At 41.8% G+C, this 72,089-nt stretch overlaps 2 protein-coding genes and 4 pseudogenes across 2 annotated transcripts in view; 4 read left to right on the plus strand and 2 right to left on the minus strand.

Annotated features, from left to right (window-relative positions):
- Positions 1 to 5,337: 5,337 nt before the first annotated feature.
- On the minus strand, positions 5,338 to 7,843 carry LOC143271970 (ubiquitin carboxyl-terminal hydrolase 29-like). The gene is made up of 3 exons (XM_076564924.1): positions 6,013 to 7,843; positions 5,806 to 5,955; positions 5,338 to 5,754 (listed from the first exon to the last, which is right to left on the minus strand). The coding sequence occupies exons 1-3, from the start codon at positions 7,841 to 7,843 to the stop codon at positions 5,471 to 5,473; spliced, it is 2,265 nt and encodes a 754-aa protein (XP_076421039.1). The 3' UTR covers positions 5,338 to 5,470.
- Positions 7,844 to 30,531: 22,688 nt separating this feature from the next.
- LOC143273802 (ubiquitin carboxyl-terminal hydrolase 29-like) lies at positions 30,532 to 38,467 on the plus strand (annotated as a pseudogene).
- A 6,092-nt stretch (positions 38,468 to 44,559) lies between these two features.
- The window catches only part of LOC143273807 (ubiquitin carboxyl-terminal hydrolase 29-like), a 219,847-nt pseudogene continuing 192,317 nt past the window's right edge, over positions 44,560 to 72,089 (plus strand).
- On the plus strand, positions 50,171 to 54,233 carry LOC102905891 (pre-mRNA cleavage complex 2 protein Pcf11 pseudogene; annotated as a pseudogene).
- Positions 64,743 to 65,067, plus strand: LOC143272997 (elongin-B pseudogene; annotated as a pseudogene).
- LOC143268392 (ubiquitin carboxyl-terminal hydrolase 29-like) overlaps positions 70,527 to 72,089 on the minus strand; it is a 5,713-nt gene continuing 4,150 nt past the window's right edge. Inside the window, exon 2 of the mRNA XM_076550542.1 lies at positions 70,527 to 70,595. Within this exon, the coding sequence (XP_076406657.1) occupies positions 70,527 to 70,595 (69 nt within the window). The remainder of the gene's footprint in view (positions 70,596 to 72,089) is intronic.

The raw sequence follows: 72,089 nt of genomic DNA on the forward strand, positions 1-72,089 counted from the left end.
TCGACAGATACAAAACAATCAGAATAACCTCCTGTGTTCTATCAGACCACCATGGTTTAAAGCTAGATTTCAACAACAACAAAAACTACAGAAAACCTACAACCTCATGGAAACTGAATAATGCTCAACTGAATCACCAATGGGTTAAGGAAGAAATAAAGAAAGAAATTAAAGACTTCCTAGAGATCAATGAAAATGAAGACACCACATACCCAAACTTATGGGACACTATGAAAGCAGTGCTAAGAGGGAAATTCATAGCACTAAATGCCCACATAAAGAAGTTGGAGAAATCGCACACTAGTGAATTAACAGCACATCTGAAAGCTCTAGAACAAGAAGAAGCAAAGTCTCCCAGGAAGAATAGACGCCAGGAAATTATCAAAGTGAGAGGTGAAATTAATAAATTAGAAACTAAGAGAATAATACAAAAAATTAATGAAACAAAGAGTTGGTTCTTTGAGAGAATCAACAAGATAGACAAGCCCTTATCCAAACTAACCAAAAGACAGAGAGAGAGAATCCAAATCAACAAAATCAGAAATGAAAAGGGGGACATAACAACAGACATTGAGGAAATCCAGAGAATTATAAGGTCATATTTCAAAAACCTCTACTCCACAAAACTGGAAAACCTAAAAGAAATGGACATTTTTCTGGATAGATACCACATACCTAAGTTTAATCAAGACCAGATAAACTATTGAAATAGTCCAATAACCCCTAAGGAAATAGAAACAGTCATTAAAGGTCTCCCAACCAAAAAAAGCCCAGGACCAGATGGTTTCAGCGCAGAATTCTACCAGATCTTCAAAGAAGAGTTAATACCAATACTCTCTAAATTGTTCCACATAATAGAAACAGAAGGAACATTACCAAACTCCTTCTATGAGGCTACAATTACCCTGATTCCTAAACCAAACAAGGATGCAACAAAGAAAGAGAACTACAGACCGATCTCCCTCATGAACATTGATGCAAAAATACTCAATAAAATACTGGCAAACAGACTCCAAGAACACATCAGAACAATTATCCACCATGATCAAGTAGGCTTCATCCCAGGGATGCAAGGGTGGTTCAACATACGAAAGTCCATCAATGTAATACACCATATAAACAAACTCAAAGAAAAAAAACCACATGATCATCTCACTAGATGCAGAAAAGGCATTTGACAAAATCCAACACCCCTTCATGATAAAAGTCTTGGAGCGATCAGGAATACAGGGAACATACCTAAACATAATAAAGGCAATATATAGCAAACCAACAGCCAACATCAAATTAAATGGAGAGAAACTCAAAGCAATTCCACTAAAATCAGGAACGAGACAAGGCTGTCCACTCTCCCCATACTTATTCAATATAGTACTTGAAGTTCTAGCCAGAGCAATAAGACAACATAAGGAGATTAAGGGGATTCAAATTGGAAAGGAAGAAGTCAAGCTTTCCCTATTTGCAGACGACATGATAGTATACTTGAGTGACCCCAAAGATTCCACCCAGGAATTGATAAAGCTTATAAACACCTTCAGCAACATAGCAGGATACAAGATCAACTCAAAAAAATCAGTAGCCCTCCTATATACAATGGACAAAGAAGCTGAGAAGGCAATTAGAGATACATCACCCTTTACAATAGCCAAAAATGACATAAAATACCTTGGGGTAACACTAACCAAGCAAGTGAAGGACCTATATGACAAGAACTTTAAGTCCCTGAAAAAAGAAATTGAAGAAGATCTCAGAAAATGGAAAGATCTCCCATGCTCATGGATAGGCAGGGTTAACATAGTAAAAATGGCAATCTTACCAAAAGCAATTTACAGATTCAATGCAATCCCCATCAAAATACCAACACAATTCTTCACAGACCTGGAAAGAACAATACTCAACTTCATATGGAAAAACAAAAAACCCAGGATAGCTAAAAGAAACCTGTACAATAAAACAACTTCTGGAGGCATCACAATCCCCGACTTCAAGCTCTACTATAGAGCTACAGTAATAAAAACAGCCTGGTATTGGCATAAAAACCGACATGTGGACCAATGGAATCGAATTGAAGACCCTGACATTAACCCACACACCTATGGACATATAATTTTTGACAAAGAAGCCAAAAGTGTACAATGGAAAAAAGAAAGCATCTTCAACAAATGGTGCTGGCATAACTGGATATCAGTGTGTAGAAGGCTGCAAATAGATCCATATCTGTCACCGTGCACAAAACTTAAGTCCAAGTGGATCAAAGACCTCAACATAAATCCAGCTACTCTGAACCTGCTAGAAGAGAAAGTAGGAAATAGTCTTGAACGCCTTGGCATAGGAGATCACTTCCTAAATATAACACCAGTAGCGCAGACACTGAGACAAACAATCAATCAATGGGACCTCTTGAAACTGAGAAGCTTCTGTAGAGCAAAGGATACGGTCAACAAGGCAAAGCGACAGCCTACAGAATGGGAAAAGATCTTCACCAACCCCACATCTGACAGAGGACTGATATCCAGAATATATAAGGAACTCAAGAAATTAGACATCAAAAGGACCAACAGTCCAATTGAGAAATGGGCTTTAGAACTAAACAGAGAATTCTCAACAGAGGAATCCCAAATGGCTGAAAGACATTTAAGGAATTGCTCAACTTCCCTAATCATCAGGGAAATGCAAATCAAGACAACTCTGAGATACCACCTTACGCCTGTCAGAGTGGCTAAGATCAAAAACACTGAAGACACTTTATGCTGGAGAGGATGTGGAACTAGGGGAACTCTCCTCCACTGCTGGTGGGAATGCAAGCTTGTACAACCACTTTGGAAATCAATATGGCGCTTTCTTAGAAAATTGGGAATCAATCTCCCACAAGATCCAGCTATACCACTCCTGGGCATATACCCAAGAAATGCTCAATCATACCACAAGAGCACTTGCTCAGCTATGTTCATATCAGCATTGTTTGTAATAGCCAAAACCTGGAAACAACCTAGATGCCCTTCAACTGAAGAATGGATAAATAAATTGTGGCACATATACACAATGGAATACTACTCAGCAGAGAAAAACAATGACATCACACGGTTTGCAGGCAAATGGATGGATCTAGAAAAAATCATCCTGAGTGAGGTAACCCAGACTCAGAAAGACAAATATGGTATGTACTCACTCATAGGAAGATGCTAGATGTGGAACAAGGATGACTAGACTGCTACTCACATCACCAGTGAGGCTACCTGGAAAACGGGACCCCAAAAAAAGACATGGAGAAATGGACGAGATCTACATGAATAGCCTGGTCATGAGTGGGAACAATGAAGGGCGACAGTCGAGGGAAAGAGTGGGAGATCCTAGCTGGATCAAGAAAAGAGAGGGAGAACAAGGAATAGGAGACCATGGTAAATGAAGACCACATGAGAAGGTGAGAAGGTGAGGAAGCAGAGAGCTAGGGAGGCCCACGGAGATCCACAAAGATACCCCCTCAAAAGACTACTGGCAATGGTCGCGAGACGGCAGGAACTGACCTACTCTGGTGATGGGATGGCCAGACACCCAGATAGTGGTGCCATAAACCCCATCCAAGGACTGAGGAATCTGAAGGCAGACATCCACGGCTGGGCCCCTGGTGGAGCACTGGGAGTCTAATTAGTAAGTAAGAAGAGGGTTTATATGAGCGAGAATTGTTGAAGCCAAGGTTGGATAAAGCACCGGGACAAATAACCAAATGAATGGAAGCACAGGATCTATGAACCAAAGGCTTAGGGGCCCCCAAGTGGATCAGGCCCCCTGAACGGGTGAGACAGTCATTTGGCTTGATCTGTTTGGGAGGCAGCTGTGCATTGGTGCCAGGTCCTGGGCGCGTTGCATGAGTTGGCTGTTTGAATCCTGGGACTTATGCAGGGACACTTGGCTCGGTCTGGGAGGGGGGAATGGACCTGCCTGGACTGAGTCTACCAGGTCAACCCCGGTCCTCGGGGGAGACCTTGATCTGGAGGATGTGGGAATGGGGGGTGGGCTGGGGGGAGGGGTGGGTGAGAGGGGGAGAACAGGGGATTCTGTGGCTATTATGTTGAACTGAATGGTGTTGTAAAATAATAATAATAATAATAATAATAATAATAATAATAATAATAATAATAATAAAAGGAAAAGAAAAAAATAAATATAGCAAGTATATTTGACACTTCAAAGTTTATTAAAAGTGCTTTTAAAATGTTATTATGCTCGGCATTGTGGTCCAGACATTTAAAAACCAGGGCTCAGTTGGCAAAGCCAGGATACATCCGTGTTATAGAACACAAGATCTAAATAGAGTTCTAAGCCAGAGAAAATTACATAGTGAGATTCAAAAACGTATTAGATTTTTCACTCATTGATTTTCGCGTACATGTGCACATGTGCTGGCTCCTCTAGAGTCAGAGGACAGCTTGCAGGACTGGTGTCATCAGCCTTGGTGGCACGTGTTTGCATCCACCGAGCCCTTATGGAGCTTGTGAATTTGCACGTTTTAACACACTCTCTATTTCATTTCCATTGCAACCCAGAAGCTATGCCCTGCAATTCTGAGAAGGAAACACAAAACCAGTTGGTGGGCAGCTCCGTACTTTCATCAGCAATGAGTCATGAGCACATATACAAAATAATAGGTTTTCTTTTAAATAAATTGACAATAGAATGGTATACATGAAGTTATGGAGAGCAACCAATATCATGAAAATCTCCAGATCACATGAGTAAATCATATATACACTGATGAAATAAGACATTTTATACACCACTTCTCAAACATTTAAGTCCATCAGTACTTGTTTTGAACCCATTATGATGTAGGATACTAACACGGGGACATTTAGTCAGTTCCTTGCTGTGTTGTGTTGGTACAGAATGACATCTAAAAAACCATTGTGTTAGGTCTAGAGAAAAAGGCTCAGTGGGTAAGAGCACTGGCTGCTTTTCCAGAGGGTCTGGGTTCAATTCCCAGCACCCACGTGCAGTTCACAACTGCCTTTAACTCCTGTTTCAGGAAACCCAACACCTTCACACAGACATACATGCAGGAAAAACACATTAAATAAAAATAAATATTTTTTAAAATATTCTCCCATAGATGGTAGCAGATGGAAGGCAAAAGAAGTTATATCTCTGAGTTTGGGGCCAGCCTGCTCTACAGAGTGACTTCTAGAACACCCACAACCACACAGAGAAATAGTCTCAAAACACCAAAAATAAGCAAAACAAAAAAATGTAAAAAGCATCACTATAGTCTTGTAGGAGAAAATGGTATATAGCCTGCATCACGGATGTATGGGTTTTGGTCCTAATATATTGTTTGTTTTGTTTTGCTTGCTGAGTTTTCAATTGACCTAAATGAGTGTTAAAAATGGATTCTTCTAGGACGTGTGTACAGCCAATAAGCAATGGTGAGAAAAGATCCATAATTCTTCTTTTGCTCTTTAGATGTTCTAAGTAACTAGTACTCTGATGCCTTTTTCAACAGCCACTCAAATATCTCCTTATGCATGTAAAAACAAATGTATCCGTTGTGAAGATGAATCTTCTGAATCAAAGCCTCTGGAATCTCGAACACTCGGACATCATTGTACAGGAGCCATGCTTGCTTTTGAAAATCATACACATTGCTTACATAATGACCTGAATAATGGGACCTCCCAAAATGGCTGACAAGACTGACAAGTCTGTAATTCTGAGGATCATCTCTCAATACCACATTTTTTGACTCATCAACAGCATCTACTGTGTTGTTGCTTCCTGGAACATTGTTATTTCTAGGATTCTCTGATGTACCAAGGGAATCTTCATTATCTTTCTGTTCTCTCAATTTTGAAGACTTATTCACATCCTTCTCTGTGTCCTCCTGAGTACCCTCAACACTTGGAGGTGATGCCTGAGGAAGGAATTCCTTGTGGAATCTATTCCTATAATTAGAGAGCACCTGTTTTGCCATATTTTGAGATCCTTCAAGAATCTTTCCTTCATTAAGATCACAATCATTGACAACCTTAGTGTTAGTGTGATGATCTGACATTCCATCTGCATTAATTTTCTCATAGTTCTTCACATTACTAGATGGTATTGACTGGCTGAGAGGCATCATCCCTTCAGGGACATTTGGGACATCACGGTCATCAAGTGGGACCTTATCAGTCAAGGGAAATGGTGGTTTCCTGTTTTCATTGTAGTGGGAAGATACATTTAGATACTTAGAAATCTCAACTGGTTGATGACTCTTCACCAACAACCCATTAGCGGTCAAGTGGTAGCGTTTCAGATGAACAATGAGGACTCTGGGGAGCCTCTTCAAAGTGTACCTGAGAACTGAATTCTTGTTCTTGCACTTCGCACAATTATGCTCAATTTTTACTGGTGTAAAGAAAAGATCAAGGGACTTTTGGATAGATAGAGGCTCTTCCCTTGTCCCTTGGTGCAGGTCAACAGAGAGGTAATTACTCACTTCAGTGTTCAGAGTAGCCTCACCACAAGCTTCACAAACAATGGAGCTCTGCAGCTCTAATTCAAAATTAGCACTGACAGGACAAACAAACCTTTTGGGGGTGGCAGTCTCAGCATATGTTGATGGAGATGACCTCTCAACTTCATTATCCTTCTCAGTGATCCACATGGCATTTAGTTTTTCCATATTCACTTTCATCTGGTCTAAACAGTGACTGAGAAATTCAAGGGCATCATTCTGTTCATTACCCAAGAATGTGTTTGCAACCATAGAAATGGATTTCTTCACATCCCTGAGTAACATTCCTTTGATCACCATATTCTGGATATCTTTCCGGACAAGCAGATGGCTTAAGGGCTTGATAAGATTATCATTTGAAACTTTCTCCCATGGGATACCTTGTGTGAGCAAATCCATTGCAAACGTTGGAATCCCAAAAATAGATTGTAAAATGGAATTCATGTAACACGTGTTTCCCAAATTGGGGAAGCCTTCAGGTTTCAGTTCCTTTATATAAATGCCTTGAGAAGGATGGACTTCATTATGTGTGTATGTTTTGGTCTCCTGTCTAAACTTTGATCCACTTTCATCAGACCATATTTGTGTTGGAAGAACAATGACATATAGGTTAGGACCCAAGCGGGTGTTGGGGTTGAATGAAGGTTCCAGTTTCCCAATGTTATGCTTCTCCTGATCTCTTAAAGCCACTGTTTTCTCTCCTTCGATTCTTTTATTTCTGGAGTTATAGGTTTTGGATTTCTTTTCTGATTCAGGATTATTTTTTTCAAGAATGTCCGCATTCACTTCTACAGTGGATGTTGATTTTCTCTTCCTGTTTTTGCTCTGTGTTTCTCCACTCTCTTTTTCAACATGACTTCTGCTGGAGTTTGGCTCTGAAACGGTCATCTTCATGGGCAGTGGAGTCCCACTTTCTTCTGTAGTATTCAAGGATCCACAAACTCGTTCCTGGTGTTTCCTGCAAAATGGATCACTGCTTTCAGGAATATGCTGATTACTCTTGGGTTCCTCGAGTTGTTGGGATTCAGATATATGAAAAGAATCCAGGCAATTCTTCAACCTTTCAACATCTGTGGAAGATAACTTGTTAATGAGTAAGGAAGTGTCATCTTTCAGAGTTAAATGCAGATGATGCTCTCCTGTCTCACAACAACTAACCATTACACCTGCAACATTATCACCCAGCTGAAAAACCCTGCTCCTTCCTTCCAACTTCAAGGAAACCACCAGATTAACCTTCTGTTTTCTTTCTACTATTTGGATGACTGCTTCTTTCCACTTAGAAGCCCGGGTGTGCTTGATCCGGTTCGTGCTTCGGATTTGGACAAAGCCGTTTATCTCTAGAGGAACCATTCTTTCTTCACAGAGAAAGCTCCTGTAATCTAAAAACAAACAAAAAACACATTACAGAGATTGTGACTCAAAATACATTGATCACAATGTATATGTAAAACTCTAACTGACCAAAATTGGCTTTTATTTCTCTCTTCATGCCTCAATACTACAAAATGGGAAAGCTTATATTTTCTTTAAATATTTACAATTATGATTTATCAATTACAATTAGCAGAAACTGGAGTTACTTATAACCTTTAAATAAAAATTATTTAATTATGTGTGTGTGCATTTGTGCACATATGAGTACAGTGCCCTCAGAGTCCAGAAGAGGGCATCAGAGTCCCTAGAACTAGCATACAGGCAGTTTTGATCCACCCAGTGGAGGGGCTAGAAACTGAGCTCAGGTCCTCTGTAAGAGCGCTGAGCCATCTCTATTACATTCTCAAGTACATGCTTTAACCTCTGAGTTATTGAAGCTGTGTTCATTCTCTGGAAGACATGCTCAGAGTGTGTTTGCTTTCTCTTTTTCTGACCCGATGTTTAATTGTGATGGTTAGTTCTATTTGTCAACATGCCACAACCTACCAGCACCTGGAAATTGAGCTTCATGAGGTTCCCCCCGATTGGGTTGGCCTGGTGGATTATCTCGGTTGCCTTAATTAGTGTGGAAAGACCCAGCTTTAAAGTGTGTGGCAGTATTCCCTGCTTTAGTGTATGGCACTTTTCACTGCTTGGGGAACTAAAGTATATAAGGGTAGAGACATTGTCTGCATGCATTCATTTTCGCTCTGCTCCTAGCTGTGACTGTCATATGACCAGCTGTTTCAAGTTCATGCAGCTGTGACTCCCCAAAGTGATGGACTGTAATCTGTGACTGTGAACTGAAATAATCCTTCCCCCTCATCCTGAGTTTCCCTGAATTTGGTTTTCCAGAGTGTTTTATCATAGCAAAAGAAATAAAAACTGCAAGTACCTTAAGCAAACTGTGGAGACAGTGCACGTCTACTCTTCTCTGTCCCTCTGATGATGCTGAGAAAATGAAGTTCTGGTCAGATTCTAGTCGCTGGTGCAAATGCAACAGTTAGGAAGATGAGCCTGAGTGGTCACCTCTGGGGCTGACCTTTTTGATTGCAGGCTCCAGATCCAGATATACCGACCTGAGGTGGTCATGATAAAATCAAGGAGCACAAATGTAAATGTATGAAGGGCTGAAGATATAGTTGAGAATTTAAAGGACCAAGTATACACAAGACCCTAAATTCAATCCCTAGACTCACACACAAACAAATCTGCTCTATGTGACTGTATATATGTAGGCAGAGGTTTCCTGTCCTACAGCCACTCTCAAATACGCACACTAAGACTTATATTAATTACAAATGCTTGGCCAGTGTTCAGGCTTATTGCTAACTGGCTCTTACATTTTAAGTTAACCCATATTCCTTATTTCAGCTCTTCCATGTGATGGTACCTTTGTTAACATGGCAGGTTCATGGACTCCATCTCTGTGTGGTGGTTACTCCAGACACTGTTCATCTTCCTTCCAGCATTCTCCTAGTGTGCCTATCCTGCTTAACCTGATTCTGGTCAGCTATTGGCCAGTCAGCGACTTCATTAAACCAATCACAGTGACAAATCTTCACAGTGTACAAAATGATTATTCCACAGCATATATGATTATAATTTCAGCACTAGAGAGGCTGAACCAAGACTTTTGTAAGATTTATTATTAGTCTGCCTGTAGTGACACACTCATCTTTGATCTCAGTACTGGAGAGGGAGGAAGGAGGGTCTGTGACTTGGAGGCTATCCTGGGCTGCATAGCCAGGAGAAGAAGAAGGTACATGATAGGAAAGCTACTTAATAAACTCAACCTCAAAATTATTTTCAATTTCATGTGTGAGTTTATGTGGTTGTCTGTGCATCACTTGCATGCAGTGCCCTCAGTGACCACAAGGGGTGTCAGATCCCTTGGAACTCTAGCCAGAGAGGGTTGTGAGTCAGCATTTAGGTGCTAGGATCAAAACAGCCCTCTCTCTGGACCCTGAATTTAGAATTCCTAAAGGAAACTAAAGACCCTATTATAGAACAATGAGGAAAGCTTTAGGGAACAGACAGATTTATCCTCAGTGAGACCTCAAGCAGAGAGTAAAGGGAAGCCTTGAGATCCACAGATCTAACAACTGACAATATAAAAACAGGGTTGTTTTTTCTGCTTATACATTCATTTATTTTTCCATTTTCAAGCCATCAATATTAGGACTATACAGAGTCCTAACTCCCTGCATTTTGTTATTCCCCAGTAAAAACAGGTTTTAGGCACCACCACATCCTGCTTCCAAAAGAAATTCTTAAGATTGGCAGAGCATGCAAGTGGACATCTGAGTATAAACTCTCAAGTCTAGCTTGAGTTTGGGGATACATATTAATCAAACACTTGCATAGAGTGAAGGTGTGGCATTTATGGCCAATGCTCAAAGCCCTGCTCCTCTACTGGCTACACACGAGTCCAACTCCAAAACTTCTGTGGACAGTAGTGCAGGAGATAACTTCGCTCCGACCTAAGATTTCACAAATATCCTAGCAAGAATGGAGATATATTCTCTTTTTTGTTTGCTTGTTTTAATTTTTTTGTTTGGCTTGGTTTTTTAGGACAGGGTTTTTCTGTGTAGCCCTGGCTGTCCTGAAACTCACTCTATAGACCAGGCTGGTCTTGAACTAACAGAGATTCACTGTTTCTGGCTCCTGAGTGCTGAGATAAAGGAAATTCCTGATGAGATGTTCTGAAGAGGCGCTTGAGGCCGTTCATCTTCCTATCACAGAGTTGAGACAACGAAGCCCAAGAAATGGGACTTTCCCAAGAAATCTTTTTCCCTGACTGACATAGTTCTGTGTAGACCATGCTGGCATCAAAATCAAAGAGATCTGAACCCGGCTGTGTGCTGGGAAGAAAGGCATGCACCACCATACTGGTTCTCATTCTGTCCACACTAAATCTGATCCACATAGATCATTCAAAAGGTTTCATTTCATAATGACCTTTCTTTAAATTCTTGCAGAGGACTAGGCTGGAGGACAGTGGAGCTCTGTGAGTTTGAGGCTTAGACTGGTGTGCATAGTGATTTCCAGGTGAGCCAGTTCTATGTACTAGTGGTATTCTATCTCAAAAACAAAGCATCTACAATAGACATGATCACATTCTTTTGGACCTTGGGTCCAAATAGAAAAGAATCATTGGGACCTAAAGGCAGCATACTTCTTTGGAAGCTGCCTACCATCTTCCCTCCAGTCACATAAATCTCAAAACCAGTCTCTCACAGGATAGGCCATTTCATGTCCTAGGAATTCTCAAGCTGCTTAGACACTTTTGCTTGTTTATATTTTTCTACACAGGTTTCTTTTTCTCTCTTTTTCTTTTTAACTTTAGTGTTCTGTGTTCATGTACACCTGCAGGCCAGAAAAGAGCCCAGATATTATTACAGATGGTTGTGAGCCACCATGTGGTTGCTGGGAATTGAATTCAGGACATCTGGAAAAGGAGCCAGTGCTCTTAACCTCTGAGCCATCTCTCCAGCCCTGAGGCAGGGTTTCTCTGTGTAGCCCTGGCTGTCCTTAACTTGGTCTTAGAACAGGCTGGCCTTGATTTGAGATCTGCTTGCCTCTGAGTCCAGAATGCCGGGATTAAAGGTGTGGGCCACCACTACCCTCCTTATGTATTCTTATTCCTCAAAGTTCATGCTACTCTTTGTAATAAGATACATATATATGTAATGCTTGAAAAGACAGGAAACCTACTGGTGGGGTGACAATCCATACATATTTCAACAAGGGAGTGATCAATTAATGCAACAGTATTTGTTGGGTTTTATGGCTGCTTCCTTCATTTACCTTTTAGAAAGGATCTCACTGTGTATCTCAGGGTTGGCCTCAGACTGACAGAGATCCATTTGCCTGGGCCTCCTGAGTACTGGGTTAAACTGCAGGGTACCACCATAACTTGTTAGTTTTCTCCTGTAGCCCCTCGTATTTCTTGTATGTTGATTCATATTCTATTTCTCAGTCCTATCTTTCTTGTTCCTTTTCTTCTCTCTTATCTCACTGAGGCACAGTCTTGGTCTATATCCCTGAGTGCCAAAAACTAACTACATTGACCAGACTGACCTTGACCTGGAGGCAGTTCTTCAATCTACCTCCTTAGTGCTGGAATTACAGGTATGTATTAGCATGCCAAAGCCTTTGGCATTTTATCACCTTCATGTTTCTTTTTTTTCTTTTGGTTCCGTAGTGCAAGCAGACCCTCAGTTATACCAGCAAATCCCCATACTTAAGGACAAATACTAATATCCAAGCCCAAGAGGCATTTAGAACCCTAAATAGGAATGAGCAGAAAAGAACTCCCACAGTGGATTATTGGCAGGATTATAAGACTAGAGAAAAATGAATAGTAAATACATCTCCTTTTTTGTTCAGTCCAGGACCTCTTCCATGATATAATGTCACCCACAATTAAGGTGGGTCTTCTCATCTTAAATAGCCTAGCATAGACAATCATGGACTAGCAGATAGGTTTATTTATCTAGCAAATCCTCATGGTTCTGCTCAGAGACTGGTCTCCTGTAGCATGAATCTTAAAGGGTCTTATTAATAAAAACAAACCTGGAGCTGGGTATTGGGGTGAATGCTAGAAGATCAGAGAAGCAGAATAAGCCACAGCCACCTCAACTTATCAGTTCCTCAGCTGATTCTGTTTGCTCAGACTGGGTGCCTCTCAGCTGAACTGTGCTGCTTAAAAGCCTGAAAGCTTAACCAGCCAAGTTCCTGGTTTTCATTCCTTTTATGCCTTTCTGCTTTCTGCCATTACTTCCTGGAATTAAAGGTGTGAGTCACCATGCCTGGCTGTTTCCAGTGTGGCTTTAAACTCACAGAGATCCAGATGGATCTCTGCCTCCCAAGTGACAGGATTAAAGGTGTGAATGCCACTATTGTCTGGCCTCTATGTTCTGTTCTCTGACGCCAGGTAAATTTATTAGAGTGCACGATATATTGGGGAACACGATATCACCAGTCTCCTGCTTGATGCTAGAGTTAGCAATATTAATCATCCTAACTCTACCTCTTGTCAACCTGACACCCAAACCATCACCTTGCAGAGATAAGTTTGCTTTTCTCCTCCTCATATGTTCAGACACTTAGTTACAGAAAATGTAGTCAGGCCGATTGCAAAAGATCTGTAGTCGTTAACTGTTCCCACACTGACTAAAAGCCCAAAGCCCAAGCTGACAAGATGGCTCAGCAAGTGAAGGCACTTGCCACCAAGCCTGTGGACCTGAGTTCCAACCCAGGGACCCATGTGATGGAGGGAGAGAAACAACTCTTGTAAGTGGTCCTCTGATGACAACACCCATGTGTGTTAGACACACACACACCAAGTCAATGTAATAATAATGAGTCCAAAGTCCATTCAAACACTGAGACTAAGGCAGTCTTTAAATTGGCAGCTCCTGGTAAAGTCACATATTTCTGCCACATGGTGGTGGTGTATGCCTTTAATCCTAGCACTCAGCAGGAGAGGTAGAAGCAGGCAGATCTTTGAGTTCAAGATCAGCCTGTCTACATACTGCTTTCCAAGATAGCTAGGGCTGCTCAGACAAACCCTTTCTCCAAAAAGGAAAACCAAACAAGTTATCTATTTCTGACATACACCCCAACCACAGAATAAACATTCCAAATTCCAAAATGAAGAAGGAAGTGAAAGGAAGGAATTATCAGAACAAAGAACCACTGACATCAGCATGGCAGATGCAAGTCATGTGGACAAAACAACTATACATATAGAATAAAAACTTAACAATATTAAATATTATTTCTAAAATCAATTAAAAACAAAAATATATCTGGACCTGGTGGTTCAGGCCTGTAATTTCCGCTACTTGGGAGGATGAGGCAGGGAAAATCCCCAATTCAAAGACTGGTGGGCAAGAGGCAGAGGCCTGAGTTCACCAGCCTGGTTTATATTGTAAGTTCCAGGACAGCCAGGGTTTGTTCCAAAAGGAGGGGACAAGCAAGGAAGCGTCTTTTGCTGTGGAATTGATGACTGCAGACTCAGTTGAAAACAAGAAACAGAAGGCTTCCATGACAACTTCTCCCGTGCCGCACCCACCCTAAAAAGAAAACAGTCTAGATGGTAAGCCACTTAAAGGAACTCTTAAAATTGTGATAGGGATCCTGAAGTGTAACTCTTCACAGTTAATGACTTCTGGTGGGGGTGGGGAAGGACTGTTTTCTTGAAGGTACCGGACACTGGGAGTTTGACCATGTTCCAGTGAATATATGGGCAATAGAAATTGGGCTTGGTTTTATTTTTTCACTCTTGTTTTCTTTGGGGGAGGTCACCAGGGATGGGGGATTAACTGTGAACAGAATGCATTATGTGAACTCTAAATAATCAATAAAAATGTTATGTTGGGGAAAAAAAACAAATTCAAACCTTTCCTTGTCTGCAGAGCAGCTTCTGGGCTAACCTAGGGAAATAAAGAGTACTGAGGCATGGGGATATAACTCAGAAAGCTGGAGCCAAGAATCCCATAGTTTCAATTCCAAACACTAGAGAGAACAAACCACTGCTTTCTAGAACCTTTAGGACAGAGTAAATTAGTGACATTAATGCTTCCATTAAAAAGAAAAACCTTGGGGCTGGAGAGATGGCTCAGTGGTTGGGATTGATGGCTGCTCTTCCAGAGGACCAAGTCTGAGCAACCACATGGCAGCTCACAATGGTCTATAATTCCTCTTCCAGGAGACCTGACACCTTCACACAGACAGAACACCAACGTACATAAAAACTAATTAATAATTCTTTAAAAAAAAGAGAGAAAAGAATAACTCAAGCCAGGCATGGTGGAACATGCCTTTAATCCCAGCACTTGAGAGGCAGAGGCACAAAGATCTGAGTTTGAGGCCAGCCTGGTCTACAGAGAGGTCCAGGACAGCCTGGATTATACAGAGAAACCCTGTCTCAAAATTGCTAAAAGCAAAAGAGAGTACAAAAGGAGAGAGAGAGAGAGAGAGAGAGAGAGAGAGAGAGAGAGAGAGAGAGAGAGAGAGAGAGAGAGAGAGATATTTCTCGTCATGTGTCCTAGAGCATGCCTTTAATGCTAGGATTCAACATGCAGAGACAGGAGAATCTCTATGAGTTTAAGACTTGAGTTTGAGGCAACCCTGATCTACAAAGCAAATTCCAGGACAGCCAGGAATTACACAGAGAAGCCCTGTCAAAAATAAACAAAAAACTTCTCAGGCTTAACATGGTAGCTCATATCCTTAATTTTAGTATGAGAGGACCTGATGCAGGCTGATCTCTTGAGTTCCACGCCAGCCAGAGCTGCACAGTAGACCAAGTTTCAAAACCAAACCCCACACAGGAGCTACACATATAACCCAGTCAGTCTTGTGATTGCTCACCATACATAAAGACCTGGGTTTGATCCACAGCACTACTAAATGGAGCTTAGTATTGTGCACATGTCATTTAACTCTAGGAAGTGGAGGCAGGAGGATCAGCATTTCAAGATTATTTTCCACCAAAGACACAAGAGTTCCAGAAAGGACTACACGAGACCCAGATCATGCCCATGAAGAATCAGGAAATGAGTCTCATGACTCAGGATATATCTGTAAGAACTGAAGAGTCAAATTGCTCCAAATTCAAAAACTTCTGAACAGCCGAAAGAGCACTGATTGGAGTGAAGAGAAAGTCTAGAAAATGGGAGAAAAATCATTGCCAGCTCTTTTCTCTTACAAGGGATAAACAACATCCAGAATATACAAAGACCTCAAAAATAAACAGCAAACAACAGAACAGGGTATCCAATCAATGAACAAGCAAATGCACTCAACAGTCAGAACAGACAGAAGAAGAAATACAAATTATCAATATCTACACTATCACATCTCAAAAAAAAAATAATAATGCTTTACTTACCCAGGCCCACTCAGGAATGTCACAGCTGTTACTCACAATCCTGCTGCAGGCAGAATAGTCATAGATATAGAGTCCAGAAAATGGTGGCACACACGCCTTTAATCCTATCACTTGAGAGGCAGAGATCCACCCGGATCTCTGTGAGTTTAAAGCCACACAGTAAATAGCCAGGCATGATGACTCACGACTTTAATCCCATGAAGTGAGTCTTTGATCCCAGGAAGTGATGGCAGAAAGCAGAAAGATATGTAAAGCATAAAAACCAGGAACTGACTGGTTAAGCTTTCAGGCTTTTGAGAAGCAGTTCAGCTGAGTGTCATTCAGATAAGGACACAGAGGCTTCTAGTCTGGGGAAACAGGATCAGCTGAGAAGTTGGCCAGGTGAGGTAGCTGTGGCTTATTCTTCTTCTTTGGAGCAGAGTTTGCCTTTCTGTACAGTCGCCAATAAACCTCTTGCTATTGTATCAACTGGACTGGAGTCTGGGTTCTTGGGGCATGCACCTGAGATGCTAAATTTTGGGGTCCAACGCTAGAACATATTTATAATGTGAAGAACCATTCTTTTTTACCATTTAAAGAAGGAAAAGTTCTTAGACTTATTTGTACATGTGTTTTATGTATATGAGTGCTTTTTCTTCACACATGCTAGAGGAAGGAATCAGATCCCATTTCAGATGATTGTGAGCCACCATGTGGATGCTGGGAATTGGACACAGGACCTCTCAAACAGCAGTCAATTACCCTTAACTGCTAAGACATCTCTTCAGCCCCCACACCCACAATTTGTTTTAAGTGTCAGGGAACTGATAACATAGCTTCCTTGGTAGATTGTGTAGCTAACACACAGTAAGCCCCGGGATCACCTTCACCAACACATAAGCCAGGTGTGGTGTAGCAAACCTGTAATCACTGCATTTAGGCAATGGAGGCAGGAGGACCAGGAGTTCAAAGTTTAATAATGAGTTTGAAGCCAGCCAGGGTTACACAGAATCTGTTTTTTAAAAAAAAATGGGGTCAGGGTATTCTAGCCAGTTTTTCACTTTGCTCTTTATGGGCCTGCCACTCAGTTCCCAAATAAATACACAGAGGCTTATTCTTACTTATAAATGCCCGAACTTAGCTTGTCATATTTCTAGACAACTTTTTTTGAATTACTCCATGTACCTTTGGCCTCTGGGCTTACCTTCCTCTATTTCTGTAGGTCTTTTCTTTCCTTCTTAATCATTGTTGCATGTGAAGATGGTCGACTGGCCCCTGGCATCCTTCTCTCCACCTTTTCTCACACCCCTTTCTTCCTCCTTTTATTTATTCTCCCTGCCTGCCAGGCCTGCCTAAACTTTCTCCTGCCTCACTATTGGCTGGTCAGCTCATTATTAAACCAATATGGTCTTTGAAGCAGGCAAAATGACACAGCCTCACAGAGTTAAACAAATGCAACATAAAAGAACACAATACATCTTTGCATCACTAAAACAACATTCCACAGCATAAAAGAACCATTCCACAGCAGGGTATCAGGGAGGTGGTTCAGTAGGTAACTCTATTTGCCACCAAGGATCTGAGTCTGACCCCAGGGACCCATATGAGGAAAGGACAGAAATCATTCTCACAAGTAGTCCTTATTCTGACCTCCACATGCCACCACCCCAAATAAATAAAAATGTAAAATGAAAAATAAAAAAGGTTGGCTGAGGGTGGTGTGTTAAAATTCTAATCTCAGTATTAGGGAAGCAGGGGAAGGTGGATCTTAGTTTGTGGCCACACTCCTCTACACAGTGAGGTTCATGACAGCCAGGGCTATACAGAGAAACCCTGTGTCAAAAAAAATAAAGATTATGAAATGTTTGTTCATGTGTATGTATATGTAAGCAAAATGAATCCACACAAAATAACTCATGATTTTATTTAGCTAGGATTTTAATGACCTGAAAATCAAATACTCTACTTAAAATGGATATTATCTTCAGTTCCCAAGAACTTCTTGAGCAATCTGTGTATAATGTATGCATGTTCGTGTGTGTGTGTGAATGTATATGTGATAAATGTATGTGTAGTGAGGTTGAGTTGATGTTGAGTATCTTCCCGTCTCTCTCTCCCCTCCTTAATCTTTCAGAGACAAGGTCTCTCAGTGAATCTGGATCTCACTGAATCAGCCTGACTCTGTGACCAGAAAATTACTAGATCCTGTTGTCTCCCCTTCCTTAGCTCAGGAAATACAAGCATACAGGAGTGTGCCCATATTTCTATATGGGTGCAGTTACATATATGAGATTATAATGCAAAGCCTCATATTTGGGTGGTTAGCACTTCACCCTTCCCTAGTATACTAAACACCTATTTTAACCATCTCCTAATCTTGGCTTTCTGAATGCCTTAGCCAGATGTTGTAGTCCATGCCTGTAATCCCAGCTCTCAGGAGGCAGGTTCCAGGCTAACCTGCATTAGTGTGAGACCCTCATCTCTACCTCCAGCCCTAAACAACACTAAGTCAAATGGCATCTGCTGGCTACCTTACATTCCAGACTTTCTGACTATGGCTTGGTTGGGTAAGAGAATTGTATGAAGAAAAAACATTCAGAGTAACTAAGGTGAACAAATCTTGCAAGAATGGAAAATGAACTAAAATAAACTAACAACAACAAAAAATCTACAGGTAAATCTAATTGGTTGTGGATCACTATTATTGATTGCTTTTCATCCAATACAGCAGTTGAGATAAATTATTATCTCTGGAAAAATCAAATGAGGTGGTGAAGGCCAGAGCCTTAAAGTCAGAAAAACATGAATACTAATTCCTCTACATTCCTGCCATTAAAAGCAAACAGACAAACAAAAAACTAGGTTTTCTACTTATTTGTGTCAGTGGGCCTCTGTGCATTCTTTATTTGTGGATGAATTTAAGGTGAGAAAAAAACATTAGATCCCTTCGAGGTGGGAGTTGGGCAAAACTAGGGCTGAACTTGGTAGAAGATCTCATAGGATTGTCTGTTCTTCCAAGGACTTAGGTTCAAATTCCATTATCTACATGGCAGTCACAAACATCTATAACTCCCTTCCAGGAGTTCCAAAGCCTTATTCTGGCCTCCATGTTAACCAGGCACACATGTGGCACATGCATACATGCAGGCAACACACACATACAAACACAGACACACACACACATACACACACACAATGCATAAATGAAACAGGAGGTGGAGAGATGTCTCAGCACTTAGGAACAATTAATGTTCTTCCAGAGGAATGAATTCAGTTCCCAGCACTGCATTGAGGCAGCTCACAACTACCAGCAAATCCATGGCACCTGAAGACATCATTGGCTCCACCAATGTGGGAGGATAGCTCCACCCTGTTGAAGGATTCTTGAAAGAGGTGAGTGCAATGAGGAAATAATAGATAGAAATATAGGCAAAGATGCAGAGAAACGCAGAGATACAGAATAGCTGTGGTTGGGCCCAGGGTCAATACCATGTCTCCTCAAGATTTATTATAGTGGGCTTTTTATAGAATACCAAGGGGATAGGCAAATTCCTACCACATTCAAGATCAAAGCACAATGTACAGCCAAGTGTAGACCCTTCAAAATACCTGGTAACCTAGCCTATGGGCAAAGCATCTCATTCTACAGGCCTGCAGGGTAAAGCAAGCTCAGATTCTCTGACCTTGAGAAAAGTCTCACCAGGGGAGCCTCAGTGACACCCACAAATTCCCCCTTATAATAATATAAAGATCTTAAGTGAGGGTACAGACCTTGACTTTAGTCAGCTTTCTCTAAGAGCTTAAAAGTAGCTGGAATAATCGCAGAAATACACGTCTTCCTTTATGGCTGCTATAACTCCTAATAAAGGAGTAGAGGATGATCAAGATAGAATGGCTGTTTTCAATAGGCCTAGTATGTCTATAGCAGTTGTTGCTACATCAAGCACTTTTTAAAATCAATAAACCCCTGATGCAACCACATCAAAATTAGAAATCCTTAGCATCACCATTCACACTAACATGTTGATATCATAATTCTAGTATGAATATTACGATACAAAATTAAAATTCTCACGAACTTACAGCCAAAAATAAACTCTTAATAGAACTATTTATACTTCATAAAATTTACCAAACATCCATATTAACATTTTGCGTTTCTTGCTAACAAAACATAGGATACATTAATACAAGCTTACATTATCCATACAAAAAACAAGAAAGTGTTCTGCATTTGAGCTGCTCTAACGCAGGAGCAAATACTTTATCCCACTTCTACCCATTAGTACATTTTATTAAATTAAATAGACTGTGGACTATAACATACCTCCCTTACTTAATATTTTTTGAAGCTTCATATTGAGCGTGGGCAGAAAAAAACAAACTTCTCTATTCCTACAAAAAACAGTTTCATTTTTACACAAACACTTACATTTCTACAAAAAACAGTTTGTAAGTCATCACAGTTGATTCTCTCTCTCTCTCTCTCTCTCTCTCTCTCTCTCTCTGTGTGTGTGTGTGTGTGTGTGTGTGTGTGTGTGTGTGTGTGTGTGTGTGTGAGAAATCAAAACTGTCCCATTGCAATGAACCACTCTTGTCCATCCCGATTCTTAAGGCTGAAAAGTTCAAACAGTCAGTTCTGATACTAGCCTTAAAGTTCCACTGAAAATTCAAGATCTGAGCCTGGCTCATCACCTGCCCTGAAATCTCTGTAGAGCTGTCCAAGTCATAATGGACCTGAAGCAAAAAGTTCTAACTATAAAGAGACCCACAACCAAAAATTTGTTGCAGATCCCTTGAATGCAACAACCCAGTTCACACAAGAGTCTCTAAAACTTTTGCTCTGAGCTTCAGAGGCACTTCATGGCCTGCTAGCCTGGCCCTAAGACTTAGTCCCAAATGAAGCAAAGATTGTGTCACCATAGCTGAGTAGCTGCAGACCTCTTCCAAAGAGCTCTCTGTGCAGCTAGCATGAACCAAGAAGCTGTCTCTTAAGGGAGCCATTTATTTGTTCACAGCAAGCAAAAAGAGGCTACATGGCTTTTGCTGCTGACTCCAACCCATTCAGTTTCACAATTCTACCCTGGGGAATGAGGGCCTTCAATCTCCCATTCTGCATGGGCTCAAGATGCCTCGCTGTCCCTATGAGCATTGCATTCAACATGCTGGTCCTGCCTTGCATCCTCTGTGGACTGCATTATGGTAGCTTGACATTCATGGTGGAGTAAGGCTCTGCCTCACTAAGCAGTTCAAGGTCTGCTGCTAGGGCATCAGACCCTGTGCACAAAAGCTTTGCTGCCCTCTCCATACCTAGGCCCTCCAGCAGCAGTCTCCCTTGGATCTACAGCACTGCTTCCACCATGGCTTCCATCCTTGGGGATGCTGCCTCATCTCCACAAGGACCTTGGTGTTCCCTGAATGCATACACACTCAGAATGGAAGGTACCTGCTTCCTGGTCCACCTAGGGTGCACACCCTGGCATCTTGGTGCCCTGCAGGATCACCCTCCGCTGCCTGCTGACAGACCTATTCTGGTGCTGGGGTTCAAAGCCTCTGGCTGCAGTCTCCAAGCCAGCACCACTGCCTGCCTTTCAGCTCTCCCATGGCATCTCTATGTGGCTCCTCAAGGTTGCAAATGTCAGTCTAGCTCCCACAAACACTCTGACTGACTGTGCCCTCCCCACTGTGGCTTCTTCACAGCAGAGATGGACAGACCCTTGCTGCTCAAGCTGCCTCTCTGGGGTATCTGCTACCTGTGATGTAATGATGGCCTGCATGTCTCACCAGTGCTGATGCTGGCTCAGCGGATACTCCAGCTGTTGATGCTCCTAGTGGGAGCTTCTGAAGCTGCTGCTTATTCTGGGACTGCAAAGTCCACAGTGGATACTCAGTTCTGGATGCTGCTTTCTGCATCCTAGGTTCCATGATCAACAAAATATATTCTCTCCTGTTACTGGTTTTTTTTTTTAATTAAATAATTTAAAATATGCTTTCGATCATGCAATGAACTCCCCAGAGACCAAGGGAAATCTGATGGTTATTTGATCCCATTTTGTCCAGGTCAAGGCTTCTTGGCCTTGGCCATGATCATTTGCAGAGGAGAATCTGCTGTTGTGGGCTATTCTGTACATAGTAGATGTGCTCCAGATTCTACCCTCCCGATACCAGAAGCAACATCGGTGTCAGCAGACATAGTCCAGGCCAAGGGGCAGAAGCATGGCTGTGTCTATCAGGAAGTATCCCCACACAGTCCCCACTGTTCAGGGACAACACAGTGCTGAGGCAGTCAGGGCAGAAATGTCATGCCAATCCTGGAGGTGTCTGGCCACCAGAGGCCTTGGTGGACCCAAGAGCCTGGTCTGGACAGGGACAGTGGCCTGTGCTCAGGATGAACACTGCCTCAGCGTCTGCAGTGTGATGTGTGTGAGCTCACAACACAGATGAGTCTTGAACCAAACACTTATGTGAGAATGTAGTGTCACAGCTTCTTCAGAGGGGTGGGATGGAGGAATGTTGGAGTCGCACAAGGATGAGGACATGAACTCAACTGTTTTAGTAGAGCAAAATATTTTTATTGAAATTTACAGTTCACAAGTGAAAATCGCACATTTTTACACATACAATTTCATTTGGTTAAATTTGCACTCATCTAGAGAACTTTCCCACAACAAGCACCTGAAACCATGCAGGAAGTAGGAAATGCAAATACTAAAACCTATTTATAAACCAAATGACAGCTGAGGCCCTGCCTCAGCTAGTCAATTTATAGAGATGTCTCTAAATACATAAAAAAAGCTTCACTTTCTAGGTCCAACAGCAGCTTTTGTTACAAAACCAAAACCATAACTTTCTCATTTTATCTAAACTGACTCAACTGTGTCCTCTTCTGTTTTTATGTCAGTGGGGGTTGCTACACTTTCTTCTGCACAGGCTGGTGGGGCATCTGTTTGCTCTTCCTTAACTTGGGGACTTTCATGGGGTTCTTGCAATCGTTTTTGACAGTGTTCAACATAATGTTCCAAGGGTTTTCAACTGGCGTCTTGATGGCAGATGGTGTACAAGCAAAAGAAGATGTGTTTTGGTCACCTGCATAACACGATGGATGGTAAATCTTTCCATCTACTCCAATAGCATTTTTTAAGTGCCATTCTTCTTCCTCTCCATCCCAGTACTGTTCAAATTGTTCTTGACAGACTTCACAACTCTCAAGTGCTCCAGCTGGTCCAGCAGGGACACTGTGGAACTCCTTTTCTTTAGCAGCCTCCTGAGATTTGAGGACAACCTCTTGATGAACCTTTTCGAAACACCTGCGTTCTGCACCTTCTTCCAGATCAGCTATTTCTTCAAATTCTATCCAGGCTGTTAAACTGCAGTACCAACGTCTATGAGTGACCTTTCTACTAACATCTTTTTCACTTCTATTTTGCTGATAATGCCAGTCCAAGTGATCTGCATAAACATCTCTCTGGGATGTCGGAAACCTCATTCCACAAGAAGAACACTGAATCCCAGTGTAGAGCCGGTTTATGACACTGTCATAACGTTGTTTCAATTCTTCAGTTGTAAAATGAGTGAGATCTGGAACATCTTGATCTTCATTCTGATCCTTACCCTCTTCAGGGGGATGCTGAGCATCAGCCTCCTTTTCCTGGGTTGCAGTTGAATCAGGCTGTGACAATTTGAGAATTCCTGCTTTTACCAGTTTTGAAAACAATTCGTTTACATCCACCTCACTGAGATGATGATCAGGATATGCTTCAGGAAGACCTCCTGAAGGATTTTGAATGAAAGCTCCAGCATTCTGTGGATGAACTGGTAAAAACTGTTGTCCTTGGCCAAATGCTACTGGCTGAGCAACACCAGTCACAACCTTTTGAGATGGCTGAATATCTCCTCCTGACATCGGACTAGGTAAATTGCCCAAGTTTCCCAACGGAGAACTCTGAAGATTCTTTTCATCAAAAGAGTGTCCTGAAGCTCTGGTAAGGGCATTTGGGAAATTCTGGTTTCCAGGGCCATGAGGTCCATTACAATTTGGTCCTTGAGGTGTATCAAATATCTGTTCATGCCTTTGGAATTGTAGTCCTTCAGACAGAACATTCAAAGCATTGCCAGGTGGGTCATTATATGGGCCAGTCTGATTGAAAGATTCAAGCCTTTGTGAAGGATGGATGTCATATTGGGGACCTTGCAGACCCAGAGGAATATCAGATCTTGATGCTTGCTCCTGTTGTGGCCCATGAAATCTTGGAGGTACACTACCAAATCTCGGTTGAACCTGCTGTCCAGGTGGCCCAGCAAATCTCTGTGGACCTGGCTGAAGAGTTCTTTCCAATCTAGGACCTGGCTGGCCTTGTGTTCCATCCGATCTTGGCAAAAGTGATGGCTGACCTGGCTGTCCATCAAACCTTAGAGAGTGACAACCTTCAAATCGGGGACCACCTTGACCCAGAGGTGATTCAATTCTCAGGCCACCTCCTGGTTCAGGACCCTCAAACCTCATTCCACCTCCCTTTTGTACTAAAGGTCCTTCAAACCTGATCCCAACACCTGGTTGGCCATGTGGTCCCTCAGAAATAAGGTTCCCACCTAGTTGATTATATCCTTCCAATCTCAGACCAGCTACGGACTGACCCTGGGGACCCTGAAACCTCATTCCAGCAGCTTGCTGTAGCAAAGGGCCCTCAAATCTGATAGCACCACCTGGCTCACCATGAGGCCCATCAAACCTAATTGCTGCCCCTGATGGACCATGATCCCCCTCAAATCTGAGACTACCCACAGTCTGTCCATGAGGGCACTCAGACCTCAGACCACCCCCAGGCTTACTCCCTGGTCCTTCAAATCTCGTAACACCTGGAGATCCCTGAAAAGTCACACGAGTTGAACCTTCAAATCGAATACTGCCTCCTCCTCGTCCTCATCCTGGTCGACCGCGTCCTCCTCGACCGTGTCCTCCTCGACCGTATCCTCCTCGTCCTCCTTGACCAATTGTCCCTCCACACCACAGAGGTGTTCCTACTGGTCCTGGAGGAACTTGAAATCTCAAAGGGCCCCCACCTCCAAACTGACCTTTTGGTCCTTGGAATGGCATAATGCCTCCTCCTCCCATTGGTCCTGGTGACCCATCAAACCGAAAAGAACCTGCTCTAGGAGGTCCATTCATTCTAGGGCTTAATTTATTAGGTCCTTCACAAATTATCTTGGCTGGGCCATCTCTCTTCACAGATGGCTTACCAGGCCCATCAAATAATGATCGGTCTGCAGCTAAAGCTGGAAGCCGCTCATTTGTTTGGAGGCCAACAAATCTTGATGCTGGGCCATCTACAAACGCTTTAACTGAATCTTCATATCTAGGTCGCTTAAGTGGAAATCCATCATTGAAGGGAGATGTCTGCTCCTCTCCTCCACCATCTTGATCCTCAAAAAGCTGTCGAAATTGATGCACAACACCAAGGAACTCATCCTGTGTAATTTCACCGGAAGCTAAACGTTCACTCGTCTTTTGAAGGAATTCTCTTTGGCTTGCAAGAGTTAAGTCTTTAGGAATCTCAAGATTGGCATCTACCCTTGCTCCATGGGGCTGTTTTGGGCTTCCAGGTGACAAGATTCCTTTAGTGCTTGACCAGCTCTCCTTATGCCTTAGATGAGGTGCTTTACTCTGGTCATCACACTGTTGGAAGCTTTGACTTTCTTGCCAACCAGATTTCCATCTTTCTGCAGACTTAGAGCTTTGCCAATTGTCTATATTCTCTTTTGGCTCAGCATCTGACCTCATAGAATGTTTACTTGCAGTTTCTTGAGGCCGACCTTCATGCATCTTTTTCAGCAGTCTGGGATCTCGAACATCCTGCTTAGCACTTTTCTTAACATTTCTCTCTTCCCTATGTGACTGTGTAAGTCCTGACTGATGCATCTTTCCAGCTGTGGGGGCCAAAGTTGGAACCATAGTTTTCTGCCTTTCTTTGGGTGACCATTTATCTCTTCCCTTTGGGGAATGTATAGTTGGTGACCAAGACTTAGGTGACCTCGATCTTGATCTCTTTCGAGTGTTTGATCTCCCTGGTTTTGTCCCCTGGTTTTCCAATACTTCTGGAACCATGTCCTGTTTTTGCACAATGCCATTTATGATTTGACTTCCACCTCCAATCAGCCTGTGTTCAGATGATTTCATGTGCTCATCTTTATCCTTTTTCTCTGCAGTTCTTCTCTTTTCTTTGACATCTTCATCTTTGCCCTCAGCTCTATCCTGAAGATACATTTTTATAATTGGATCTCTCTTGTTCATATCGCACAACCTCATCCATTCTGATTCTTGACTTTTCAAGTCTTTGGGGTGGGATAATTTGTTTTTCAAAGGTGATTTAGATTCAGATTTAGAATCTAACTGCTCAAGTTCTTGCTTGGTTGTTCTTTCACTTGATTCACTTGTTTCTTGCTTGGCCAAATTGAGTTTTTCAGAGGGGACAGTTTGACCTGTTTTAACATCAGCCTTGTTGAATGTGTTCATTACAAATTCCTTCCTATGACTCTGCTCTTTGCCATGGGAAAAATGTTGGCTCCTCCTGTTAAGACGGGGATCCCGGGTAGTTCCTTTCAGTTCTCGAATTTGTAAGGATGGACCTGGACGGCTTTTGTCAGGTTTTACAGGAACCTGATGGGGAGTGTTAAAGGCCATGGTGGGAATCTGTGGAACACCGCGTAATTTAGATGGTGCTGATCCAGCACCCAAGTTGGCTGTCTCCTGCTGAATGCTAAGAGATACTGCCAGTTGTGCCTTAGCTTCTTCTAACTCAAGCTCCAGCTTTTTTTGCTAAAGTTTGGACAACTGCTTTTGTTCTGCAAGTAATTGTTTGTAGACGAATTTCTAAAGAGTCTTATTAAATAAGAAACACAGAGCCAAATACAGGGGTAATAGCCGAAGAGATGAGATTAATAACAAAAAGCCACCAGGGGCCTTACCTTACCAGCCCGCTGTAGCTTTCACAGAGAGAGCTTCTTCCTGTCTAACCTCTGCCTTTATAGGCTTCCTGTTCTGCCTTCTCATTGGCTCTAAACCCAGCCACATCACTTCCTCTTCACTGCCTATCTATACAGACCTCCAGGTCTCTATGGTTGCTACTAGAAATACAGGGTGTGTCACAGAGACCACTCCTGTCCCATGATCGGATTAAGGGATTAAGGGTGTGTGCTACCAACAACTGACTGCTGTTTATGGCTTTCTTTGTGACCTCTGATCTCCAGGCAAACTTTATTGATCAACATACACATACAATATCACATTTCAGCACCAATAAAACATCACCACAACTGTTGTCTTATGAGTTGTTTTTCAGGAAGATTCTTTTGTATGTCAGGTACAATCAGAGGAGTGGAGATACTGGGGCAGCTGACCACTGTGCCAGGTGCTGAAGGCTCCTCAGGTTGTTTATTTAAAAATGTGGGCTTTACGTGGCTGCTACATGTCTTCCCATTAGGGGGTAGAGGTTTAATAGGCTAAGAAGGATCTAATGAATTCACTCTGACATCCAAGACACAGTTTCTTCAAAGGGAATATTTCATCCCATGTGGAACGTAATTTAATAAACTTTTTCTAGCATTTTCATCCACCTTTTCAAACACACAAATCAATGTTGCAACTAGATTGTTAGTAAAGGCAGCCAGATACTCTCTTTCAATGTTTTCCACGATAGAATCCATAAGGTACATAAGAGGAAGCTTCTCTCAGGAGGAACGTTGGCTTTTGGGGCCTCAATGAGAGAGGATCTTCCTGGCGAAGGGCAGGTTCTCCTAGGTTACTATGGTCAGCATATTGATGTGAGGTTTGCCATTGAAGGTCAGGTCTTCCAACAAGGACTGATAATCCCAACATGTGTCCTCCCTTGTCCCCAGAGACCTGGCCTCAGCCAGAGTCTGCTCTGACATGGCACCTGGGCCGCCTCTCTCTGCAGTCAGTGCTGCCAAAGCTGAAGCTGCTCCACACCATGCCTCCCTTCTAACACCTCGGCCACGCTCCCCAGGTCTCTAGGGGCTGTGACTTCACCAGAGGATGATCAAGGAGGAAGGATGGGGAACAATCCAGGGGAACCTCGCGGAAGAAACCCCACAGTTTCACCGGGAAACTCTGGCCGCTTCCAGAAGCCACTGAGGCTCCTTTCCCTACAGACACAAAAAGGCCCGGGTAACTGTTTCAGTGGGGTTCCAGAGTGTTCAAAAGTTGGGTTCCCAGAAGGTGCCCTCTTACTGGGAAGGTCTAGACTTAACTTTACAGGCTCCAACCTAGGGAAAGGTCCATCATTTTAGACTTGACCTTACAGGCTCCATCTGAAGGAAAGGGCCACCATCTTAGACTGCCTGCTGTCCTCAGTAAGAGTTGATTAGCCTGGTGGTAGTGACACAAGCCTTTAATCCCAGCACTGCAGGAGGCCTCTGAGTTTGAGGCCTGCCTGGCCTACAAAGTGAGGTTGAGCTTTGGAGATCACTGCCATTCTATCCCTCCATACAAGGGTTTGATGAATTTTAATCTCCAAGCTCAAAGCACTAACATGTATGTACCTTCTCAGATTTCTGCTTGACTGCTTTGCCAATCTTCCTTTGTTTGTTTGTTTTTTTTTATTTTTTCAAGACAGGGTTTCCTTGTGTAGTTTTGCTGCCTCTTCTGGACCTCACTCTGTAGACCAGGCTGTCCTCAGCCTCACAGAGATCCACCTGGCTCTGGCTCCTGAGTACTGGGATTAAAGGCTTGTGTCACCTCCCCTGCTGTTCTCTGCCAATCTTTTTTTTTATTTTTTAAATTACACTCATCACTCATGATATTCATTACTTACACTCATGCTACTAATCACATTTGTGGTATTCATAGATTACATCGCAGTATGCATTAAATTATATATACATATTTTAATTTTAAATGTGGAATGTCATTTCTTGAAGGGGATAGGAGTTAAATACAGGCTTACAGCACAATGGGAGGATCCCTGAGGGCAGAAGTTCGCTACTGATGTTTTACAATCTTGCATCTAAGCTGTTAACACCCATTATTCAGGATACACAGACAAGGAACTTCACTTAAGCATTCAGGAGGTGGAATTGGGCTGGGAATTAGCATTGGGAGGATATCAGGGTCAAGGTCTGCAAGCAAGGCAACAGTTACCAAAAACAGGCGCCAGGGCCCTGCAGGTCCCCCTTTTATTAAAAAATGAGTTTGAGGCCTGCCTGGGCTACAAAGTGTGTTCCAGGAAAGTGGCAAAGCTACACAGAGAAACATTGAGAGAGAGAGAGAGAGAGAGAGAGAGAGAGAGAGAGAGAGAGAGAGAGAGGAGTTTACCACGGGAAGAAGACCGAAGTGGGTGCTTAGGCCTGTGGGAAATGATTGTGCAGGAAGAAAGGGAAGGGATGAGATGGACCTGGCTTGTTATAGGTGACCCCCCCTCCCCAACCCACGCACAAGCACATATGGTTTTAAGTAGCTCTGCCCCACCTGCACATAGATCATGTGATCATGCTGCACACATAGTACGAGACCAAGACACACAGGGATCAGGTAGGAAGAAAGGCACCCAGAGTCTCACTAGAAATTCTGCCATCCTCTCTGGTCTATTTTCTTTTTAGGGTCAGAGGGGTGAGAGAGAGATTGCCTTAGAAGTTTCTGTGTTTCTTATTTTCACTTGAGGGTCTGCAGTCATCAATAACACTGCAAAAGAAGCTTCCTTGCCCCTCCCCCTCTTTGTGAGCCTTCCTCTGCCTTTGCCCACTTGGTTTGGAATTGTGGACCTTCCTGCCTCAGCTTCACAAGTAGTTGAAATTACAGGCCTGAACCCTAGGTCCAGATATATTTTTGTTTTCATTTGATTTTAGAAATGATTTTTAGTTTTATTTTTTTAATTTTAATTTATTTGTATAGTTGTTTTGTCTACATGATTATGCATCTGCCCTGGTAGATTTCAGTGTTTCTTTTTACTGATAATTCCTTACTATTCGTTCCTTTTCCATTTCAGAATTTGGAATGTATATTTTGTGGTGAGGTTATATGTTAGAAAACTGTCACGTATATGGTATTCTTTTTGTAGAAAGGGTTTTGCTGAGTAGCCCTGGCTATCCTGGAACTCACTATGTAGACAGGTTGGCCTGGAATTCAGAGACCTGCATGCCTCTGCCTCAGTGCTGAGTGCTGGGATTAAAGGCTTGCACCACCTGGTAGAAATATGTTACTTTACCAGGAGCTGCCAATGTAAGGAGTGCCAAGAGTTTCAGTGTCTGAATGGACTTTGGATTCATTATTATTACATTTACTTCGTGTGTGAGTGTGTGTGTGTTTGTGTGTGTAACATATTGGGTATTGTCATCAGAGGACCACTTACAACAGTTGTTTCTCTCCCTCCATCAAATGGGTCCCAGGAATGGAAATCAGGTCTACAGGCTCGGTCGAAAGTAGCTTCACCTGCTGAGTCATCTTGTCAGCTTGGGCTTTGGGCTTTTAGATAGTGTTGGAATAGTTAATGATGACAGATCTTTTGCAATTGGACTGAATGCATTTTGTGTGATTAAGTCTCTGAACACGTGAAAGCGGTGATCCATTTTGCAGAAAGCACCAGGAGTCAGTTTGTGGATCCTTGAATACTATACAAGAAAGTGGAGCTCCATTCCCCATGAAGATGTCAGTTTTAGGGCCAAACTCCAGTAGTAGTCATGTTGAGAAAGAGAGTGGAGAAACACAGAGCAAAAACAGGAAGATAAATGTAGCATGAATCGTAAAAGGTCTTAATATAAACAAACCCAGAGCCAGATATTGGGGTGAATGCTGGAAGATCAGAGAAATAGAACAAGCCTCAGCTTCCTAACCTTGCCAGTTCCTCAGATGATCCTGTTTCCTCAGACTGGAAGCCTCTGAGTCCTCATCCAGAATGAATCTCACCTGAACTGCTGCTAAAAGCTTAACCAGCTCCACTTCCTGGTTTTCACACCTTATATACCTTCCTGGGATTAAAGGCTCACTTTGTGGGATTAAAGGCATGAGTCACCAGGCCTGGCTGTTTCGAATGTGGCTTTAAACTCAGAGAGATCCAGATGAATCTCTGTCTCCCAAGTGATAGGATTAAAGGCATGTGTGCCACCATTTTCTCCTCTCTATGTCTATCTATGGCTGTTCTGTCCTCTGACCCCAGATAAGTTTATTAGGTTGCACAATATTTTGGGGAACACAATATCACCACAGAGAAAATCCACCTCCAGTGAGGACATCTTAAAGAAAAATAATCCTGAATCAGAAAAGAAATTCAAGACCTCTAACTCCAGGAATAAAAAAGGTGAAGGAGAGAAACCAATGGCTTTAAGAGATTAGGAAAAGGCTGACATTGGGAAACTTGAACCCTCATTCAATCCCAACATGTGCTTGAAGCCTAAACTGGATGACACTATTCTTCCAACACTAACATGAGCTGATGAAAGTTGATCAAAGTTTAGCCAGGAGACCCACACATACACATACAATGAAGTCCAGCCTTCTCAAGACATTTATGTAAAGGAATTGAAATGTGAAGGCTTCTCCAATTTGGGAAACAACTGTTACATGAATTCCATTTTACAGCCTGTCTTTGGAATTCCAACCTTTGCAAAGGACTTGCTCACACAAAGTATCCCATAGGAAAAAGTTTCAAATGATGATCTTATCAAGCCTGTAAGCCAACTGCTTGTCTTGAAAGACATCCAGGATATAGAGGTCAAAGGAATGTTACTCATGGATATGAAGAAATCCATTATCACAGTTGCAGACACATTCTTGGGTGATGAACAGAATGATGCCCATGAATTTCTAAGTCAGTGTTTAGACCAGTTGAAAGTGAAAATGGAAAAACTAAATACCATGTAGATTATTGAGAGAGATAATGAAGCCAAGAGGTGACCCGTCCAGCAGGCCAGGTTATTCGAGGGTCTCGAGGAGGGACCACCTGTGAATCAATGGGGGGTGAGAGGGAAAGGAGACCAAGCGCGTGAAGAAAGACAAAGTCAGTCTGAGTTGCGTCAAGGTCTCGTTTATTGACTGGGTGTTAGAGCTTATAAACAGGGCTTCAGGTAGGGAGGGGGAGCAGGAGTGAGGAGAGGACAAAGAAAATTCCTAAGGAGGGTCAGCAGGAGGTCGCTTTGGTCCCAGGCCCCTGCAGCTAGCTGATTTAAAGAGGTTTATTTAATCCTACATTCCTAGGTTAGACTAAAAGCCTCTTATTTACACGAGGCTTGATAAATCGTGGCAGGTAACACAAGGTTCAAGACACAGCTGTCCAGAGTCGGTCTCCAACAGTTCCCCCTCTTTTCTCAAAAATGGACCAAGTCCATAATATCGGGATTGCGGAGGTCTGAGAGAGCCTCTGTCTTAGGCTATACAGGGGGACTCCCACGCATGGCAGGTGCCATGTTGAGCCGGTCTCAACGACCTCTGTACACTGTTGTCTCCTGCGTGGGCCCTGTACTATTCCCGTCATTGAGTACTCTCTAGCAAGACCGTGGGGACGTTAGGGCTTTAGGACACTGAATCTGAGTCCTTGATGGGGCTCCTGGCTGGCCTCCTAGGAATCTACTCTGTGATAATGAATTGAGATGTGTCGTGGTAAGGCCGAATCAATCTGATTTTTGATAAACCGAGTCAACTGCTGAAAGGCCCAGGGACCAAAGGTAATGAGAAGGAGAAGGAAAATAATCAGGGGGGCCAGGAGGGTGGGGATCAGGTTAGAAAGCCAAGGGGATTCTTTAAAGCTCCTATATAGAAGGGCAAACCCTGCTCCTAAGAGCAAGAGCCGCATCTTACTGAAGCCCCATAAAGGCTAATAAAGGAAAAACCCACAAGATTACAATTCCCATACAATTTCGTTTCACAAGATCATGGTCTGGGTACAGAGTGATCACAGACGGGTAATTTGCATCAATAGGTACATTTTTCCTGAAACCTCAAGGGAGGGGTATTAAGGCGGGAGTGGAGTTTACACAAAGGTCACAGTGGTCCTTCCTGGAACACCTGCAACTATCCCAGTCACAGTTGAGCACATCTCTTAGCAGAAATCTCTTTACATTGTTATATGGTTGCAGGGGAGATTGATCAATGGCTAAGTCAGGTTGCTCTTGGAACTAGATTTTTAGTTTCTCATTTCCTGGTGCTTGAAGTTTTCTCTATTCCTGAGGCTTGGGGGTGTAAGCCTGAAGGGCTAGGGTCTTTCATTCCCCCATTTTCTTTTGGGCAAATTTTAATCTTAAAATTATGGCATTACATTTGGTAACTCATGGCCTATTTTAGTAACTCATGGCCTGTAATGGCCATGCATAGTTCATGTATAATTAGCCATCTTGTCTCTATGCCAGGGAGTTTTTTTGACCCAGCATCTCAGCCTCTTCTGATCAAGGAAAATGGGACGATGTATTCTCTTCTGGAATTGCTTCAAGCTGGCATTGGGGCGTCGTTATCAGGGCCCCTCCCCCAAAAGGCTGAAAAGGTGGTCAAAGACTGGGCAGGGGGCATTTGTCAGTAGCATGTAGCTGCCTGACCCATAGGGACAGAGAAGAATCATGTTAGCTGGGCTGGTCCACGTTAGCCTTTAGCACGTCCGGAGTCCACAGTCGTCTGGAGTGGTGGAGTCAGCAACTGAAACTTGGAGGTGTCTGCCAGCCAAGTAGAAATCTGTTGAGACAGATTTAAACTAGGAACAGAGGTTAAAATTTATGAATTTATTTGGAACCCTTAGGTTTATACCCATAGTAATGGGAAAAGCAGTAATCCCAAGACCAGGAGAAAGGAAAAATACCATCTTTAGGAATACTTATCTGGGGTCCTTTTGACCTCTGTGAAGTGGGTCTATGTTTTTATGACTCTTTTAATCCTTTGAGGCCTACTTACAAAATGACATAAAAGTTTTAGATACATTAGTATTACCAATCTGTACTGAAATCCATATTGTAGACAAAGCAGATAAGGGGTATCTGTAAAACAGCAGATGTAGACTTATACCTTTGAATCCCAACAAGAACTACAGGTTTGGGCATTTTACTTCTGTCCAGAAAGCCAGGTGTAAGTTGGACAGAGATTTTAAGCCTGGTGAAAAGCACTTTTAGGTTTACATTTAGACATATCTAGATGACATCTAAAACAAATCCAAAATGTTGAGCTTGTGACTGGACAGTAAATGGTCATTGCTCTATCAGCTCATCAGGACTCCTAAATGTTAAGCTCTGAACCATAGAACAGGAGAGTAATCTGAAACATATCTTATTTTAGACTCATATGATTCCTTTATGATTTATTTAAATTTTTACATTAGAACATTTTTTTTAAAGTGAGCTTACAAGCTAGCTATGGCCTTGCAGAAAGATCTGGTTGATGCTGCCATGCTGACAAAGTTAGAGCTAGCCTAGCCATCAGTACTGTCAGAAATCTGAGAAGGATAAACTATATCTGAGTGTAGACCAAGAAGCTTCCAATCCTATAAATTACAGTGATCAATCCCTACCCAGGTCTCTATAGCGTTGGAGGTACCAGTCAGAACAACATCAATCTTCTACCACCATCAAGCCCATAAGGCAGAGTACCTTTTTTGTGGAATAGGGACACGGAAGACTGACAGTGTCCTACTACTTGTCCATAATCTGGGCTGGGTCCTGGAGGCAGGCGTTGCATTGGGGCATCTTGCCCTTTGGTCAGTGTCGTTCCTAATTCAGGTGGCATCTTTTTGTCATTTCATATCTTCTTTGGAGACCTTGGGAGTCATTGCTAGGAGCTGGGGAGCTAGGAGTCTCTGTTTTTTATAGTAAGTTTTTAATCAAATAATTTAAATGTCATATTCATCAGATCATTGACAGGATTGAGGACTATTATCTATTAAATGTATCTGAGCCAAACAAATCTAGGCCTAATCTTGAAAATATCTCTAAGTTTGGTAATAATGACCAGGCTAATTTGTTCTCCTATAGATATATTAGTCAAATATACCTCTCAGTTTATTTTTATTTTAAATAGAACCGTTTATGCTTTAAACTAGTATCTGGATAGCCAGATGACTAGTATTAACTTGTATTCCTTGACACAGAGGACATGCATGCAAACTCAGACATTCAAAACCAAACATACATGTGGCCACATTTTCATTCATACCTGCAGAGTAGACAGACATTTTTAAAACTATGACCCTTTGGAGTCTCCATGTAACAGCAGAATAGTAAGAGAAAGAAATCTGAAACATGTTTACTTAAACTTTAAAGTTAGACCTTAAAGTTTCATTATATTTTTTAAACCCTCATGACATGCTTAAGCCTTTAAATTTTATATCTTAAACTGTTTCCTCAAGTCAAAAAATCATTTTTTTAAACTTTTATCTTAACCAACAATAATTTGAAACCAATTTTTTTAAATGATGGCAAGTATTTGTAACACATTGAACTCAAATGACCAAAACCCATGTAAATTTTTATTTTTCCTGTGGAAACGAAAGCATAATTTTCCTAGTATCTTGAACTGGTGATTTAACATTTCTTTTTCAAGCAATATCAGTGTTATGCCCAGATCGAATCCCCAAAGAAGCTACTGGAGACCTCAGGTACAGAATGCAAAAGCAAGGTTTATACAAATGAAGTTTACAAGCCTTGGCAGGGGGGCTAGTTCCAAACCTCTCACACACAGCAGGGAGGTTGGAAGGAGCACATGCCTTTCTTTGTGAAGCTAATACAGACCACATAATTTATCTCCCACCGCACGTGTCCCTCTTTAGGTTCATATCAGTAGTTTTTCATGTTATCTTTATTTCTCATTTGTTTAGCAACCGTGTTTAGGGGTTTTATGAGCTGTCTCCCAGGTTTGGGGAGTTTGGGGAGTTTGGGATGTTTTATGACCACTTAGTCTCTGTCAGATGGTCATATATCCTAACTCTGTGTTTTCTTAAGTTTCTGTAGTTGATAAAGCCACCTGGAAAAAGGCGTCTAAGTTCTTATCTACATTTAAGAATCCTGGTTTTAGCTTCTCTTTGTCTGTAGGGGATGAAGTTGGGGGGGGGGTGGTTACCGAGGTTTCCCAATCAGGACAGAGAAGGGTTAACAAGAGAAATTCCTGGCTGGCAGAAGAGACTTTGAAGTTATCACAGTAAAGGAAGGGAGGGGGAGCAGTGGTCATAAAGTATGTCCTTGGCTGCCAGTGTTCCTGAAAAAAAAAGTTTTTGTTAACTCCTCTGACTAAAGTCAGATTCTCTGTTCAGTGTTCACACAGTTTTGTCAGTTGCAGGCAGCCATTGCCCTGTCCAGAGCAGGACATGAGAATCTTAGCCTGCCTGTACTGAGAGCACAAACCCCCACCCTCGTGAGAGCAGCCAGCTGCCTGCAGTCCTGATAGCAAGAGAGCTAGGGAGGGAGGGAGGTGGCCCTCGCTGTGCCTCTCTCTCCTCCCCCCAGGAAAATAAGGGAGATGAGTAGCAGAAACAGATGACATTTACACAGACAATCCAAGTACCAGCACATCAGCACTGAGATGATGATGGCCTCACTCACAGCAAGCAAGCCCCTCGATTGTGGCTCGCACATCCTTCTGGTGGGCTAGGCAAAGGTTTAGTGGAGAAGAAGGGGACTGTCCCATAGCGTCTGTCACAGTCAAGTCAACAATGAGAACAGTTAACACACTACACACAAGACCAAGGGCACACGAAAGAAAAACTTTGCCCCAACGAGACAACCAACAAAGCTCCAAGAACAATGACAGCCTGATGTGCTCTGTGGAGAGTGACCCTCCAGGCTCAATCATACCAAAAACAATCCAGATCAAACAGACATCAGGGGGCTTTCACATCCCTGTCAGTCAGACATGTACCTTATTTCTTGGAAGAGAAACAGAGTGTAAAGTAACAATGACCACAATAAAACATACAAAAATCTCCACAAAATGTCTCTAACAATTTCCCGGGACAAAATACAAAGTGGCACTTCCTCCCACCATGGGGAAAGGTACCCAAAGATGCTCCTCTCCTAAGCACTCCCTGGAGGAGACTCCTAAAATCAAATGGTCACCTCTGAGGTGGCCCCAAATGGCTTGGGACTAGGGGGTCCCTTGCCCAAATCAGGGAATGAGAAGTCTCTCTTTCCCTCCCAGGATCACTGTCCGGACACGTCTGTCCCAGTGAGAGCCTGCAAAGTACAAATCAGTCGACAGGCACAAAACTTAACGAGACAAGACAGAGACAGAGACAAGACAGAGAGCGCTCTTACCGGTAGATGTCAATAAACCTCTGGACCCTTCAGGGTCCCGGTGGGTCTTTTGGTCTTTTGTTCAGTGTGATTTGTGGCAACCTCACTCTTACCGTCTTCTGGGACGGACACATCATTTAATAGGTCCTCAGCAAGTGCCAGAAGATGTGACAACCTACTATCTTTTTCTGAATCCTTTAAAACATCTCTGATTACTCCATAGAAACTAAAGAATGCATCGAGGATGTTCTCTCAGTCCTTAATTAAGCTATTGATATCCTTTCCAACTTTATTCCATGTCAAAGGGTGGATGACCGGGCCATTAATAACCAGCCAGGGACATTTTTCTTCCACGAAACAGAAAAACTTAATTAAATCTTTTTTCTTTCTTTCTTTTTGACTCTTATTCCCCTCTCCCTGAAATCTTCATTTCCTTAATGAAGAAAGCCTCTTTAGAGAGTACTTTACCCATTGATTGATGAACGGCACTTACCTCAAGGCTGCCCACGGCGCACGAGTGATGCTGTTGGGGCACCTCTACCCTAGTGAGTCTGGCCAGACCCCGTTTTCTCTTTGCCGTCCAGTAGTGAGCCACCATGCCTCGAGCCCCACGTTCGGGCTCCACTTGACCCGTCCAGCAGGCCAGGTTATTCGAGGGTCTCGAGGAGGGACCACCTGTGAATCAATGGGGGGTGAGAGGGAAAGGAGACCAAGCGCGTGAAGAAAGACAAAGTCAGTCTGAGTTGCGTCAAGGTCTCGTTTATTGACTGGGTGTTAGAGCTTATAAACAGGGCTTCAGGTAGGGAGGGGGAGCAGGAGTGAGGAGAGGACAAAGAAAATTCCTAAGGAGGGTCAGCAGGAGGTCGCTTTGGTCCCAGGCCCCTGCAGCTAGCTGATTTAAAGAGGTTTATTTAATCCTACATTCCTAGGTTAGACTAAAAGCCTCTTATTTACACGAGGCTTGATAAATCGTGGCAGGTAACACAAGGTTCAAGACACAGCTGTCCAGAGTCGGTCTCCAACAAAGAGGTCATCTCCATCACCGTATGCTGGGACTGCCACCACCAAAAGGTTTGTTTGTCCTGTCAGTGCTAATTTTGAATTAGAGCTGCAGAGCTCTATTGTTTGTGAACCCTGTTGTGAGGCTACTCTCAAAACTGAAGATAATAATTACCTCTCAGTTGACCTGCACCAAGGAACAAGAGAAGAGCCTCTATCTATTCAAAAGTCTCTTGATCTCTTCTTTACACCAGAAATAAAATTATTTTAATCATGAGAAGTACAAGAACAAGAATTCATTTCTCAGGTACACTTTGAAGAGGCTCCCCAGTGTCCTCATTGTTCACCTGAAATGCTACCACTTGATTGCTAATGGATTCTTGATCAGTCGGCAGCCAGTTGAGATTTCTAAGTATCTAAATGTATCTTCCCACTATAATGAAAACAGGAAAACACCATTTCCTGTGACTGATTAGGTCCCCCTTGATGACTGTGATGTCCCAAATGTCTCTGGAGGGAATCTGCCTCTCAGCCAGTCAAAAATCATCTAGGAATGTGAAGAACTATGAGAAAATTAATGCAGATGGGATGTGAGATCATCACACTACCACTAAGATTGTCAATTGTTATTGTCACCTTGATGAAGAAACAAATCTGGAAATTCTCACTAAATGGCTAAACAGCTGCTCCCTAATTATTGGAATAGATTCCACAAGGAATACCTTTCTCAGGCATCACCGTATTGTGTTAAGGGTACTCAGGAGGAAACAGAGGAGGATCTGAAAAAGTCTTCAGAATTGAGAGATCAGAAAGATGATGAAAATATCCTCAGTACATCAGGGAATCCTAGAAATAACAATATTCCAGGAAGCAACAACACAGTAGATGCTGACGAGTCAAAAAATGTGGCATTGAAAGATGATCCTCAGAATTATAGTCTTATCAGTGTTGTTAGCTATTTTAAGAGTTCCCAAGATTCAGTTCATTATGTAAGCTATGTGTATGATTTTCAAAAGCAAGCATGGCTCCTGTCAGGGATGTCCAAGTGTTTGAGATCCCAGAGGCCTTGACTCAGGAGAATTAGCTTCACATTGGATATTTTTTTTAACATGCATAAGGTGATATTGGAGTGGCTGCTGAAGAAGGCATCAGAGTGCTAGTCACTTGGAAGATCTAAAGAACAAAAGAAGCTGGGTGGTGGTGGCACAGGTCTTTCATCCCAGCACTCAGGAGGCAGAGGCAGGTGGATCTCTGAGTTCAAGGCTAGCCTGGTGTCTAGAGTGAGATTCAGGACAGGCACCAAAACAACATAGAGAAACTCTGTTTCAAAAACAAACAAACAAACAAATAAATTGAATATTTTTTAAAAAGAGCAAATGAAGAATGTGGATCTCTTCTCATCATTGCTTAATGGCTTTACACACTGCCTAGAAGAATCCTAAATTCTACTCACAGTGAAGACTCATTTAGGTCAACTGAAAACTCAGTAAACAAAACAAACATCATATTAGGACAGACACCCATACATCCCCGATGCCATTTAATGTGTTTCCCTTGCATGTCTGTCTGTGTGAAGGTGTTGGGTTTTCTGAAATGAGTGACAGGCAGTTGTGCCCTGCATATTTTTGTAGGGAATTGATCCAGAGCAGAGCCAGTGCTCTTATCCACAGAGCCTTCTCTCCAGCCCTAACACAATGGTTTTGGTTTGTGTTTTTTTTTTAAGTCATTCATTACCAATACAACACAGAAAGGAACTGACTAAATGTCCCAATGTTAGCTTCCAACATCATAATGGGTTCAGAACTAATGCCGATGGTCTTCAAGTTTTGAGATGCAGTATATAAAATGTCTCATTTTGTGGGTGTATATATGAATTGCTCATGTCATCTGGAGGATATTCATGATATTGTTTGCTTTCCCTAAATTCATGTATACCATTCTATTGTCAATTTATTAAAACCATTGTTTTCTGCTTGTGTCCGTGACTATTGCTGGTGAAATTATCTAACTGCCCACCAACTGGTTTTGTGCTTCCTTCTCAGAATTGCAGGGCATAGCATCAGGGTTGCATGGGAAATGAAATAGATAGAGTGGTAAATTTTGCAAATTCAAAAGCTCTCTAAGGGCTCAGTGGATGAAAACACCTGCCACCAAGGCTGATGACACCAGTCCTGCAAGTTGTTTTCTGACCTCTAGAGCTAACACATGTGCACATATATGGGTAAACCATGAACAAAAAAATATAAGTTTTTGAATCTCACTATGTAGCTCTCTCTGGCTTAGAACTCTCTATTTACATAACGCTACTGTGAAATGTAGAGGTTCCCTGGCTTTGATACCTGAGTGTTGGTATTTAAATGTCTGGGCCACAATACCTAGCACAATAACATTTTTAAGGCACTCTTTTAAAAAAAATTGAAGTGCCAAATATACTTCTTATATTTAAATCCTGATATGAGAAAATGGAGGGGTTCAAGGGACAGGGGGTCTGAGACAGACAGTCCTTTGTGTGAGAGCCTCATAAATTAACACAAACAGCATGGTGGGGTTCTAAAGAGAACATTTCAGTTCATAAGACAGAACAAGGTTCCCCTTAGTTCCCAAGAGAAGGAAGACACCCTGTGCCATGAAGCAGCAGGCTTCCTTAATACAAAGTACCAAAGCACCTAGTAGTTTCAACCTGATTCCTGGGTAGCAAGGGGAAGGGAAAACCAGCTGGTGTTGCCAGCTATGAGGTATGTAGCCTGATCTGAGACACCCACACCACATCTATTTCAAATATAAAAATATTATTAGTACAAATCCACTCTCAAGGACTCTTCATTGCCATGTATGCCTGTGACTGAGCAATGGGAGGCAGGCACAAGTAGATTCCACAGCTCATTAAGCAACAAACAGAGCCACAATATGAAGTGTAAGTTTCAGATGTGGGACATTCACCAGAGAAAACTGCTGGGATGTTGTGCTAAGGTCTTGAGCCCTGAGAATATAATTAATGAAGACCAAAAATGTAATTAATATCATGAGTATAATTAATGAATATAATGAGTGCATATAAGAAATAAATTTTAAAAACTATGCTTTAATACAAAAAAAGATAAAAGGTAGATTTTTGGACCTACTCAAAAAAATATAGATATAAGATAAAAGGGAGATTATTGAATCTACTTTTAGAAAGGAACTACTTGTCTTAAATAGGATAAGTAATGAAAATTTTTGTCTGAATTTGTCAAATGTTAATGGACTAGACATTGTTAATGTAATTCTAGACTGTATATATTGTATATACTTATTAGATATAGTTTTTCTTGTATTAGTTATAAGCTTTTTTAATTTTAGACAAAAAAGCGGGGGAAATGTGGTGATATTGTGTTCCCAGTATATTGTTCACTTTAATAAACTTATCTAGGCTCAGAGAACAGAACAGCTGCTAGATAGACATAGAGACCAAAAAATGGTGGCACACACACCTTTAATCCTAGCATTCAGGAGGCAGAGATCTGTTTGGATCTCTGTGAGTTCAAAGTCACACTGGAAACAGGCAGGCATGGTGACACATGCCTTTAATCCCAGGAACTGATGGCAGGAAACAGGTATTTAAGGGGCGAGGACCAGGAACTACATCCTGGTTAAGCTTTTAAGCTTTTAGCAGCAGTTCAGCTGAGATTCATTCTGGATGAGGACTCAGAGTCTTCCAGTTTGAGGAAATAGGATTGACTGAAAAGTTGGCAAGGTGAGTTTCGCTGTGGCCTGTTGTGTCTCTCTGATCTTTCAGCATTCACTCCCCCTGTAGCCCCAAAAAAGAAAATAACACTTTACTTAACCAGGACCACTCAGGAATGTCACAGCTGTTGCTCACGATCCTGCTGTATGCCTCTAACTAAAGTGTCGATCTTGCTGCAGGCTGTCACCTAAAGAGTCCCTCACAAATTGTAGCTTAATTTAAAGGGTCCTACTTTATGCTGGAGAGGATGTGGAACTTGGGGAACTCTCCTCCACTGCTGGTAGGAATGCAAGCTTGTACAACCACTTTGGAAATCAATATGGCACTTTCTTAGAAAATTGGGAATCAATCTCCCCCAAGATCCATCTATACCCCTCTTGGGCATATACCCAAGAAATGCTCAATCATACCACAAGAGCACTTGCTCAGCTATGTTTATATCAGCATTGTTTGTAATAGCCAAAACCTGGAAACAACCTAGATGCCCTTCAACTGAAGAATGGATAAATAAATTCTGGCACATATACACAATGGAATACTACTCAGCAGAGAAAAACAATGACATCATGAGGTTTGCAGGCAAATGGATGGATCTAGAAAAAAATCATCCTGAGTGAGGTAACCCAGACTCAGAAAGACAAATATGGTATGTACTCACTCATAGGGAGATACTAGATGTGGAACAAGGATGACTGGACTGATACTCACATCACCAGTGAGGCCACCTGGAAAACAGGACCCCAAGAAAGACACAGGGATCACCCAATGATGGAGAAATGGATGAGATCTACATGAACAGCCTGGACATGAGTGGGAGCAATGAACAGCGAGGGTGGAGGGAAAGAGAGCAGGAGATTCCAGCTGGATAAAGAACAGAGAGGGAGAACAAGGAATAGGAGACCATGGTAAATGAAGACCACATGAGAAAAGGAAGAAACAAAGTGCTAACGAGGCCCACAGAAATCCACAAAGATACCCCCACAAAAGACTGCTGGCAATGGCCGAGAGACAGCAGGGACTGACCTACTCTGGTGATGGGATGGCCAAATACCCTAATAGTTGTGCCAGAAACCCCATCCAAATACTGAGGAATCTGGAGGCAGACATCCACAGCTAGGCCCCAGGCAGAGCACTGGGAGTCTAATTAGTGAGAAAGAGGAGGGTTTATATGAGCGAGAATTGTTGAAACCAAGGTTGGATAAAGCACAGAGACAAATAGACAAACGAATGGAAACACATGAACTATGAACTGAGGGGCCCCCAGCTGGATCAGGCCCTCTGAATAGGTGAGACATTTGATTGGCTTGATCAGTTTGGGAGGCAACTAGGCAGTGGGACCAAATCCTGTGCTCATTGCATGAGTTGGCTGTTTGAAGCCTGGTGCTTATGCAGGGTCAATTGGCTCAATCTGGGAGGAGGGGACTGGACCTGCCTGGACTGAGTCTATTAGGTCGAACTCAGTCCTCGGGGGCGGCCTTGATCTGGAGGTGGTGGGAATGGGGGGTGGGCTGGGGAGGAGGGAAGGGGGACAGGAAGGGGGAGAACAAGGGAATCTGTGGCTGTTATGTAGAACTGAATAGTATTGTAAAATAAAATAAATAAAATCAAAAAATCAAAAAAAATTAAAGGGTCCTAAAAAAGCCACGCCCACATCTCACATCATCACCTCTTAGGAACAGGGATTGGGGAAAGAAAAAAAGGATGAGTGAGAAAGAAGATACAGAAGACAGAAGAGGCTGGAGAGAATCTCAGTGTTGAAGAGACTTGCTGTTCTTCCAGAGGAGACCTCGGGAGTCAGATGCATGTGGATCTCTGAGTTCCCTGCCACCCTAGTCTACAATGAGAGCTCCAGGACAGCCAAGGCTACACAGATAAACCTATCTAGAAGAAAAAAAACAAAAAACAAAACAAAAAACAGAGAGAATCATGGATCAGACAGATCAGGAAAAGATGTTTACCAAGTACACATCTAATTCAGAGCTAATACCCAAAATAAATAAAGAATCCAGAAAAATGGATATCAAGAAAGCAACCCAAATAAACACTGGGATACAGATTTAAACACAGAATTTGCAAAAGAGGAAACTCAAATGCCTGAGAAACACTTAAATATTAAATATTCTTAGCCATCAGGGAAATACAAATCAAAACAACTCTGAGATTCTTATACCTTATACCTGTTAGTAATGCTATGGTCAATAACAGAAGATAAGACATGTGGTGGTGCTCACCTTTAATCCCAGGCCTTGGGAGGCAGAGAGAGGCAGATCTCAGAGTTCAAGGCCAGCCTGGTCTACAAAGTGGGTTCAAGGACAGACAAGACTTTACCAAGAAACCCTGACTCAAAACACACACACACACACACACACACACACACACACACACACACACAAAATGCCTGACCTGATGGCCCATACCTTTAATCCCAGCATTCAAGAGACAGAGGCAGGTGGATCTCCGTGAGTTCCAGGCCAGCCTGGTCCTCAAAGTGAGTTCCAGGACAGCTAGAACTGTTACACAGTGAAAGCCTATCTCCAAAGACCAAAAATAATTAATAAATAGCACAAGATAGCTCATGCTGGAGAGGATGTGAGGGAACACTCCATTATTGGTGGAGGGAGGGCAAACTTGTACAGCCTCTATGGAAACCAGTGCAGTGGTTTTTAGGTAAATTGAAATTGATGGACCTCAAGATCAGCTGCACCACTCTTGGGCATATACCCAAAGGACACTTCATCCTACCACAGAGACACTTGCTCTAACATACACATCACTGCTTTATCCATAATAGCCAGAAAATGGAACGGACCTGGATGATCCTCAACAGAAGACTGAATAATGAAAATGTCGTACTGCTGGGATGTGGTGGCACATGACTTTAATCCCAGTATTCAGGAGGCAGAGAAAGGTGGGTCTCTGATTTCCAGCACAAGTTGGTCTACAGAGCTAGTTCCAGGACAGTCAGGGCTACACAAAAAACTCCATATCAAAAAACAATAAAATGAAAAGAAAGAAAGAAAGAAAGAAAGAAAGAAAGAAAGAAAGGAAGGAAGGAAGGAAGGAAGGAAGGAAGGAAGGAAGGAAGGAAGGGAAGAAGGAAGGAAGGAACAAAGGAACAAAGGAAGAAAGAAAGAAAGGAAATGTGGTATATTTACAAAATAAAGTATTATTCAATTGTTAAAAAGAGAATGACATCATTGGGTAGTAGTGATGCTTGCTTTTAATCTCGGCTCTTCAGAGGTAGATTCAGAATGATCTGTGAGTTCAAGACCACACTGGTATATAAAACATGTTCCAGGACACCCAGGACTACACAGAGAAACCCTGTCTGGATAAAACAAAATGGAAACCATACCCAACGCTGTTTGGATGACCAAGAACAAGAGAAACATAGCCCAGAGTCTTAGGGTAAAACCAAATATTACTGTTATCCACAAATAAAGAAATGAAATAATGTACTAATTAACTCCTAATGACATTCTGCTATTCTCATAAATCAGTGCTTTGCTCAGCCAACATCAGAGAAGCTTCATCCTGGATTAGAAAGGAGCAAATATAGAAGGAATATACCAGGAACCAGTGTAAGACCCAGAGGGGATGGAGGACTCCAAGAAAACAGGGCCTTCTAACTCATCATGATCAAAGCTCATATGAACTCACAGAGACTGAAGAGGACTGCAGAGGACTCCATCAGGTTCTCTGGGTACACCTTATGGAATCCAGTTTAATGTTTTAATGAAATTCCAGTGTTTGAAAGACTGGTTCTCAGAAGTTTCAAAACTTACCACTAAGCAATGAGTCACAGACAATGTTTCCTGCAAATGTATAGAGGGTTAGGGACATGAATAACACAAGGAACACCTTATAAGGAGATTTTTGGCTTCAATATTATTTTCTTACAGTTTTGGGGATTGAATGGAGGATCTTGAGCATGCTAGGAAGCACTCTGTTAGTAATCTCCATAAATAAACATGTTTACTTACTGAGAAGAGTTTGTTTGAATTATTTTGAGACATGGTACTCTATTATTATTATTCATGTTGGAAGAAAGGAGAAGGATTTTTCAGCTGGGTGGTAATGGGGTAGGTGTAGTGGTTAGTTGGTATGAGAAGGAACTTCACAATCTGCATTTAACTTTAAAAGATGACAGTTCCTTACTCATAGATAATGAAAGGCTGAAGTTATTCTTGGATTTTTTCATCCATCTGTATCCCAATAATCCAAGGAACCCAAGAGTTATCAGAATGTTCTTAAAAGCAATAACGTTTTTTTCAGGAAGCACCAGGAGCCATTTTGTGGGTCCTAGAATACTACACAAGAAAGTGGTACTTCACTCCCCATGAAGATGCCACTTTTGTGGTCACAGCCCAGCAGCAGTCATGTTGAGACAGTGAAGGTAGACAAACAGAGCAGAAAGAAGAAGAGAAAATCAACATCCAGTATAGAAATAAATAATGACATTGTGAAAGAAAATAATCCTGAACAAGAAAAGAAATCCCAGACCTATAACTCCAGGAATAAAAGAAGTGAAGGAGAGAATCCAATGGCTTTAAGAGATCAGGAGAATCAGAACATTTGGTAACTTGAACTTTCATTCACTACCAACTCTTGCAAGAGGACTAACTTAGGTGATACTGTTCTTCCAACCCTAACAGGTTCTAATGAAAGAAGTAGATCAAAGGTTAGCCAGGAGACCACCAACAAATAATGATGTCAAGTTTCCTCTTGACACTTAAGCAAAGCAACTGAAATGTAAAGGCTTCTTCTATATGGGAAATACCTGTTGCATGAATTCCATTTTACAATCTCTCTTTGGGATTACAAGCTTGGCAAAGAATTTGCTCACACAAAGTATTCCATGGGAGAAAGTTTCCTATGATGATCTTATCAAGCCCTTAAGTCAACTCATTCTCTTGAAAGACATCCAGGATATAGAGGTCAAGGGAGAGTTACTTATAAATGTGAAGAAATCCATTTCCATCGTTGATTTTCATAAACAAGCATGGCCTCTGTACAGTGATGTCCAAGTGTTTGAGATCCCAGAGGCCTTGATTCAGGAGAATCAGCTTCATACTGGATATATATATATGAAGTTTTCCTTGTCCTGCCTGTCCCATGGTCAGGACAAATCTTTCTCACCCACCAGTCCCACAGCCACTTGGACCCACTCCAGCACACAGAGACTTATATTACTTTTAAAACGTATGGCTGTGGCAAGCTTCTTGATACCTAGTTCTTATATCTTAAATTAACCCATTTCTATAAATCTAGACCTTGCCAGTGGCTTGTGGCTTACTGGTATCTTACATCATGTTTCTCATGGTGGTGGCTGGCAGCATCTCCTGACTCATCCTTCCTCTCCCAGAATTCTCCTCTCTCCTTGTCCTGCCTATACTTCCTGCCTGGTTACTAACCAATCACCACTTTATCAATCAATCATCCACAGCACTTCCCCCTTTCCTTTTTTTTCAAAAAGGAAGGATTTAACTTTAACATAGTAAAATTACATATAACAAAACAATTATCAAGAAAGGATTACAGTTACAATATCTAGTCTATTCATAATATCTAGTCTTTTTCTATTTGGCAAAATTAAAGAAGATATCTATCCTATATTTGTGAGTCTAAGGTTTCATATTTACCTTATATTTTATCATAACTAAAGACATTATAACTATCTAGTCTTCACCTACATCAAAGACCTCAGAAGGATATAATATTACCTGAGAAAGAGAGAAGGACACAAGCAACCTTCAAAAGTCTTGACATAGACAGAGACAGCTGGCAGCCTGAACAGTCATCCGAAGTTTTTTGATGACAGTAATATTGGGTTTTACTCTAGGACTCTGGGCTATGTATCTCTGTTTCTTGGTCACCAAAACAGCGTTGGGTATGGTTGCCACCCAGAAGCCATGATGAATGAGATGAGGAGAAAAATGGGATGCGGAGAAGAACGGATGCCAAGATGAAGCCATCGACAAGCCAAGGAGAATGGACAGCTGACTTCCAAAAACACCAACAATTTTCTGAATTTAAAACCCTGAATCATGACAGGACACTAGTAGAATTCTGATGTTTCTGGTACATGGACTACTCTCACCAAATGTGAGGTCAAACTGTAGTCGTTGTGTACATCCTACTTCACAAATAAGTCTGTCAGATATGCCAAGCCTATAGGCTGAAGATGATGGCCCAATGTTGCAAAGAAACCTCAGGTGACTGTCCAGGCATCTGGCTCTTTCTATCAACTCACAATTTTTTTTGAAAGTCCCTTGTTTGTACTTCCTGTTTTTTAGGTAATATTATTTCCTTCTTTGGTCTCTGAGGAAATTGAAGTTAAGATTGTTATAGTTACAGTGAGTTAAAACTAGATACGGTCATAGTTATATTTAAAGATTAGATAATTACAGTTTTACTTGTTAAGAATTTCAGAAAAGATTAGCCGGGTGGTGGTGGCGGCGGCGGTGGCGGCGGCGGCGGCGGCGGCGGCGGCGGCGGCGGCGGCGGCGGCGGCGGCGGCGGCGGCGCACGCCTTTAATCCCAGCACTCGGGAGGCAGAGCCAGGTGGATCTCTGTGAGTTCGAGGCCAGCCTGGGCTGCCAAGTGAGTTCCAGGAAAGGCGCAAAGCTACACAGAGAAACCCTGTCTCGAAAAAAAAAAAAACCAAAAAAAAAAAAAAAGAATTTCAGAAAAGAAACTCACTAAAGAGGTGTAAGTGTATAAATTTGAAAGACATTATAAGAAAGTTCTGTTAGTAATATAAGTTAGGATAGAAAGTGAATCAGGTACATTTTGGACTTACCAAAATAGGATAGATAATGGAATATTTTCTCTGAGTTTGTCAAATGCAAATGGACTAGAAATTGTTTAAGTATTTATTGTTTGTACATATTGTATATAGTTATTGTACTTATTGTATATAGTCTTTTTATACTAGTTATAACTTTTTTTCTTTTTATTTTTATTAGAATAGAAAGGGGAAATATGGTGATAATTTATTTGTGCTGAAATGTGACTTTTATTTGTATGTTAATAAATAAAGTTGTGTGGGAATCAGAGCTAAGAGCAAGCCATTAAGCAGAAGTCTAGGAGTGGTAGCACACACCCTTAATCTGATCACTTGGCAGGCAAAGTCTCTGTGGGTTCAAGGACACAGGCAGCATGGTGACACACACCTTTAATCCCAGTATCAACCATAGAGACCTGGTGGTTTATAAAGACAGGCAGTGACGAGGAGGTCATGTGGTTGGGTTTAGAACCAATCGGAAGGCAGATCAGAAAGGCTATAAAAAGAGAGGGCACAGGAAGAAGGTCTCTGTGTCTCAGGGGAAAGACGCCAGCAAGTGGTAAGAATATGTGGTCTTGGCTCTTGGCTATTGCTCTTATCTCTAGGCATTTACCTCTTTATTTGGCTCTTGTGTTTCTTATTTTAATAAGACTGCTTAGAATTTCTTAATTACATGCAATTGAGATTTTTGAGTGGCTGTTGAAAAAGGCATCAGAGTGCAAGTTAATTAGCACATCTAAAAAGGAAAAGAAGAATACAGATCTTTTTTCACAATTGCTTAATGGCTTTACATACTTGATAGAGGAATCCTAAATTCTGTCCATAACAAAGACTTACAGCTCAATTAAAACTCAGCAAACAAAAAAACAAACAACATCATATTAGGACAGAATCTCAAACATTTAGAAGCAGGGTGTGCACCATTCTCTCCTCCAAGGTTATAGTGATGCTCTTCATGGTTCAGTGTTTGTTTGGTTTGGTTTCTTTGAGACAGTGTTTCTCTGGGTAGCCCTGTTTGTTCTGGAAGTCATGCCATAGAGCTGGCTGGCCTCAAACTCAGAGATTCACCTTCCTTTGCCTCCCAAATGCTGGGATCAAAGGTGTGTGATATGACCTCCCACCAATTTTTTAAAATGTATTTATTGTTATTTACTGTGCACTGCTGTTTTGCATGCGTGTATGTCTGTGTGAAGGTCTAGACTTAACTTCACAGGATCCATCCTAGGGTAAGGGCCACCATCTCAGACTTGACCTTACATGTTTCATCTTAGGGAAAGGATCACCTTCTTAGACCACCTGCTGTGCTCAGTTCCAGGAAGAATCTCAGGAATGTGCCATGACACCTTGAACAGATACAGGGCAGAAAAGTGAAACAGGATCCAGATACTCCTGCAGACACCTGGTCTCCAGTTTATACCGGAAAGGAAACTTTAACAGAATCCAGATACTCCTAGAGAGCTGGAAGTGGACAGAGATTCCCGGTGAGACTGAGACTTTTCTTCCCCGAGGTTCCAACTGGGTGGTCCCCTGTCCTTCCTCCAACATCTGCATGCAGTGAAGGCCCAGCCTCAGGAGAACCAGGGAGCAAGGCCCAGGCTTCAGAAGGGTGGGGGTGTCCAGCAACTTCACCTTAGTTGGTAGCAGACCTTGGAGTGCTGCCTGGGCACAATGTCAGAGCATCTGCTGGCCAAGGCTGGGGCTGCCGGGACACTAGAAGACATCTGTCACGATTATCAGTCTTCACTGGAAGACCTGACTTTCAATAGCAAACCGCACATCAATATGCTGACCATTATAGCTGAGGAGAACCTGCCCTTCGCCAAGGAAATCGTCTCTGTCATTGAGGCCCAAACGGCCAAGGCTCCTTCCTCAGAGAAACTTCCTCTTATGTACCTTATGGATTCTATTGTGAAAAACATTGGAAAAGAGTATGTCACTGCCTTTACTAAAAATCTAGTTGCAACATTTACTTGTGTGTTTGAAAAGGTGGATGGAAATACAAGAAAAAGATTATTTGAATTACGTTCCACATGGGATAAAATATTCCCCTTGAAGAAACTTTATGCCTTGGATGTCAGAGTCAATTCAATAGATCCTGCTTGGCCTATTAAACCTCTGCCGCCTAATGTGAAGACATGTAGCATCCACGTGAATCCCAAATTTTTAAATAAATCACCTGAGGAGCCTTCAGCACCTGGAACAGTGGTCAGCTCCCCCAGTATTTCCACACCTCCAATTGTACCTGACATACAAAAGAATCTTACTCAAGAACAACTAATAAGGCAAGAGATACTTGAAAAACAAAAGCAGTTGTTAGAACTTCAGCAGAAAAACCTGGAGCTTCAGAAGGAAAAAGATGAGCAAATGAAATCATCTGAACACAGGCTGATTGGAAGTAGAAGTCAAATCATAAATGGCATTGTACAAAAACAGGACATGGTTATAGAAGAATTGGAAAAACAGGGGACAAAACCAGGGAGATTAAGCACTCAAAAGAGATCAAGATCGAGGTCACCTAAGTCTTGGTCACCCAAAGGAAGGCAAAGAAGTATGTTTTCAACTTTGGCCTCCAAAGCTGGAAAGACGCAACAGTCAGAACTTACACAGTCACATATGGAAGAGTTCTCAGCATCTTCGAGGGAAGAAAGAAACGTTAACAGAAGTACTAAGCAGGATGTTCAAGTTCCCAGACTGCTGAAAAACATGCATGAAAATCGGCCTCAAAAAACTGCAAGTAAACATTCTATGAGGTCAGATGCTTAGCCAAAAGAGAATATAGAGAATTGGCAAAGCTCTAAGTCTGCAGAAAGATGGAAATCTGGCTGGGAAGAAAGTCAAAGCTTCCAACAGTGTGATGACCAGAGTAAAGCACCTCATCTAAGGCATAAGGAGAGCTGGTCAAGCAGTAAAGGAATCTTGTCACCTGGAAGCCCAAAGCAGCCCCATGGAGCAAGGGTAGATGCCAATCTTCAGATTCCTAAAGAGATAAGTCTGGCAAGAAAGAGAGAATTCCTTCAAAGGACAAGTGAACGTTTAGCTTCTGGGGAAATTTCACAAGATGAGTTCCTTGTTGTTGTGCATAAAATTCAACAGCTCTTTCAGTATCAACAAGGTGGAGGAGAGGAGCAGAGATCTCCATTCAATGATCATTTTCCACTTAAGCGACCTAGATATGAAGATTCAGACAAAGCATTTGTAGATGGCTCAGCATCAAGATTTGCTACCCTTAATACAAATCCTTGGCTTACAGCTTTAGTTGAAGAGGGACCATTATTTGATGGGCCTGGTAGGCCATCTGTGAGAAGAGATGGCCCAGCCAAGATGATTTTTGAAGGACCTAACAAATTAAGCCCTAGAATTGATGGACCTCCTACACCGGGTTCTGTTCGGTTTGATGTGTCACCAGGACAAATGGGGGGAGGAGGCCCTATGAGATTAGAAGCACCACATGGTCAGTTAGGCGGTGGATGCCCTTTGAGATTTGAAGTTTCTCGAGGACCAGTAGCAACACCTCTGTGGTTTGAAAAGACAATTGTTCGAGGAGATGGAGGAGGCAGCAGTGGCAGCGGCAGTTTTCGATTTGAAAGTTTACCTAGTGTCAGTTTTAAGAGATCCACAGGTGATTCGGGATTTGAAGGATTTGGGGGTAAGTCTTTGGGTGATCTGAGGTCTGAAGGCCCTCATGGACAGCCTGTGGGTAGTCTTAGATTTGATAATGCTCGATGTCAGCTTGTAGGCAGACTTAGATTTGAGGGGGGTCATGGTCCATCAGGGGCAGCAATTAGGTTTGATGGTCCTGATGGTGAGCCAGATGGTACTATCAGATTTGAGGGCCCTTTGCTACAGCAAGGAGATGTAATGAAGTTTGAGGGTCCCCAATGTCAGTCTGTAGCTGGTCTGAGATTGGAAGGACATAATCAACTAGGTGGGAACGATATGTCTGAGGGACCACATGGCCGACCAGGGCTTGGGATCAGGTTTGAAGGACCTTTAGTAAAACAGGGAGGAGGAATGAGGTTTGAGGGTCCTGTACCAGGAGGTGGCCTGAGAATTGAATCACCTCTGGGTCAAGGTGGTCCCCGATTTGAAGGTTGTAACTCTTTAAGATTTGATGGACAGCCAGGTCAGCCATCACTTTTGCCAACATTTGATGGAACACACAGCCAGCCAGGTCCTAGATTTGAAAGAACTGTTCAGCCAGGTCCACAGAGATTTGCTGTGCCACCTGGACAGCAGGTTCAACTGAGATTTGAGAGTGTACCTCAAAGATTTCATGGGCCACAACAGGAGCAAGCATCAAGACCTGACATTTTTATTGCTCTGCAAGGTACCCAACAAGACAATCATCGTTCACAAAGGCTTGAATCTTTCAATCAGACTGTCCCATATAATGACCCACTTGGCAAAGCTTTAAATGTTCCATCTCAAGGACTACAGTTCCAAAGACATGCACAAATATTTGATACACCTGAAGGACCAAATTTTAATGGACCTCATGGCTCTAGAAACCAGAATTTCCCAAATGCTCTTAACAGAGCTTCAGGACACTATTTTGATGAAAGGAATCTTCAGAGTTCTCAGTTGGGAAACTTGGGCAATTTACCTAGTCCAATGTCAGGAGGAGATATTCAGACATCTCAACAGGTTCTGATAGGTATTCCTCAGCCGGTAGCTTTTGGACAAGGACAACAATTATTACCAGTTCATGCACAGAATGCTGGAACTTTTATTCAAAATCCTTCAGGAGGTCTTCCTAAGGCATATCCTGATCATCTCAGTGAGGTGGATGTAAATGAATTGTTTACAAAACTGCTAAAAACGGGAATTCTCAAATTGTCACAGCCTGATACAGCTATAACACAGGTAAATGAGGCTGATACTCAGCCTCCCCCTGAAGAGGCGAAGGATCAGAATGAAGATCAAGATATTCCAGATCTCACTAATTTTAAAACTGATGAATTGAAACAACGTTATGACAGTGTCATACACCGGCTGTACACTGGGGTTCAATGTTCTTCTTGTGGAACCAGGTTTCCGACATCCCAGAGAGATGTCTATGCAGATCACTTAGACTGGCATTATCGGCAAAATAGAACTGAGAAAGATGTTAGCAGAAAAATCACTCATAGGCATTGGTACTACAGTTTAACAGACTGGATAGAATTTGAAGAAATAGATGATCTGGAAGAACGTGGAAAAAGCCAGTTCTTTGAACAATTTCATCAAGAGGTTGTCCTCAAAACTCAGGAGGCTGCTAAAGAAAAGGAGTTCCACAGTGTCCCTGCTGGACCAGCTGGAGCACTTCAGAGTTGTGAAATCTGTCAAGAACAATTTGAACAGTACTGGGATGGAGAGGAGGAAGAATGGCACTTAAAAAATGCTATTGGAGTAGACGGAAAGATTTACCATCCATTGTGTTATGCAGGTGACCAAAATACATCTTTTGATTGTACATCAAATCCCATCAAGACTTCAGTTGAAAACCCTTCGAACATTATGTTGAACATTGTCAAAAATGAATTGCAAGAACCCTGTGAAAGTCCCCAAGTTAAGGAAGAGCAAACTGATGCCCCACCAGCTTGTTCAGAAGAAAGTATAGCAACACCCACTGACATTAAAACAGAAAATGATACAGTTGACTCAGTTTAAGAAAAAATGAGAAAGTATGGTTTTGTATTTATAACAAAAGCTGCTGTTGGATCTAGAAGTTCAAGAATTTTTTATGTATTTGTAGACATCTATCTCTATAAATTGTCTAGCTGAGGCAGGGCCTTCAGCTATCACTTGGTTATAAATGGGTTTTAGTATTTGCATTTCCTACTGCCTGCACAGTTTCAGGTGCTTGTTGTGTGAAAGTTCTCTAGATGAGTGCAAATTTAACCAAATGAAATTGTCTGTGTAAAACTGTATGATTTTCACTTGTGAACTGCAAATTAAAATAAATATATTTGCTGTAAAAGTAAACAGGTTATATAATGTGTACACAGAGGGCCGGATGGATTCCCAGGCAGTCCCTCGGCTGGCTTCTTCAGTCTCTGTGAGTTCATATGAGCTTTGATCATGTAGGGTTAGAAGGCCTGGTTTTCTTGGTGTCCTCCATCCCTTCTGGGTCTTACACATTTTCCTGCTCCTCTTCCAAAATGTTCCCTGATCTCTGAGGGGACAGAATGTTAGGAAACATCACATTTAGGGAAGAGTGTTCCAAGATCTCTCAGTCTCTGTGTAATATCTGGCTGTGGGTCTCTATATTTGCTCCCATCTGAACAGGAGGATGCTTCTCTAATGATGGCTGAGCAAGGCACTGATCTATAAATATAGCAGAATGTTATTAGGAGTTAGTTTATCACTGTATCTTTCCTTTCTTTATAACAGTAATATGTGGTTTTACTCTAGCACTCTGGACTATGTATCTCTGGTTCTTTGTCACCAAACAATGATGGCATGGCTTCTATCTCATGAAGGGGGACTTGAGTCAAATCAGTTATTGGTTGGCTACTCCCACAAGCTCTGTGCCCCCATTGTCCTAGCATATTTTGCAAACAGGACAGATTGTAGGTTAAAGGGTCTGTGGCTAGGCTGGGTTTATGATTCTCTTTTGATAGCAGCCAGAGTGTCTTCTTGTACCAAAGGTTTTGGAATGATGGGGTGAAGGCTCTGTGTAGGCACCAGCTTGACTCCTCCTTGTTCATTAGCTGTGTAGGTGTTGTCTTCAGCCATGTGGGCTTGCTGCCAGTTTGTCAAGAGCGAGCTATGATCTTGGTAACACCTTGGTTGTTTGGGGATTCCCATGGGACACTGTGAGCAACAACTCAGTTAGATGTTACCCAACCCCAGTACTGGAAGCTTCACTGGGTGACAAGTGATGGTCAGTTGGGGCTCTGTCTCCCTCATTAGTGGGCAATTTCATCTAGATTGCCTTCATATATGTATATATTTTAGGAAATTTCTGCTGTTAGGATTTCATACTAGTCCTCAAATTTTACCTGTCTCTCCCTATATCCTCCCCCACAACTCCCTCTCCCCTTCCTTTCCCACTCTATCCTCTCAAACCCCCCCCTTAAATCCATATCTATTTATTTTATTTCCCCTTCCTAAGGATATCTATTTATTCTCTCAGGCCCTTACTCTGGACCTACCCACTGTGATTCTGTGGATTGTAGCTTGGTTATCACTGACTTAAGAGGCAATATCCACATATAAGCAAATACTTCAATATTTGTATTTCTGTCTCTTGTTTACTCCCCCCCCATGATTTTTTGCATATTCATCCATTTGCCTGCAAATTTCACCATATCTTTTGTTTGTTTGTTTCTGTTTGCTTGTTTTTCTAGACAGGGTTTCTTTGTGTAGTACTGGATTACCTGGAACTTGTTTTATATACCAGGCTGGTCTTGAACTCACAGATCCTACTGATTCTGCTTCTGAAGAGCTGAGATTAAAAGCAAGCACCACCACTGCCCAATGATGTCATTCTGTTTTTAACAACTGAGTAATACTTTAATTTATAAATTTACTTTTTTTCTTTCTTTCATTTTATTGTTTTTTGTTTAGGAGGGTTTTTTTTGGTTTTTTTGTTTTGTTTTGTTTTGTTTTTAATGTAACCCTGGCTATCCTGGAACTAGCTCTATAGACCAACTTGGGTTGGCACTCAGAAGTCCACCTATCTCTGCCTCCTCAGTACTGGTTTTAAAGTCATGTGCCACCACACCCAGCAGTACCACATTTTCTTTATTTATTCTTCTGTTGAGGAACATCCAGGTCCTTTCCATTTTCTGGCTGTTATGAATAGAGCAGTGATGAATGGGTTGAGCAAGTCTCTCTGTGGTAGCATGAAATGTCCTTTGGGTATATGCCCAAGAGTGATACAACTGATCTTGAGGTCCCTCAATTTTAATTTTCCGAAAGAACCACTGTTGATTTCCAAGGAGGTTGTACTAGTTTGCCCTCTTTCCAGCAAAAAATGGACTGTTTCCTCACATCCACACCAGCATGAGGAATCTTATGCTCTTTTATTCTTTCTTACTTTTTTTTGTTGTTTTGTTTTTGGAGACAGGCTTTCTCTGTGTAACAGCTCTAGCTGTCCTGGAACTTGCTTTGTGGACAAAGGTAGCCTTGAACTCACAGAGATCCACCTGCCTCTGCCTCTTGAGTGCTGGGATTAAAGGCATGGGCCACCAGGCCAGGTATTGTTTTTGTTTTTTGAGTCAGGGTTTCTCTGTGAAGTCTTGGCTGTCCTTGAACCCACTTTGTAGACCAGGCTGGCCTTGAACTCTAAGATCTGCCTCTCTCTGCCTCCCAAGTGCTGGGATTAAAGGTGAGCACCACCACATGTCTTATCTTGTGTTATTGACCATGGCCTTGCTAACAGGTATAAGGTATAAGAATCTCAGAGTTGTTTTGATTTGCATTTTCCTGATGGCTAAGAATAATTAATATTTAAGTGTTTCTCAGGCATTTGAGTTTCCACTTTTGCAAATTCTGTGTTTAAATCTGTATCCCAGTGTTTATTTGGATTGTTTTCTTGATATCCAGTTTTCTGGATTTTTTATTTATTTTGGGTATTAGCCCAGAATTAGATGTGTACTTGGTAAACATCTTTTCCTGATCTGTCTGATCCCCAGATTCTCTCTCTCTGTTTTTTTTTTTTACAAGATAGGTTTATCTGTGTAGCCTTGGCTGTCCTGGAACTCTCATTGTAGACTAGAGTGACATGGAACTCAGAGATCTACATGCCTCTACCTCTGAGTGATGGGATTAAAGGCATGGACCACAACCCCTGGTTTTTCTCCATTTCTTAGGAGCAGAGCTTGCCTGGAACTCACTGAGTTCTGTGTCTGGGCTGTACCTACTGAGTGATGGAATTAAAGGTGTAACCCACCATGCCCAATGTAGATTTATTTTCATCTTATACAACTCTGTGAGCACATGCTTTGTTCCTTCAAAAAGCATCGGATTCCTGAGAGCTGGAGATACCAACCTTTGTGAACCCCCACCCACCCTGCAGAGTGGGTGCTGGAACCAGAACACTGGTGTCCTCTGGAAGAGCAGCAAGTGCTCTGAAACACTGAGCCATCTCTCCATCCTCTTTTCTGTATCTTCTTTCTCACTCATCCTTTTTTCTATCCCCAATCCCTGTTCCTAAGAGATGGTGATATGAGTTGTGGGTGTGGTAGAGATCTGCCCCGGAATACTTGAAGTCCTTGGCTTGATCCCCAGCCACACACCAACTGAGCATCAAGGAACAACCCCCTAACTCCAGCAACCCAAAGGTGGTGGATCTCAGGGATGAGGAGTTTGGGGTCATTCTTTACTACATAGTGAATCTGAGGCTGTCATGAGCTATATGATACCCTTTCCCAGAAAAAGACATTTTTTTAATGAGTATGTATTTGTAGAAAGTAATGGGCTTCATTAAGACATTTTGTAGAGGCATACAATGTACACAGGTTATTTTTGCCCTGTTCATCTCTTTATTGTTTGAGAACCTCAGACAAGCATGTATGTTGCTGGAGGGCTTCTCTCCAGGTTCCACCAAGCCCCGCAGTTCCATAATCCACGTATAAAATAATCACTCAGATACTTATATTATTTATAAACGGTATAGCCGTGGCAGGCTTCTTGCTAACTGTTCTTATATCTTAAATTAACCCATTTCTATAAATTTATACCTTGCCACGTGGCTGGTGGCTTACCAGCATCTTTACATGTTGCTTGTCCTGGCGGTGGCTGCCGCCACCTTCTTCCTATTTTCCCAATTCTCTCTCCTTGTCCCACCTATGCTTCCTGTCTGGTCACTGGCCATCAGTGTTTTATTTATATAGAGCGATATCAACAGCACATGTAACAATTTTGATCAAATCCACCCCAGTTTCCCTTCCCTCCAATTCCTCCCTTATCCTCCCCATCATTTTTCCATCTCAACTTCATATGTGCTTTAAGAAAAACACACCCACCATTCATCTACATCCTCTGTCCAAAAAAGTCTTCCCACCCGCTTACTTGGGAGTCTCTTGTCTACTTTAAATCCCTTTGTTTAAACAATGTAGATTCTGCATGTGAGAGACAATTCGAAGTATTTGTCTCTTGGAATCTGGCTTATTTTTACTTAACATAATTTCCATTCCAAATTTTCCTGCAAATAATGTAATTTTGTTCTCTTTGGCTGAACTAAGTGCCTCTGTGTATATATACATTTCTATGCATTCTTCTCTACATCTCTTTTATTTAACCTTTGGCCTGTAGTTGAATTTTTTTCTATAAAAATTCATAGTGAATCCCTACTTGGTGGCATACATCTATAATCCCAGCAGAGGCAGAGGCAGGCAGATCTCTGAGTTGGAGGTCAGTCTGGTCTAAGAGGGAGTTCCAGGACAGGCTCCAAAGCTACAGAGAGAAACTTTGTCTCAAAAAAAAAAAAATTCATAGGCATTCAGGCCCCATTTTTACCCTGACATTGATTCCTTCAGATAAACACCCAGAGCTTTAGCAGGGTCAAACTGTAGCTCTGCATTTTGTTCCTTTTTTAAAAAATTTTTCTTTGTAATATTAATTTTGTGGTTTTCTTTGTTGTTGGTTTTTTGTTTTGTTTTGTTTTGCTTTCAAGAGAAGATTTCTCTGTGTAGTCCTGAACAGGCTGGCAAGGAACTTAGAGATCCACCTGACTCTTCTGCCTCCCAAATGCTGGGATTAAAGGTGTGATATACCACACAGCTATTACAGTTTTTAATTAAAGTATTTAAATTTAATATTATTTATTTACATATTGGGTTTTTTGAGAAAGGGTTTTTTCTGCCTAGCCCTAGTTGTCTAGGAACTTGTTTTGTAGACCAGGCTACCCTCAATCAGAATCTCCTGCTTCTGCTTCCACTGGCTGGGATTAAAGCTGTGTGATATTGTGAGTAGCTACCTACCTCTGTGCTTTTGATTGGTTTTTCCTAACGATTAGAGATGTTAAATACTTGTCATGTATTTATTGGTAATTTGTATTTCTTTTTCTGACTGGTGAATGCTTTTGCTTATTCATTGATTGGATACTCAGTTCTGGTTTTTGTTATTGCTGTTTGTTTTTGAGATCTTTATATATTCAGAATGATGTTGATCTCTTGTCAGAGAAAAAGCTGGCAAAGATTTTTCTCCCATTCTCTAGACTTTCTCTTCCCTCCTATGAGTGTTCTTTCTGCTGTTCAGAAGCTTTTGAATTTGAAGCAGTTTAATTCTTCAGTTCTTATAGGTAAATCCTGAGTCATTAGAATCATATCCTGATTCTAATGGGGACATGATCCGGGTCTCATGGAGTCTTTCTTCAAACTCTTGGCTCTGTAGTGGAGGATAACCTTGAAATTCTGATCCTACTGCCTCCACTTCTTCAGAGTTAAATGATGTATGTATACTACTAGGTAACATTGATGAGGTGCTGGGGATCAAACCCAGGTCTTTGTTCATGGTGTGCAAGACTCAATGATACCTGTAGCTCCTGTTGTGTTTGTAAGACAGGGCATCTCTGTGTAACACCCCAGCTGTCCTGGAACTCACCTTTGTAGTTCAGGCTGTCCTCAAAGTCAACCTTAGACTTACAGAAATCCCCCAGAAGTTGCTCTGCAGCCAATGAAAGCTTTAAATTTGTTTTCTTTTTTCCCAACATAACATTTTAATTGGTTATTTGGAGATTCACATAATGCATTCTGATTATATTCACTTCCTCCACTCCCTGGTGACCTCTCCCAAAGAAAAGATAAGGAGGAAAAAAAATCAAGACAATTTGTTAATGTATTTACTGGAGCATAGTCAAACTCCCAGTGTCCAGTCTCTTAAAGAAAACAGTCTTTCCAAACCCCCACCAGAGGTCATTAACAGTGAAGAGTTACACTTCAGGATCCCTATTCCAATTTTAAAAGTTCTCGTCAATGACTTCCTGTTAGTTATTATTCTGCTCTGTGTTATTCACTAGGCAGCACTGTTTACCATGCAAGAAAATCCACCAGTTAGGACAAAACCCATATAAGGGTTTTTAGGGGAAGGAAACAGAATGGGGTGCTTAGGCCCATGGGAAATGATTGTGCCAAAGAAAGAGAAGGGGTAAGATGGAACTGGCTTTTTATAGGTTCCCGCCCGACACCCCCATTGCACAAGTACATATGGGCTTAAGCAGCTATGCTCCGCCTGCATATAGATTATGTGATCATGCTACATGGAAATTATGAGACCAAGCATCACAGGGATCAGGTAGGAAGTAAGGCACCCAGAATGACTAAGAGTCTCACTAGAAATTCTACCACTCCCTGTCTACTCTGTTTTTTTGGGGGGGGGGTGAGAGGGGTGGGAGCGAGGTTCCCTTAGAAGCCTTCTGTGTTTCTTATTTTCAGCTGTGGGTCTGCAGTCATCAATACCACTGCAAAAGAAGCTTTCTAGCCCCTCCCCCTCTTTGTGAGCCTGCCTCTGCCTTTGCCCACTTGGTTTGGAATTGTGGATTTCATACCTCAGCCTCACAAGTAGTTGAGATTACAGGCCTGAACCCTAGGTCCAGATATATTTTTTGTTTTCATTTGATTTTAGAAATGATTTTTAGTTTTATTTTTTTAATTTTAATTTATTTGTATAGTTGTTTTGTCTTCATGATTTTGCATCTGCCCTGGTAGATTACACTCTTTGTTTTTTCTGATAATTCCTTACTATTCGTTCCTTTTTCATTTCAGAATTTGGAATGTATATTCTGTGGTGAGGTTATATGTCAGAAAAATGTCACCTGCATGGTTTTCTTTTTTGTAGAAAGGGTTTTGCTGAGTAGCCCTGGCTATCCTGGAACTCACTATGTAGACAGGTTGGCCTGGAATTCAGAGACCTGCATGCCTCTGCCTCAGTGCTGAGTGCTGGGATTAAAGGCTTGCACCACCTGGTAGAAATATGTTACTTTACCAGGAGCTGCCAATGTAAGGAGTGCCAAGAGTTTCAGTGTCTGAATGGACTTTGGACTCATTATTATTACATTTACTTCGTGTGTGTGTGTGTGTGTGTGTGTGTGTGTGTGTGTGTGTAACATATTGGGTATTGTCATCAGAGGACCACTTACAACAGTTGTTTCTCTCCCTCCATCAAATGGGTCCCAGGAATGGAAATCAGGTCCACAGGCTTGGTCGAAAGTAGCTTCACCTGCTGAGTCATCTTGTCAGCTTGGGCTTTGGGCTTTTAGATAGTGTTGGAATAGTTAATGATGACAGATCTTTTGCAATTGGACTGAATGCATTTTGTGTGATTAAGTCTCTGAACACGTGAAAGCCAGCACTGGCTATCCTGGAACTCACTATGTAGACAGGCTGGCCTGGAATTCAGAGACCTGCATGCCTCTGCCTCAGGTGCTGAGTGCTAGGATTAAAGGCTTGCACCACCACCACCTGGTAGAAATCTGTGACTTTACCAGGAGCTGCCAATGTAAGGATTGCCTAGAGTCTCAGTGTTTGAAGGGACTTTGGACTCCTTATTATTACATTTACTTGGTGTGTGTGTGTCAAACACACATGGGTGTTGTCATCAGAAGACCAAAGCCAACCTGACCTAGAAAAAGCCTCATTGAGACTAAATTTCCAGGTGATGGTAGGTTGTGACAAGTTAATGAATAGAACTAACTATCACAATTAAATATTGAGATGGCAAAAGACAAAGCAAATTAATTCTGAATGTGTCTTCCAAAGAATGTGCACAGCTTCAAGGGCTCAATAGTTAAAGTATGTATTGTGCTTTTTCTTTCATGTTTTTAGATTACAGGGGTTGTCTTTGAAGAAAGAATGTCTCCATTTTTCCCTGGCTCTTTACAGCTTTTTACAGGCTTTCCCTGTAAAGCCTTCAGGGAAAGCACCAGAGCTGGCTCTGCAACATGGGACTCACAACCATCAGAGAAGGTAATTAAAGTTCTCTTTAAATGGACTTAGGTGTTTGGGAAACTCGGTCTTCTCACCCAAGGGGTCACAACTGTAGGTGAGAGTGAAAGTTAACATGGGTTCTGCTCAGTCCTCTGAGACAAAGCATTTTGTACAATTATTGAGAGATTTGTTAAGATCTAAAGGAACAAAATATTCAGAGCAACAACTCTACAACTTCATATGCTTAGCCCATGAAAGGGGAGATAAACTAACTCCATGTTGAACATTGTATAAGCTGAAGTATAGTAATGTATTGCTTGGGACTTGTCAGGAGGAAAAAAGGGAAAAGGGAAAGTGTGTGTGTGTGTGTGTGTGTGTGTGTGTGAGAGAGAGAGAGAGAGAGAGAGAGAGAGAGAGAGAGAGAGAGAGAGAGAGAGAGAGAGAGAGAGAGAGAATAATTTCTCTGTGACACATCCACATCTTCACAGGTCTTGTCTGGGTAGGCTAAAGGAGACTCTAGCAATCAGGCTTCCCCATGGTCACAGAATCATACTGGGGCTCTCACCCTCATGAATGACATGGCTGGCACTCAAAGCCCTCCAGGCTGCAGCTTTTAGGGATGCCAGGGTCTTGAGAAACAGAGAGTTCCAAGGAATGACTTGTGGAACTCCAACACTGTCACATGATCTAGCTTGACAGCTCAGAACTTGGGTTATTTGTTTGTTTGTTTGCTTGCTTGCTTGATTTGTGTTTAAATGTTTTTTTTCTCCTAGCAGAAATGTCTCAACTTAAAACTCGCTTTATAGAGAACATTTTTTGCTATTCCTTCATGGTGGAAAAAACTCATTATCAATGATCCCTTCAGGGGAGAAAAAATTAAAACAAGTCCAACTTATAGTATAGAAACAATTGCAATCAGGGCATAAAGCACTAAGACAATGTAGTTTAAATTTCTAGAGGTATTAGTCATGCATTATATGGAGGATGTTACCTTCTTCTGATCATCTAATTAATGCTTAAATAAATGCTTAACTTTTATGGTAAGAGCAAAATTTAAAATTTGGGGGTCATATAGGAACTCTCTAATCTGTTTACTAGAGATCTCTCTGTGTTTTTTAAGTTGCTTTCTGAAAGCTCTCAATTAAATTTTACAACAAAATGTAGCATTTAAAACAGAGCAGGCTATTAATTTATCAAATAATGTGATTGCTAAAGTGGTAACTCACAATAATCCCTTACTGATAAAGAGTCTATAGAACTTATTGTGCCTCTAAATAAAATACAGGTCAATTATTTGTTTCACACCTACAATAACATTAGCATGTTAGTTGTATTCTAGAGATAAATATCCACAGTTTTCCCTCTTAAGATTTTTAAAGATAGATTCTGTGTAATACCTAAAAGTACATCTAAAAATCCACAGATTTAGGATATAAAAATTTTTTAGCCACCTGGTGGTGGTGGTACATGCCTTTAATTAAGGCAGGGGAATCTCTGTGAGTTTGAAGCCAGTCTGGCCTACAGGGAGTTCCAGTACAGTCAGGGCAACACAGAGAAACCCTCTCTGGAAAAATAGAGATTGCATTTAATGTTTTTAGAGATGACTTAAAAAAGGACAAGAATGTGTATGCTGTACACAGATTCCACATGCTCCTCAAGCTTGTACCCATCCCAGGTGATATAGCTTAGAAGTCACACTTGCTAGAATCAATCAGCTTTAATTAGATGCTTCTCAGCCATTAAATATTTTTACAGACTTTGCTCTTTATTTAAATTTGGGTGAGAGTTTATTGGATCGATTTAGAAGAATCAGAGTTGTCCGATCATAAATGGACAGCTTTGGATTCCCAGTTTGCCCACCCTCACCCAAAATAGCTATCCTGAAAAACATTATGGTTCAATATTAACTGATGTTATGTATAAATTAGCACATAGAGAATAGAGGAATCTCTCTGTTCAATATACTCCTTATATCAAGATTTATAAGATCATTGGGTATGGTTAAAAAGTCTGTAAAGTCTCCGGTTACAGGTTTTTTTTTTAAATTTAACTTAAAACTTGTAACAAAAGGCTGAAGAGAAAATGAGCTACATATATGTGATTTTAATTTGCTATAGCATATATATATGTGTGTGTGTGTGTATATATATATATATATATATATATATATATGTGTGTGTGTGTGTGTGTGTGTGTGTGTGTGTGATTATATAACACATATCTATGATTCAAGTCTTGTGTAAAAAATTAGATCTGCTATAACATATAATAAGTGTGAGGGGCTCAGGGCTGAGTGGGGGCGGTGTAGATGATAAGGGAGGGAACAGGGCAGGGCCGGGGCTGCATGCTGGGGTTGACACGGGCTTGCCATCCTAATGGGATTTCTCATGATTCGCCGCCACAAGACCACCATCTTCACGGAAGCCAAGGAGTCGAGTACCGTGTTCCAGCTAAAGCGTGTTGTCCAAGGCATCCTCCAGTGGCCTCCAGAAGAGCAGCAGCTGTACAAGGATGACCAGCTCCTTGATGACAGAAAAACTCTGGGAGACTGTGGCTTCACTAGCCAGACAGCACGGATACAGGCCCCAGCCACAGTGGGCCTGGCCTTCGGTGCAGATGATGCCTGTGAAGCCCTGCACATTGAGCCCTTCTCCAGCCCTCCATAGCTTCCAGATGTGATGAAGCCATAGGATTCTGGAGGCAGTGCCAATGAACAAGGTGTGCAGTGAGGTTCCCAGGCCTAGAGACCTATTGCCTCAATGAAGACAATGTGGCTGTCAAAATAAAAGGATACTTAAATTAGGAAATATTTAATAGATGACTACATCGTTAATTTAGCACCCATTCAATAACACACTTTAACATTAACAAAATACAAATTGTATCCTGTCTTTATTACTAAAACTTCAATTTTTAATTTTATTTTTGTACAACATAATAAACTTAAAATAACAATGTAAACAGAATTAGGATGGATTAAAAATAAATTAAAATGAAAAGACTTTTAAACTATCTACTAAATAATAAGGCATAAAAATACAAATATAATTATATACTTCTCAAATTACCTTGAAGGCCATAGGAAATTAAACCAAAATACAGTCAATAAAAAATAGATTATTTTAAAGGGTTTTTTGTTCCTTTTTGTTTTTTGTTTGTTTGTTTGTCAAAAACTAGTTTGTAACAGGCTAAAGATCTGTTATACCACACTGTAGTAAAAGATAAATCCTTTAAACAAGTTCTTCCTCTGTGGAGCTCTCATGCTTGGATATTATTCACATTTTTGCTTTCATTTATAACATGAGCTGATTCTAAATTTTCTTTCTTACATAAAGGAAAAAAAACTCTGTTAATCCTACCTATCCATGAGCATGGGAGATCCTTCCATTTTCTGAGTTCTTCTTCAAATTCTTTCTTTAGAGACTTAAAGTTCTTAACAGGTCCTTCACTTGTTTAGTTAGTGTTATCCCAAGGTATTTTATATTATTTGTGAATATTGTAAAGGGTGATGTTTCTCTGACTTCTTCATTCCATTTTATCATTTGTGTATAGGAAGGCTACTGATTTTTTTGAGTTGATCTTGCATCCTGTTACTTTACTGAAGGAGTTTATCAGCTGTAGGAGTTCCCTGGTAGAATTTTTGGGGTCACTTACGTGAACTATCATATCATCTGCAAATAGTGAAAGTTTGACTTCTTCCTTTCCAATTTGTATCCCCTTGATCTCCTTTTGTTGTCTTACTGCTCTAGCTACAACTTCAAGTACTATATTGAATAAATATGGAGAGAGTGGACAGCCTTGTCTTGTTCCTGATTTTAGTGGAATCGCTTTGAGTTTCTATCCATTTAATTTGATGGTGGCTGTTGGCTTGCTATAAATTGCCTTTATTATGTTTAGGTATGTTCTTTGTATTCCTGATCTCTCTAAGACCTTTATCATGAAGGGGTGTTGGATTTTGTCAAAGGATTTTTGGGCATCTAATGAGATGATCATGTGGTTTTTTTCTTTCAGTTTGTTTATATGGTGTATTACATTGACACTGTTGGTGAGAGTGCAAACTTGTACAACCACTGTGGAAATCAGTATGGTGGTGTCTCAGAAAACTGGGAATCAGTCTACTTCAAGACCCAGCTGTACCACTCTTGGGCATATATCCAAGGAATGCTCAACCATCCCACAAAGATACAGGTTCAACTATGTTCATAGCAGCATTATTTGTAATAGCCAGAACCTGTCAACAACGTAGATGCCCATCAACTAAAGAATGGATTAAGAAAATGTGGTACATATACACAACAGAGTACTACTCAGCAGAAAAAAAAATGACATCATGATATTTGCAGGCAAATGGATGGAACTAGAAAATATCATCCTGAGTGAGGTAACCCAAACCCAGAAGGACAAACATGGTATGTACTCACTCATAAGTGGATACTAGATATAAAGCAAAGAACAATCAGCCTGGCAACCACAGAACCAGGGTGGCTACATAGCAGGGGGGACCCTAGGATGACTGTGGTTTTACTCAATCACTGGACAAGCTTCAGTGAAACATTTCATATTAGGATAAGAATTTATACTGTATTGAGCTAAAAATAAATAAAAAAAAATGAGGGACTTGGTGGGAGGAAAAGAAAGAAAGAAAAAGAAATTGTTTTCTCCTTCAGGATTTTCTGTGATTCTTTCTCAGGTAATTCTAAGTATCCTGTTACCTAATAATTGAATCGTAACCTCAAAATTAAAACTGCACTAAATTTAAAGTTATCAAATTTTATAGCCTTCAGTTTAAATCTTTTTAAAAAATCAGTGACCATTGTTCATTAAATATGTTTTGTTTGCTTTTAATTTTATACTTTTCTTTGGTCTGATAAATGGTCAGACACTGACAAGAGATAGAATTTTAAAACACCACAAAAGCCTAACCTCCATTAAAGGCTAGCTTAAGACCCAAGGAACACACACTCAGGGCTCCCTCTGCCTCTCCCACTCTCTCTCCTTCTCTCTCTCCCTCTCCTCTGATGGTAGAGACTGACTCGGGCAGCAGGAAGCAGCGTGGGACCAGCTCTCAGCCTTCCAAGAATTCGAGCAAGCACAAGAGAAAGAGCTCCTAGAATTGGTGCTCTTCAGGTCTTGAACTGGCCAAGAGGCCATGACTAGGGGCTGGGACCACAGGTTACCCCAGGTGGAACAAATACCCACTGCAATAAAGACATTATATTATTCCCAGCTGTTAGTGCATTCCCAAGGGGAGAGGCAAAAGACCTCCTACTTTCAAGATCAAAGCACAATGAATAGCCCAATGTAGACCCTTCAAAACGCCTGATAACTATCCTGTGGCCAAATTATCCCAATTCTGCAGCCATGCTAGGTAAAGCGAGCTCAGATTCTCTGACTTTGAGTAAGGTCTTATGGGGGAGCCTCTGTGGGTCCACACACACTAGGCACCTATAAACCCGTTACATACATACACAAGGACACATATTTTAAAAGACAAAACAAATATATGTGAATGAATGAGCTAATCCTATCTTCAAGAGAAAGTCTCTGAGTTTAAACCTCGATGTTCTCTGTAATACACTCAAAAATTGTAACCATTTTGCAGTCCATTTTTAGCATGACTATTCCATGCCATTATATAAATGAAGTTCCTCATATTTCTGAAGTGCTCAAAGGCCCTACCTAGCGTGAAATCTTTTCTGGTGTCCATCAAAATACAACTTCTCTGCAAAGCCTTTTCCACACTCAGAGCATTTATAAGGTTTTTGCACAATATGGAATTTTATGTAGGCTTCTTTGCTGCTGAAGGATTTCCCACATGCATTACATGCATATGCTTTTTATCCACCCTGATTTTTCTGATGTTTTCAGGTTTGACTTCAGAGAGTCTGATTGTTGAACGAACATCATCATTGCTTGGGAGAAATAACTTTTCATGTACAGCACCTTTTTGCTTAGTGAATTTTTTTTGTGTATTGATACAGTTCCTCTCTTGAGACTCTTCTCCACATTCATGGACATCCTAACATGCCTTTCCGTATTCTGCTCCTTTTCTGAACTGAATTACAGAGAAATGTTCTATTAGAAATTTCCACTCTAGTGATTTGAGATGAGGATGCTGGAAATCACCAAGTGGGGCCATTCTGGTCTCAGGAAGTTGGCCTTAGTCTAAGGAAGTGTCTGATCAGCTATCTCAACCAAGGTGGTTGGCTACCAGGGATGAACTGCCAGCAGCACTGGTCAGGGGCTGGAGAGATGCCCACTTCTGGACTCACATAAACATGCTGACGCACAGATACACACAATTAAACATAAAAGAAACCAGTACTGGAGAAGTGGCTCAGCAGGTAAGAACACTTGCTACCCTTCCAGAGGACTCCAGTTAAGCTCCAAGCACCTACTTCTGGTGGCTCATAATTTCTTATGACCCCAGATCTAGGGGACTGATGGCCTCTTTGACCTTTAGTGCCACCTGAATACACATGCCCTACACACACACAAACACACTAAATTTAGAAAAATTATCCTTAAACTAAAACAACAAATGGGCTGTGTGGTGATGGCTTGTGGTAAAGCCCTGGCTGTGAGAGTATCAGGACCTGAGTTTGAATCCCCAGGACTCAGGTATAAACTGACATGGCAGAGACACTTCTGTAATGTCAGCAAAGCAGAGACTGGAGAATTCCCAAAGGCTCGTGGACCAGCTAGTCAGTTGTATTCAGGAGTGAATGAGAGACCTGGTCTCCAACACAGTCAAAGGGTGAAATGAGGCTGAACCTCCAAATGTCCTGTGACCTCCACCTGGCATGACATGACATGAACACGCTCACGTTCACACTCACAGACATACACATCAAACAGACATAGACACAGACACACACAAGCAAAGCAATAAAGCAATCACAAAATTAGGCTCCACACTCCTCTCTTGCTTCATCCTAATCCTGACTCACATAGGATACCCCAACAGTGAAAAGTGGACCAGAAACAAACCTGCTCAACCTAGAAAAGGTCCTTGTCTATTTCAGACTTCAGGCCATCACCCCTCTCCTCAGTCCCAAAGCCCTCCTCACCCACAGAGGCCAGGTTGCTGTAGTTCTCCAACATCACATCCTAATACAAGTGTCTGTGCTCAGGGTTCAAACCCTGCCACTCCTCTGGGGTGAAGGTCACAGTGATGTCCTCAAAGGTCACTCTCCCTGTAACAGCAAATCTCCATCTGTAGGAATCCATCACTGAAGGCAGGTGTGGTGCCTAATGCCTAGAAACTCAGTGTTCAGAAGGCTGGGGAGGGAGGATTGCTGTGAGTGAGAAGCCAAACAGGGCTAGATATGAAGTTCCAGTGCAGTGTGAGACCCTGTCTCAAAGTGATAACAAGGCTGGGCTTGTGGTGCACACCTTTAATCCCAGCACTCGGGAGACAGAAGCAGGAGGACCTTTGTGAGGTTGAGGCCAGCCTGGGAATCTATATTGTGAGGTTCAGGTCATCCAGGACTAGTCATGGAGAACCTGTCTCAAAAAACAAAAACTGAAACAAAAAAAAACTCAAAACTAACAAAAGTCTTAACAAAAAGATTCCAATGGATTCTAAAGACTAGAAATATAAAATTGTGTTCTATGGCCTTGTGAGTAGAGATCACTGAATACTATACTCTTGCAGAAAACAAATTGAACCTTTAAATATTATGCAATCTAATCAAAACCCTGAGGCTAATCAATGCATCCATCTTACTGAGTCATGGTAAAAGAAAAGACTCCAGGAACTTCATGTTTCAATGTTACATCTGGGGATGAAGTCTAGACAAGATGGGTGCTTTCAGGGAACTAAACGTGTTCACCTTGTCTGGACATGCTGGTATATTTACTCATGCCCACAATAATACTTTTCCTGTCTTTTTAACATGTTCATGTATATTCAGGGCTTATTACAGAGAGGAATATGTACATTAAAGAATAAGGAGATAAAAGCCAGGGTAATGGTGGTGCATGCCTTTATTCCTAGCACTTGGGAGGCAGCCACAGGCAGCTCTGCCAATTTAAGGCTAACCTGGTCTACAGAGCCTATTCCATCCAGGACAGCCTACATAGAGAAAGCATTTCTCAAAAAAAAAAAAAAAAAACAAAGAAACAAACAAAAAGAGAATATCCCTTCCTGCCAGGATAGTTGTAAAAGTTTAGGTCTGAACAAAGTCATCTCCTGCCCTCTTCTCCACAGTAGTTTTGGAGGTGGTCTCATTCTTAGCCTGTGGAGGGGAGAGTATTTGACATTGGATATAACTGTCACATCTTCTCTTCATACAAGGGTTTGATCAATTGCAATTCCCAAACTCAAGGCAGAGAAGTGCTGGTTCCTTCTCAGATGTCCACTTGCATGCTCTGCCAGTCTTAAGAATCTCTTTTTGCAACAGGGTGTGGTCATGCCTAAGACCTGTTTTTACATTGTCAGTTGTTGGATCTGTAGATCTCAAGGCTTCCCTCTGCTCTGCTTGAGGCCTCGCTGAGGATAAATCTGTCTGTTCCCTAAAACTTTCCTATCTGTTCTACCTTAGGATCTTTAGTTTTATTTAGGAATTCTAAGTTCAGGGTCCAGATTGATGGCTGTTAAGGTCCAGCACCTAAATGTGGCTCACAACCCTCTCTGGCTATGATTCCAATGCATCTACCCCATCTTGTGGTCACTGTGGGCACTGCATGCACTTTGTGCAGAGACAGAAGCACACAAAAAACCACAAAGGTGAAATAAATAATTGCATTTCCTGATGACAAAGGATGTTGAACAATTCCTTAAGTGTATCTTGGCCATTTGAGATTCTTCTGTTGAGAAGTCTAAGTTTAGATCTGCACCCAGTTTTTTAATTGGATAATTGGGTATTTTGAACCACTGTGCTCAACTAATCTCTTCTTTCGCCTACCACCCTCACTTAATTTTGCCCCATATTTTATACATTACCAGGCTTTTAGTATGTTTTCTACCCTCACAATGTTAACTTATGCAGATGTTCTTACACAGTATGTTACTGGGAATTGTATTAGCTCTTTAAATTAGCCACAAAGCTGTGTTGTGCCTTTTTGATGGTGGAAGTGGGCAGTGCTATAATGTAGAGGTGTTTTGTCTGCATACCACAAAACCAGAAGAGGGCATTTGATCCTCTGTATCTGGAGTTACAGAGAATGGAAACCACCACGTGGATTCTGGGAAGAGAACCTTGGTCCTCTGAAAGTGTAGCAAGTGATCTTAACCCTTTCTGCAGCCCAAATAAGGAATTTGGAAAATATCCTTTGTGTGGTGTTTTCACCTGTGAGCTTGCACATGTGAAGGCCAGAGGACATGGGGTGTTTTCTATCACTACCCACATGTTTCCTTTTCTTTTTTTTTTTTTTTTTTTTTTTTGGTTTTTCGAGACAGGGTTTCTCTTGTGTAGCTTTGCGCCTTTCCTGGAGCTCACTTGGTAGCCCAGGCTGGCCTCGAACTCACAGAGATCCGCCTGGCTCTGCCTCCCGAGTGCTGGGATTAAAGGCGTGCGCCACCACCGCCCGGCATGTTTCCTTTTCAAAATACAATCTAACTGTGAACAGGGCCCCAGACCTTAGCACATTGGTCCAGCAGTTTTCTCTGGTGAATGTCCCACACCTGAACCTTACACTTCCCATTGTGGCCATGCCGAATGGTTAGTGAGCTGTGGAATCCACCCTTGTCTACTCCCCAGTGCTGAGTCACAGGCACACACAGCCATGAG

Source organism: Peromyscus maniculatus, chromosome 1 (assembly GCF_049852395.1).
Source record: "Peromyscus maniculatus bairdii isolate BWxNUB_F1_BW_parent chromosome 1, HU_Pman_BW_mat_3.1, whole genome shotgun sequence".
Taxonomy (NCBI): domain Eukaryota; kingdom Metazoa; phylum Chordata; class Mammalia; order Rodentia; family Cricetidae; genus Peromyscus; species Peromyscus maniculatus.

Bases quoted from the DNA above. Each gene is read 5' to 3' on its own strand.
- LOC143271970 (XM_076564924.1), bottom strand. From the start codon at position 7,843: ATGGTTCCTCTAGAGATAAACGGCTTTGTCCAAATCCGAAGCACGAAC. The intron at 5,956-6,012 runs ATGATTGTGATC...ATATGGCAAAAC, and splicing joins CACTAACACTAAGGTTGTCA to AGGTGCTCTCTAATTATAGG. The intron at 5,755-5,805 runs GTACATCAGAGA...GCAACAACACAG, and splicing joins AGATAATGAAGATTCCCTTG to TAGATGCTGTTGATGAGTCA.